General features: G+C 34.8%; 3 protein-coding genes, 1 long non-coding RNA gene and 1 pseudogene across 8 annotated transcripts in view; 2 read left to right on the top strand and 3 right to left on the bottom strand.

The window, feature by feature from the left end:
- Positions 1-4,442, bottom strand: part of LOC105976164 (uncharacterized) — an 8,084-nt gene extending 3,642 nt beyond the window's left edge. For 2 of the 4 annotated variants that reach the window (XR_001174419.2, XR_001174418.2), the window contains exons 1-2: positions 4,149-4,409; positions 3,060-3,142 (exon numbers count right to left, since the gene is read on the bottom strand). This is a non-coding gene — a long non-coding RNA (uncharacterized LOC105976164). Of the gene's footprint in view, positions 1-3,059; positions 3,143-3,336; positions 3,457-4,148 lie in introns of all 4 variants that reach the window. The other 2 variants (XR_016030852.1, XR_016030853.1) reach the window with 2 other exon arrangements.
- A 16,928-nt stretch (positions 4,443-21,370) lies between these two features.
- LOC105976157 (Protein phosphatase 2C family protein) lies at positions 21,371-27,444 on the bottom strand. 2 transcript variants are annotated; one of them, XM_088816843.1, is made up of 10 exons: positions 27,124-27,444; positions 26,895-27,003; positions 26,723-26,759; positions 26,601-26,645; positions 25,751-25,803; positions 24,133-24,282; positions 22,587-22,670; positions 22,309-22,398; positions 22,175-22,222; positions 21,371-21,784 (listed from the first exon to the last, which is right to left on the bottom strand). In XM_088816843.1, the coding sequence occupies exons 1-10, from the start codon at positions 27,372-27,374 to the stop codon at positions 21,674-21,676; spliced, it is 978 nt and encodes a 325-aa protein (XP_088672969.1). In that variant the 5' UTR covers positions 27,375-27,444; the 3' UTR covers positions 21,371-21,673. The 2 variants fall into 2 exon arrangements, with proteins under 2 accessions (XP_088672969.1, XP_088672970.1); XM_088816844.1 differs by lacking the exons at positions 26,601-26,645; positions 26,723-26,759 and having other exon boundaries at positions 26,903-27,003.
- Positions 27,445-32,548: 5,104 nt separating this feature from the next.
- LOC105976408 (uncharacterized) lies at positions 32,549-33,381 on the bottom strand. Its single transcript, XM_013001682.2, has 2 exons — positions 33,228-33,381; positions 32,549-33,117 (listed from the first exon to the last, which is right to left on the bottom strand). Exons 1-2 carry the CDS (start codon positions 33,378-33,380, stop codon positions 32,557-32,559), a joined length of 714 nt encoding a protein of 237 aa, XP_012857136.2. The 5' UTR covers position 33,381; the 3' UTR covers positions 32,549-32,556.
- A 26,634-nt stretch (positions 33,382-60,015) lies between these two features.
- On the top strand, positions 60,016-64,480 carry LOC148771120 (uncharacterized). The gene is made up of 2 exons (XM_088817655.1): positions 60,016-63,174; positions 63,304-64,480. The coding sequence occupies exon 1, from the start codon at positions 60,344-60,346 to the stop codon at positions 61,055-61,057; it is 714 nt and encodes a 237-aa protein (XP_088673781.1). The 5' UTR covers positions 60,016-60,343; the 3' UTR covers positions 61,058-63,174; positions 63,304-64,480.
- Positions 63,635-64,246, top strand: LOC148771121 (secreted RxLR effector protein 161 pseudogene; annotated as a pseudogene).
- Positions 64,481-72,089: the final 7,609 nt, after the last annotated feature.

Raw genomic sequence — 72,089 nt, 5'->3', positions numbered from 1 at the left:
CAGTGTACCAAGAGTTAGTTTCCCATTTTTCTTTCTCATGAAATCTTGAAGCTGAAAAATAAAGTTAGCTAATCAGAAAAGTTTTTATGCAATATAAGCTGCTTCTACCAACTAGGAGATTATTTCTGAGTAAGAGCATTATGCAACTAAAGTACACTGCTTCTTAAAACAGCGCTGTGTGGTTCAGCACTTCAATATGTATTTCCGGACAAACTAGTTAACCACCCAATACATAAAAACAAATGCAAGCTCATTGACCAAATATATCTCTAATAAAGCTACCACCAAATACTATAACACAAAATATCCTGAAAATGAAAGTTCTTAATTTCCATTCTCGACTATAAGCTATATTGTTCAAGATGCATATCCTAACCATATTCATTGTTCCTTATGCACAAGCCATACAAATGATAGAAATCTAAAACTTTTGATTATTGAAACTTCAACTATTTTATTACCATGGCGCATAAAAAGTGTCAACAAATACATAACACAATTTGAGAATTAGCATTCTTCAATACCATAATTAATTATGTTCAATAATGAATAATTACAAGCAATTATCAAAGTCTCCCAGGAGAAAGAAATTTCGCTCTCAAGAATATTTTGGCTTCATTGGTTAACAAGATAGATCATGATTAATTATATCTTATTTCATATTTACAGTAGTTAATTCAATAATTTTTGGGAGCATCTAAAAATTGAAAAAAAAAATGTGCCCTTAACTTATAGATTAATTGGTGCATTTATACAATTGGACCCTAATAAAATTACAATAATCTTATCTTGGTCACCGCACTGTAACAACCAAACGAGGACATATTCAATTTGATAGTACATCATTCATTGTCAAAACATGCAGAATTGGTGCTTCATACAAAATTATCTTTCTCCACTATAAATTTCTCATTGTTTTGAGTAGCATTTGTAGGTAGGAATTGACCATCGTGAAGTTCGCATAGCGTTTGCATATCTTTTATAACTGTAATGTGTCAAATATTACCACATCCTTAAATACTCAATAAGGAAGATCTTTTTACAATAATAAGCAAATCGTGAAGATTTTTAGATGCATCACTGTTTAATGGTGCAGAATATTTATGCGATAACGCGTGCGAGGTGCTATAAATTTATTGTTGCTTAGAAGCGAAACAGATTAATGTTATTGTGCAGGAGAAAATATTATTTTGTCAGAACAGAAAACGCGAAATACTAATTTTTCCTGACTCAGTAAGTAATTCACATCATATATACACTCATTTCTCAGTCCTATTTGAAATATGAAAAATACTTTTCTAACACTAAAAACTTTGAAAGTCAGATATATGTATTTGACTTCTTCTCGATGCAATAACTAAAGACCAACGGAAGAATGTGATCATATATGTGTGCCAGCATCTATCCAAGTGCGTTGCGAGTATAATGAAAGAAGCTTCTAACAAAAAATTCAACAGAAGTTTTTACGTTCTAAACAAGATGGAAGCATAGATGGCACCAAGTTAGGAAGTAAAGATAGCATCCGACATGGCTGTTAGTGTAATAAAATCAGAAGGTCTCTAATAGCAACATCGATTGGGGTACTAATGAGAACTGAAAGTGAAATAACACATCTCATATAATTCATTTTCTCTCCAACTTCTTCACATAACAAGATATTCAAAAGTGAGTGATGTTAACATTTTTGTCTTCGAGTATGATAAAGTGACTCAAACAATTGTCATCAATGCCACAAGAATGATGAAGAAATAGTTTTATGATGCACCAGATGCAATAAGAAGAACTATCCCGTTCCATGCATTATTAAATGTTGAGAACTTTTGTTGTTGGAGACATTTTATACTTCAATGCTCAAATGTTTGACTACTTTAATCTTTTGTGTCGTAGAAATTCTTCGGCTGTGACAATTTGGAAGCCTAGATAGCTCCAAGTTAAATAAGGAGCTAAATACGTCACAAGATTGGTTCCAGTCAAAGAATTTCCAGATGCAAAAGATGTAATTTTAGTAGCTTAACATAAAACTGAAACACTGGAATGAAAAGTATCTTCAACAACAAACTTATTCACAACTTAGTGACGCTGAGAACGCAATAATCCTTCAAGTTGCATTTGATGTATCTAACAACTACATCTTTACCACACATGTGACGCTGAGGACAATTGTTTGAGTTCATTTTTGTTTGTCACACCGAAAGACGAAGATATTAACATATAACATAGGAACGCTTGGTTCTCACTTTTGAATATCTAATTTCGCAAAATAAATGGAGATTCACTCCTGAGTGGTGGATTATGCACCGGATAAGTTTAATTTTACAAGGAGAGAAAAAAGTTATCAGAAAGAGGAGCAAGATAACTAGGACATAAAAACTAGTCCTAGAAAATTAATCTTCAAATCAAGATCTCACTCTAATCGATGGTAAAAGCTGCCATGTTTTCAAGAATTTCCAGAGAAATGAATGAAAATAGAACAGAAAGTAATGAATGAGTTAATCAACTAGGGGAGGGAGGAATGAAAAATCAGAAAATATAAGATTCAAAAAAAAAATCATATATATCCAATCAGATGTGTCATCTGATTTTCATCTAGATATAATCAAAAGCCTTCAATCCGAGAAAATGGTTAGAAGATAAAAAACTGAATTTCAAATACAGCTAACGAGATGGGGGGGGGGGGGGGGGGGGGGGGGGGGAGGGGGGGGGATAAGAAGCATTCAAAAACTAAATAAAAAAAACAAATATCAAACACAAATCTCATCTTATTTTCAACTAACGATAAAGCACAAGCCTTAAATCTGAGAAAATGGTGAGAAGTAGAAAACTGAAAGGAAAATAGAGACATGGCGATATGGGAATGAATGGGGGCAGGGAAAACGAAGGTTATATAGTGGTGAGAAAATCTGCCGTGATAAGACTGACAGTCAATGCAGCGATTCGCAATAAATCGTGCCTTATCCATCCACCAACATGCCAGCTCATTTAACGTAATAGCATTAACCATTTTTAGCCAGTATACGATTTTGCAAGATATAAAATATATTGGAAAGGTCAGACATTACCTGACTATGTTTTGTGGACTCTTCATTAGCCATTCTTGGATTTTCGAAAGAGTACGTAAGCCCAATATCCACTGCTAATAGGCCTGTCCATTAGAAAACAGAAATATCAGTTTGCATTTTGCCAAACTTAATACCAAAGAAAAAAAAATTGGTTTGGCCCGTAAATTTGTCCGGATCGGGTAGAATTGAATATTCTGAAAAAATGAGGAAAAAATATAGAAAATTTTCTTTGGCATTTCATTAACCAAAACCGAACCGCTTGTAAAATATACTGAACTTATTTTGGTAATGCTGAAAAAGTAATTGCTATCGGTGGTCTTAATTGATCTTCGGTATTTTGGCATTTTATTTCAGTCCTGATCGCTCTTAGCCAACACCATTATTTTCTATTTAGATTCTGGATAGCAAATAAAATTGCAATGAATTAAAAGAAAAAAAACGAACTTAAGAACTTACTAACTGGCATTTTCTTATGTAGAAAGAGAGAACGAAAACTAGCGAATAATAAGAGAAGAGACATGACAATAAAGGGAATGTATTATGTATGTATGCATACGTAGAAGAATGTAAAGCATTTCTTCTCTTTTCAAGCCAATAATACAACTAACATTTTATGAATATCTTCGTCTACAAAATGCATATCATGACAATTTTCATCGTTCGCGCACCATTCAGTTATTGGAATTTCAACAACTTGCGAATTGATGCAAATTAACATATAAAAACTTGATATTTGCATCGGAATTCGGACGGCATTGAATCAGAAAATGCCAAATGCGGCTGGAAAATATGAATTAAATTTCTGGAAATGAAAAACAGTTCCAGATAAACTTCAAATTAAAATCCACGGTGAAAACGAACGAACTTGAAGAATTAGATAGTTATAAGATGAAAATTTCAGTCTCTTTGTTCTGGCTTGAAAACCAAAAAAAATAGAATATAAAATCAGACAAATAGTGAATTTCATAATCTCACGAACAGTCCAAACTGATCGACAAACGAAAAAGGAATTAATTAGTGCAAAAAAGATGAGTATCAATTCAATGTTATATTGTACAGAAATAAAATTGAATCTGAATATAATCTTACCTAAATTATTACTTCCATGTCTCACAATCTGGAAATTTTGAAATCACCATCTCAGCATTGTCCACAGTATAATAATAAGACGGAGGTGTGGCTTTGGTCAAGTCGGTGGCTGCGACGGTGGCGTGGGCGGCGAACGGTGGCGTGGGCATTTGGACTGGCCGATCAAAATAATTACCGAAAAATGTATGTATCTAAATTATAATCGTAGGTTAAATACAATGAATCCCTCCAAATAAAACCATTGATTTTTTTAACGAATAATCAGCAAGATAACTAAAAGATGATTATGATTTTATGATTTTATCTTTTATGGCTATCAAATATAGTATAATTGTACTTTTGACCCAAATACTAATCGTATATTATTTTTCCTCCCAATTTTTCTCCAGTTTTTAGGGGTGAGAACGGTTCGGTTCGGTGCGGTTTTAGCCACAAACCGGAACCGGAACCGAATTGTTCGGTTCGTAAAGAACCAAAAACCAAACCGATCGGTTCCCTGCGGTTCGGTTCCGACCGGTTCCGGTTCGGTTTTTTGTCGGTTTCGGTTCCTTTTCGGTTCATTAAACTATCGGTTCGGTTTCAATTTAGGTTCGGTTTTCGGTTCGGTTTTGGGCTAATTTTGGCCCAAAAATGTCAATAAGCACCTCAAAATTCAGAAATAAAAAAAATCAGCCCAAACTTAGGCCCAAATAGGCCCAAAAATCAATTTAAGTTCATTCTAAATCAGCTAAAAATTTACAAAAAATCAATTCAACACTTCAACAAAAAAAAAAAAAGACCAGCAACAACATTCATTAAAAAAAATAGCAGCAACATTTATTCCACAGCAAAACCACACAAAACATTATTCCAACAGTAAAAATGAGGGACATAGTCACCAACTCCCCCACGAGGCCCGACTCCATAGACATTGTACCAACCTACATAATACATATAATTGTATTTGTAGTTAGTAACATCAACAAAGAAATCACATTTATATAAACAAGTTTACCATTTTAGAAACATTAATCTGGCATGGTGAAAAACTTCGATCCACTTGCAAATGCCTCTAAAAGTCAAAATAAGTAAGAGCAGCAGTCCCATTTTGTCTTGTATCACATCTAATCTTCGTTTTACAATAACGGCATTGAGTGGTCAATGCACCCTTTACATTAGAAAAATGATCCCAAACCCAAGAAGTTCGACGACCGTCTTTTTTTTTCAGTTGGTTCCTCATTTACAGTGTCCTGTTGTTGTTGAGTGTCATTTTGTTCCTCGGTCAAAGTTTCGTTTTCGTTATTCTCCAGGACAGTGTCCACATCAAGTTGATCCTCAAATTCCATCTACAGTTCTACACAATATACATAAGAAATAAAATTAAACACAATTATTGCATAAAAGTTAAAAAAAAGGAAAAAAAAAAAAAGAAAGAGGATGACATGTTATTGAAGGAAAAAGAGAATCTGTGGGAAAGCAGATATTGTGAAAGGAAAAAAAAAAAAAAAAAACAAGTCAAGATTTCAAGAAACAAACTTACTGTACAATTTTTCATTATTTAAAATCTCTCCCATTATTTAAAATCTCAACAAATTTTAAATTTTCAACAACATCCTATTTGATGGTTAACAAAAAAAATCAACAGCAAGAGTAAGACACGAAATAACCCAAAAATAAATTTAGCAAAAAACAAAATAAAAGAAAAAGTTTGTAGACGAATTGAACAAAAGAAAAACAACTTACCCTTTGCGTGATTTTTGAACAGTGAAACCTTGGAGGAGAATTTCAAGGGCGGCGAGTCACCGGCGATTGGTGAGAGTCCGAAGACGGCGATGGAGAATTTGAGAAGCGGCGCTAGGGTTCAGTTTGGGAGTCGGGTATAATTTTTTGTATCTGTGAATCTGTGATTGTGCGTTCTCTCCCTTCTCCGTTATGTTCTATGTAAAAGTAAAAAAATAATATAAACAAGTATATATATACTTAATGAAACGACGTCGTTTTGTGTCGGTTCGGTTCCTCGGTTCGGTTTCCAACTTGAAAAACCGAATACGGACCGAATTTTTCGGTTCACATAAAAATGAAAACCGAGTATGCGGTGTATACTTCGGTTCGGTGCAATTCGGTTCGGTTTTTTCGGTTTTCGGTTCGGTTCCTCGGTTCCTCGGTTTTTTATTCTCACCCCTACCAGTTTTGGTCTGTCAGTGTAATTTGAATGTTAATAAAATAACCCTTTCAATTAGGGTTGTCCATGGGTTGGGTTGGTTGGTTACCGGCCATTAAACCGACCCAACCCAGCTAACCAATAATGGTAAATATTGAAAACCATTATCGACCCAACTTAGATGAATTGGATGCTAGTTTGACATCCAACTTTGTGGGTCGGTCGGTGGGTTGATTAATGGTTCACATTTCTAAAAAAGATCAACTTTTTAAATATTATATTACAGTATATTATTATAATTAATAATTAGTCCAACAATATTTAATAAAAAAATTAAAATATTATAAGTTATATGTGTAAATGTAAATAGTTCAGCAATATTATAATAAATTCAAATATTTTAGCTCATGTGTCTTAAAATTAAAATAGTTCACCATAAAAAAAAAGTCTAAAATACGACACAATATATTGAAATGTTATGTGATTCTCAATTAGCATGAACTAAGTGAACAAGAATTCAATACATCAAAATAGTTAATCTCCATAAATTTGGTTTCTGTGTTTTGAGGTTAGTCAATATTAGATAAACAATAAAATTAATAAATAATAAACAAAGTTGGATGATCGATATTATCCGATGAACCAACTTTTTAGCATATTATAAACCATTTTCGACTCAACTATACATGGGTTGGTTGATATTATCGACACAACTTGAATGGTTTGATTGATGGTTGATTATCCATCAAAAAATATGAGTCAAAAATGGGTTGGTTGGTTGGTTAAACCGGCCCATGAACAGCCCCTACTTTCAATCCCCATTTTTTTTATCTATATTTTATTTTGCCCCAGTTTCACTTGATTAATCAATTTTATCCCGAAAATCATAAAGTCCTCATGTCTCCCAAAATTAAACGTAAAATATCAATATCTAGGGGACGAAAAAAAATACAAATCCCGAATTTCACCGACTTTGATCCGAAAATCAAAATTTTCGATTTCAAAAAAAAAAATGATAATAATAATCATTCCAATTTCTAATTTTTTTTTTTTGAACAAAATCAGAATTAGATTCTTACTTTGAAAAAAAATGGATTTTTTCGCTAAAGTTACAACTTTATTTACACCTCTAAGAACACCATTTGATGTCAAATAGGTTGACTTCGTAGTTGAGGCGTAAATAACAATTTTCGAAGGAAGTATAAAAACGCAAGTATTATGCGCAAGGGTAAATGTACCTTTTACCCAACGAACAAATAAAGGTGAAATACACCAACTATTCGGTTGATAATAATCCATTCGAGAAGAAAACTATAAATTCAAATTCTCTAAAAGTAAAAAAAGAAAAAAAAAATCATTCCGACTTTTGATTTTTTTTAATTTTTTTTTAACGGAATCAAAATTAGATTTTCAATTCACTTTTAAAAAAATGGATTATCCAGTAAAGTTACAACTTTATTTACACCACTAACACCATCTATAGTCAAATAGGTTGTCTTTTTAGTTGAGGCGTACATGACAGGTTTTGAAGAGTCGTGTTATTTTCACGACAAAAAACTTTCAACTCACCACCATAATTTTAATTAAAAAGACTATTCTACCCGTAACTTATTTTCTTCCATACACCACCACCTTCATTTGTATCTCATTTTCTCTGAGACCAATGTAAACAAAGTTTAAAATATTTTTTTCTCATTTTAATTGTTTGTATCTCATGTTCTCAATGAAATCTCCATGTTTTGTTTCTTCATGTGCCTCTTTAACAAAACGCCATTAACGAAAATTACTCTTATGTATATATGCGTTCCATATTCGTATTAATTTTCAATCAATAGCTTTAGGGCTCGCGAAACAAGCAAATTTGTAAAAGTTTGAGGGCAAGAAAATGAAGCATTAGGTGTTTAATATGACGAACACTGATGCGAATATTTGGAACCGTTACTATTTAGATCTAATTTGAAAATATAAAAGATCATCATTATTATGACAGGTGGACTTTCACACCACATACTTTCTCCAATAGAATTACTCATTTACATGTGACACATGATCTCTTCATGTGATTATGTTTCAAGGGCTTGTAATATATTTACCTTATACGTGTAATTTTTGTAAAATACATGTTGCATGCAAATCACCTATAAATAGGTTGTGTATGCTAATGAGATATATAACTTTGATTCTCATCTTTTATTTTTATCTTCAGCAACACATCAAATTTGTCTGTATACTTTTGTTTCCTCTCTTAATATTATATGTATAGTTCTTATTCTCGTCCTAATACTTATATAATAAAATATATATTACATTCCAAAAGTCTTATTTTATAACACGTTATCAACACGAGCTTTTGCTCTACAAAATTATAGGTTTGTAAAATTTATCTTTTTGCTGTACTATTTCTACTTATTTTATTTTACGATGGCCGGAATCGAAAAACAAAATTTCAAATCCTTGATGTTACCGGCAGTAACTTTTTATCCTGGTGCTTAGATATCAAATTACACCTCCAAGGGCTAGATCTTGTAAAAGCCTTGGATTGTGTAGATATCAAGGAAGCAAACAGGAAAGATGAGGCAAATGCTATGATTTTTATCCGCCATCATCTTTCCGAGAATTTAAAAGACGAATATATACAACTTGAAAGGCCATCAGAGATATGGCAAAAAACTGAAAGAAAGGTTTGATCACACAAAAACCGTGATTCTTCCACAGGCCCAGTACAATTGGCAGCACCTAAGGCTGCAGGACTTCAAATCTGTTGCCGACTATAATTCGGCACTGTTTAAACTTGAGTCCCGATTAGCCTTGTGTGGAGTTAAAATATCTGAATATGATAAATTGGAAAAAACTTTTTGCACTATGCATGCCTCGAACTTGGTGCTCCAACAGCAATATAGGCAGCGCCAGTTTAAAACATATTCGGAGTTGATCTCTGTACTCCTCACAGCAGAAAAAACAAATGAATTGCTGTTGAAAAATCATGATTTGCGACCATGTGGGTCCCAAGCTGTGCCTGAAGCACATGCTAATCAAAATAGAAATATGGGCCGATTTAGAGGACGTGGGCATAGATTCCGGCGTGGTGCACGCAGAGGTGGTGGACGTGGTCCCCCTTAAGATACCCAAAATAATGATCGAGGTGGATATGAATATCCCGTCGAAATAATAATACGGTCTGGCAGAGACAACCTTTTCAGGCAAAACGCGATAAAGGCAAGATGCCCGCGGAAAGAATTCCAGAAAATATGTGTATTAGATGTGGAATGACTGGACACTACACTGGGCCAAAGTTTGCAGAACCGCCCAACATCTGGTAAATCTGTACCAGGATTCAAAAAGAGACAAAGGAAAAAATTTCCAGGCAAATGTCATTGAGGCAGAAATGCCACTTGTTGTTCTTGAAGCCAGCACATCTGGGAGCATGCTTGATCAAGATCCTGCTCAAGATGGAGCCTCTCTTGAGTTATCAAATTTTTTTACAGATCTTGATCCTCTTGTGTAAATTGCCAAATGATCATCTCTTTTGGGTTACTTTGTAATCACTATGTATACTTTGTATATATCTCTCTCGGATGATGTAGTACCCGAGATTGAGCTAGTTTGTCTTTTGATGTATCCATGTACATATCTCCCTTGGAAGTTATGTTCCCGAGGTCGAGCTGATATTTTGACTATGTATAAAATTATGAGTTTGTTATCATATCATTTGCAAACTATACTATGATTCAATATTAATTTTATGTTATTTAATTCAGGCAAACATGGAGAATATCGACAAAAGAGAAAATTGCCTACTCGATAGTGCAACTACACACTCAATATTCAATAATAAAATATATTTCTCGAGTGTGACATTGTGCAAGGCACAAGTTAAAACCATAGCAGGTTCCGCGGAAATAATAGATGGCTCCGGGAACGCAACAATTGTGTTGCCTAATGATACCACTTTGCATATTGAAAATGCATTGATATCAGATAGATCAAATAAGAATCTACTGAGTTTTAAAGATGTGAGACGTAATGGATATCATTTAGAGACATTAATTGAAAATATCGTGGAGTGTCTCTGCATCACACCATATGTTATGGACAAAAGAATTGTTCATGAAAAACTCGAAGCGACAGCTTCTGGAGTGTATTGTTTCCAAATTAGAGCTTTCGAATCCTATGCCACTATGCCATGGAAACTTGTTAATCCCAATATACACGGATTATGGCATGATCGACTGGGTCACCCAGGAACGACTATGATGCGTAGGATTGTACAACACACTAAAGGACACCCATTAAAAGATACAAAAATCTTGATGTCCAATGAATATTTCTGTGAATCATGTTCACAAGGAAAGCTCATTATAAAACCTTCCATCGAAAAGGTCGGTTATGAATCACCATCGTTCTTACAACGCATTCATGGTGATATTTGTGGACCAATACACCCTGCAAGTGGGCCATTTAGATATTTTATGGTTTTAATAGACGCATCTTGTAGATGGTCCCACGTATGCTTATTATCTACGCGAAATATTGCATTTGCGCGTTTGCTTGCACAAATTATTAAACTCCGAGCACATTTCCCTGATTATCCCATAAAAAATATAAGGATGGATAATGCCGGAGAATTTACATCAAAAACTTTTGATGAGTACTGTGCAGCACTGGGAATAAATGTCGAGCACCCAATAGCATACGTTCACACTCAAAATGGACTGGCGGAATCTTTCATTAAACGAGTCCAAATAATTGCTCGTACCTTGCTGATTAGATCTAAACTCACTAGTGCAGCATGGGGCCATGCAGTATTGCATGCATCAGCACTGATTAAATTACGCCCCACTGCTTATCATATACATTCCCCAATGCAATCGGCATTAGGCTTTGAGCCCGATATCTCGCACATTCGCACATTTGGTTGCGCTGTGCAAGTGCCAATTCCTCCTCCTCAGAGGACTAAAATGGGTCCCCAACGCCGACTTGGCATATACGTTGGGTTTGATTCACCGTCGATTATTAGGTTCTTGGAACCAATGACGGGTGATTTATTTACCGCTAGATTTGCGGATTGTCACTTTGATGAGACATTATTTATACCGATTGGCAAGGATATTCAGAATATCCGTGATAATGATAAACAAAAACCAATCGAGAATCTCACATAGTGTGAGCAACATTTATCTCATCTTGACCCACGTACCTCTGAATGTGAAAATGAGATCCATAGAATCATTCATTTACAAAATATTGCCAATAGACTTCCTGATGCATTTAACGATGCCAGTAAAGTTACGAAGTCTTATATTCCAGCTGTGAATGTTCCAGCTAGGATCACTGTTCCTGAAGAACATGCGAAAATGAATGATGATCCCCCACGACAAAAACGGGGTAGACCTATTGGATCAAAGGACGTTGTTCCTAGAAAAAGAAAGGGGAAAATCGATGAACCCTCGAACCAAGTGGTTCCTAGTGAGAATGCTCGAGATAAATCTGTTGAACCTGATATCGGAAAAGCGATATCAAATCCCGGGAATACCGAGAATCCCATAAGTTATTGCAATGAAATATGGGATAGAAATGAGATAATCATCGATAATATTTTTGCATTCTCGGTTGCACAATAAATTATGTACGATGATTATGATAGTTAACCGCGTTCCATAATGGAATGCCGCCAAAGAAATGATTGGCCTAAATGGGAGGAAGCAATAAAATCTGAACTGGCTTCCCTAGAAAAACGAAAAGTATTCGGGCAAATTGTTCAAACTCCGGATAATGTAAAGCCCGTTGGGTATAAATGGGTATTTGTCCGTAAGAGAAACGAGAACAATGAAATTGTACGATATAAAGCCCGCCTTGTAGCTCAAGGCTTTTCCTAGCGGCCTGGGATTGATTATGATGAGACGTATTCACCAGTGATGGATACGATCACTTTTCGTTTTCTTATCAATATGGCCGTCGAAGAGGGACTGGACTTGCGTCTAATGGATGTTGTAACGGCCTATTTATATGGTTCACTGGATTCTGATATTTATATGAAAATTCCCGATGGATTTAAAATGCCAAACTCTGGTGCTCCTCGTGAGCTGCACTCAATCAAATTACAAAGATCATTGTATGGTCTAAAGCAATCAGGTCGCATGTGGTATCATAGATTGAGTGAATACCTTATTAGGGAAGGTTATAAAAATGATCCTATTTGCCCATGCGTTTTTATTAAAGGATCAGAAACCGGATTTGCTATTATTGCAGTTTATGTAGATGACATGAACCTCATTGGCACTCCTGAAGAGTTCACCAATGCTGCTGAATATTTAAAGAAAGAGTTTGAGGTCAAGGACCTTGGAAAAACCAAACTTTGTCTTGGTATTGAGCTTGAGCATAAAAATAACGGCATACTTATACACGAGTCTGCATATACTAAACGAGTGCTCAAAAAGTTTAATATGGAAAATTCTAATTCATTGAGCACCCCTATGGTTGTGCGCAATTTAGATCCTGAAAAGGATCCGTTCCGACCTAAAGAATTTAATGAAGGGATACTTGGCCCAGAAGTGCCGTATCTTAATGCTATCGGAGCATTAATGTATTTAGCACAATGCACTCGACCTGATATCGCTTTTGCGGTAAATGTGCTTGCGCGATACAGTTCTGAGCCTACCCGGAGACACTGGAATGGTGTTAAACATATTTTTCGATATCTCCGTGGTACTGCAGATTTGGGATTATTTTATTCGAAAAATGCAACTAACCAAGGGTTAGTTGGTTATGCCGACGCGGGATATAGATCTGATCCCCACAAAGCTCGCTCACAAACGGGATATTTGTTTTGTTACAATGGTGCATGTATATCTTGGCGATCTACCAAACAAACATTGGTGGCCACCTCCTCAAATCATTCTGAAATAATAGCTCTTTATGAGGCAGGCAGAGAATGTGTTTGGCTACGGTCCGTTATTTCGCATATACGAAACTCCTGCCAATTACATCCAGTTGCAGACACGCCCACAGTCATTTACGAAGACAATGTTGCTTGCATAGCACAGATAAGAGGTGGATACATAAAAGGTGATAGGACCAAACATATATCACCAAAGTTCTTCCATACACATGAGCTTCAGAAGAATGGCGAGATTGATGTCCAACAAATTCGCTCAAGTGAAAATCTTGCTGATTTATTTACAAAAGCCTTACCGACTTCTACATTTGAGAAATTGGTATACGGCATTGGAATGAGAAGAGTCAATATGAAGCAAGATTGATAACTCACTCCAGAAGTTTGTATTGTTGATTTCAGGAGAAGCAATAGTGCGCTGCACTCTTTTTCCCTTATGACTGGTTTTGTCCCATTGGGTTTTCCGTCAAAGGTTTTTAACGAGGCAGCTTATACACATGGTGTTACGTTCAAGGAAGAGTATTATGACAGGTGGACTTTCACACCACATACTTTCTCCAATAGAATTACTCATTTACATGTGACACATGATCTCTTCATGTGATTATGTTTCAAGGGCTTGTAATATATTTACCTTAATACGTGTAATTTTTGTAAAATACATGTTGCATGCAAATCACCTATAAATAGGTTGTGTATGCTAATGAGATATATAACTTTGATTCTCATCTTTTATTTTTATCTTCAGCAACACATCAAATTTGTCTGTATACTTTTGTTTCCTCTCTTAATATTATATATATAGTTCTTATTCTCGTCCTGATACTTATATAATAAAATATATATTATATTCCAAAAGTCTTATTTTATAACAATCATATCAATTTAGGGGTAAAACAAATTGTATTAAATCCAATATAAATTTAAACTGATTACTTGAAGTCGAAGGGCTCAAATGGAGGGAATCAATTTAGTTGCAAATAAATTTGGTGGATGTAACTGATTTTGAAGAGGAAAAAAAAAAGAAATAAAACAATGAGAAAGCGAAGATAGTGGATGGAGGAAGAAGTAAAAGAAAATTATAAAATTAATTGTTACGGCGGTGGTCTGAGAAATTTTTATGGTGGAAATAGTGCGACTCTTTTGGAAGTATAAGAGAACAAGTGTTATGGGCAAACGCAAGTACCTTTTACACAATACACAAATCAAGGTGAAATACATCAACTAATCGGTTGATAATAATCCATTCGAGAAAAAAACTATAAATACAAATTCTTTCTTTCATGTTGTCACTAAGACGACGAATAAGACTCTACAAGGGAGTTTATTACAAGGGAGTCAAGTGTATAATAAACAAATCAAGGTAAAACACATCCAACTAAGATGAATTCCATATAAATACAAATTCCTTCTTTCATGTTGTCATTAAGACGAATACGACTCCGCAATGGAGTTTATTTTGTTAGCGAGGCGTGGAATCTCTTTTAGTCTTTTAAAAGATAGTCTTTTTCTTTCAAAACAGTGGCCTTTTTCTTTCAAGAGCCAATTTCAAGGATGTGTGTGCAATGCTTGCGGCCTAGGATCTAATGAACTCTAAAAATGGTGAGTCAGTTGTTCTTGAACGATTTATCAGTCCTCGAACTTCAAAATTTTGAGCCGACCTACAATTTTAGAGGAGATCTTCAACATATCCTTCGAAAATTGGAGCATGTAGTTTCCTGCACATGTCATAGTCCAGAAATCAAATCATTAAGGTTGTTAAAACAAAAAACGAACAACGTAAAACATATTTAAGAAGTGGTAGTCGGCATGGCTAATATAAAGCGTGGATACGACATATATCTTGGTCCACATTTCGGTTACAATGCGATAATCATCAAGAGAGTACAGCAAATCTTCACATCTCTAGATTGAGATTTTGAAGGTTTTACGCAATGTGGAGAATTTTGCATGGAAACACGAGACACTAATAATTTTCCGATATGATTTATTTTGATTTTGGAACAATTGTTTTCATTCCAATTTCCGAATTTCGACTTCCGATTTTCCATTTTTTTTATTTCCGAAAAGATCGAAATTTCTTCGATAGTGCCAATTCCGATACTACCCATCGGATTTCCACCATGACAATGTGATTTAGTGAGAGGTTGGTTGGTGAGGGTTTAGCCTTGGAGATGGAGTATCATATTGAAATGCAAGACACCTTTCATTTGACATTTGCTCCATTCATAAATAAAGTCAACTCGTAACGAATCCGAATAAGGATAAAATCGAAATGTCTAGAAACTATGACAACTGGGAGAGATTGGTTGATGCAGTATCTGAGGGAGATTGCTATGATGGACTCAATGAGCCCCAGCACCGCCAGCTCTGCATCCTCTTCTTCTCCTTCTCCGACCACAACTTGTCACAAACCACTTTTATTTGGACAAATTATCAGACCTCGATCATCCGATAACCCCATTAATCAACTCATCAACATAAATAATCAATTTAATTTTGCAATGAATAACTTGAGTTTGGGTTGTGAATCAAATTTGATTCATGTGATTATTGTTGAGCAATAACTGTTTATATTGAGCAATAACTGTTTATAATTATCATGAAAATTAAAAAAAAGAAAATTATGTTATTACAAACTGAAGAGATAACTATTTTTTTTAATGAAAATTAAAAGATTATAATTTACTCTTATAAATATTATATTTTTTTTATAATTTTAAATATACATACTGAGAAGAACTATTTTATGAATTTTCATAGTTTAGAGACAAGAATTGCGTGGGATGCTTGGACCCATTCCGACTTCTTGTGTCGGAACCACATCTTGAATTCTCTAGATGATTCATATTAATGTGTATAGTGCAATTAAGATCGCTAAGGATCTGTGGGAGTCCTTAGAAAAGAAGTACAAAACCGAAAATGTAGGGTTTAAGAAATTCATCGTCGGAAAGTTTTTGGACTTCAAAATGGTGGACACTAAGACTCTTATGAGCCAAGTCCAAGAGTTGCAACTCATCTTGCATAATATTCATGCCGAAGGAATGATGTTGAGTGAATCCTTCCAAGTCGCTGCAATGATCGAGAAGCTACCACCGCTATGGAAGGATTTTAATTATTATCTCAAGCACAAACGCAAAGAAATGGGGCTTGAAGATTTTATTGTGAGGTTTAGGATCGAAGAAGATAGTTGAAAGACAGATTCAAAAATTGGCAAGCAGCAAATGGAGGCTAAAACACATCTTTTGGAACCAAACATGCCGGTTAACAAGAAAAAAAAGGTTCAAGGAAGTGCTAGTGGCGGTGGAAGTGGAAGCAACAACGGCAAAGGCAAATGGAAGCCGAAAAAGTTCATGTTCAATGGAACGTGCCACAATTGCGGTAAGCCGAATCACATGGTAAAAGATTATCGTCAACCAAAGAAGCAAGCTAACATGGTTGAAGACAAAAGTGTCCTTATTGACATCTCCGAACTCAACCTTTGTGCCGTGGTCTTTGAAACTAACTTGGTGGACAATCTCAAGGAATGGTGGCTCGATACGGGTACAACCCGCCACATATGCTCCAACAAAGAGTGGTTCTCCTCCTACACTCCAATCAATGGCCAAAAGGTGTTCATGGGAAACTCTGCAACCTCGGACATTATAGGCATAGGAAATGTTATTTTGAAGCTCGCCTCCGGAAAGGAGCTTACTTACTTTGGTGAATGTACTGCACGTTCCGGACATCCGTAAAAATTTAATATCCGGAACGCTGCTCACTAAGGCTGGTTTTAAATTAGTTCTTGAGGCAGAGAAACTAAGTGTCACCAAGAATGGTTGTTTTATAGGGAAATGCTATGTTGATAACGGCCTTGTTAAGATGAACGTAATGACGCTTGTTCACAAGCTTCATGATAATAAAATTACCACTTCTATGTACTTGATAGAGTGTTCTAAATTATGGCATGTTAGATTGGGACATGTGAATTTTAAAACACTTAAGAAGTTAGTAGACTTAGAACTACTACCTCATCTTAAATTCGATTTTCAAAAGAAATGTGAAACTTGTGTAGAAGCAAAACTGACCAAGTTATCATTTCCTTATGTTGAAAGAATAACGAAACCTCTAGATTTAATTCACATTGATATTTGTGATTTAAAATTTGTGCAAACTAGAGGAGCAAAGAAATATTATATGATATTTATTGATGATTTCACTAAATATTGTTATGCGGTTTTGCTAAGGAGCAAAGACGAGGCCATGGAAGCTTTCAAAAGGTATAAAGTTGAGGTGGAAAATCAACTTGGAAGAAAAATCAAAATGATTCGAAGTGATAGATGTGGAGAATATGGTGACCCATTTGATGAATTTTGTTCTTAAACATGCATTATTCATCAAACTACGGCACCTTACTCACTTCAATCAAGTGTATAATTTCCAAAGATTCTGATTTGGATGTCGGGTGAGAATGAATGAATGAACACTCACTATAATTTTGATATTTTGAGTTATATGAGATTCACACAATAACTCCTTATGCATAACTCTCTCATCCAACACTCAATCTAGTTAATTTAAGTTGTATTCGAAAACTAACTCAAAGGACTACAAATTCAAAGCGAAAAACGATCAAAGTTACATTTGAAATTGGAACGGTACCGATAAAATTGGAACGATATTTAGCATCTAAATTACAAAAAAAATAGTGCTCAAGTTTGTTTACTTCAATAAATTGTCGATGCTCTCTCGATTACCACAATTAAGTTTTACTGACTAAATAGTAGGGGCTAGTAAGGGTTATCGAGCCGTTCGGTTGACAAAATTCGTACTTATTCAAACCCGCTATTAAAATTGAAACCCGCGGTTAAGTGTTACTATTTCATTAAATTAGTAGCACCACTTCTTCATGCAATTAATTTTATAGGGAGCGACTAAAAAGGGAAAAAAAACAATTTTATCTTTAATATAACATCTTATTATTGTTAGCTAAGTGATTATATAGAGAGTTCCTATTTTAATAACATAATCTAACATATTTAATAAAAAAAATTAATCTAAGAAATCAAAAATCTTACTAAGGGCTCGTGTGATTGTGATTGACTATATCGGATACATTTAGATTAGATGAGATTGGATTAATTATCTACTGACTAATTAATTATTTAGTTAGTATTATGTTCGGTGTGTAAGATTAGATCTTGTATTCGTTTGGTTACATATATTGGATTAGATCAAATTAGATTAGATTGGATTAAATTCCTACTGATTAAATAATTATTTAGTTTATAATATGTTTGGTTTTTTAGATTACATCTTGTATTAAATTTGTCAGATTCAGGTATTATATGTGAATTGTCTATAGAGTCTTTTATGTATCAAAATTAAGTTATTATTTTAAGGATAAAATCCCAATTTTCCTTTTTAATCACCCCTACAAAATTAATCGCAATGGGAGGATGTTACTAATTTTATAAGGTCTCATTTGCTTAATGCTATTAAGCTCTATTAACTAAATAGTAGGGGTTAGTAAGATGTTTGGTTGATGAGGTTCGTATTTAGTCTAGTCCGCTACTACACTTGAAGCCCGCAATTAAATGCTATAATTTGGTTAAATTAGTAGCACCCCTTCCCCTGTGAGGCTGTGATTAATTTAGTAGAGAGTGATTAAAAGAGGAAAAATACGATTTTATCTATTTATGGGGTTTTTGTGCATAAGTCTCCAACCAAGCATCTTTATTATTCTAGGTTTAGGGGCCCTTTAATATTTATTATAAATATAGGAAATATTCATGCATATGCCAATATTACCCTCAACCATTTATACCCAATTCTTAATTGTAACCCCAATTTAATCAATTTTGTCCACAAAAATACAATTTTGACCACAAAAATTCAATTTTGACTTTTTTTTTTCAAATTTTTTTTTCTTTCTTCCGGATTTTTTCGCCGGTTTCCGGACTTTTTTTTTTTTTTTCCTTCTTCCGGATTTTTTCGCCGGTTTCAGGCGTTGACTTTTATTAGTGTTTTTTGGAGTTTTTTTTTATTTTTTTTTTATTTTTTTTCTTTTACGTCCGCCGCTAAACGTTGACCGTAATTGTGTTGTCACTGACAGTAAATTAACGTAATTATACTGTAATGACAGTTAATTAACGTAATTGTACTGCCGTTGACAATACATTTATGTAATTGTGCTGCCGTTGACAGTAAATTAATGTAATATTATTATTTTTTATTTTTTGTTGTTTTTTTTTTATTTTGTTTGATTTGTTGACAAGTCAACGTAATTATATTACTGTCGTTGACAGTAAAATAACTGTAAACACAATAATATTACTTTCAACAACATCAATATTATTATTTTTTGGGTAAATTACAAACACCCCCCTGAGGTATGGTCAAATTACAAAAACCCGCCTATTGTTTGGATAATTACATCTACCCCCCTCAACTATGATTTTTTCTTACACCTCCACCCTTATGGTGCCAAATTCAACATAATCATCTAGATTCCGTGAAATGTGCTCTAGTTTGTACTCGTTTTGTGTAAAACTACAGTTTCCGATGCACCACAAACTGATATATACAAGCTAAAAATCACATATTATGATCATCTTGCTTCATAATGTAGAGTTTGAATGGGATAAAACAGGTACAAAAGTGATAATATTCCATATAATCTCGAAGATTCCACTAAATTTGAGGAGTTGAGGGGTGGTTGTAATTACCCAAACAATAGGGGTGTTTTTGTAATTTGATCATACCTCAGGGGGGGTGTTTGTAATTTACCCTTATTTTTTTTGGGTTTTTTATTTTGTTTGAGTTATTCACGGAGTAACGTAATAATATTACTGTCTATTATTGTAATATTACTGTAAACACAATAATATTAATGTGGTTGACGGTAATATTAGTGTTGTTATAGTAATATTGTTGTCAGCCACATCAATATTATTATTTTGTTTGGATTTTTTTGTTTGTTTGAGTTATTCACGGAGTAACGTAATAATATTACTGTCTATTATTGTAATACTACTGTGGTTGACGGTAATATTACTGTTGTTATACTAATATTACTGTCACTCACAGTAATATTAATTATTTTGGCCTTTTATTATGTTTACATTTGTTGAACGGTCAACATAATAATATTACTCTATTACACAATAATAATGAGTTTTGTTGTGTTAATATTACTATGCTAGAGATTAATATAGCAATATTACTGTGTTAAACTGTAGTTTAGTTAATTTTACTGTGTTTAACAGTAATATAGTTAATATTACTGTCAATCACAGCAATATTGTTGTTTAAACGAAAAAAAATAGTTACAGAAAGAAAGAAAAGAAGAAAAAAAAGTCAACGCCGGAAACCGGCGAAAAAATCCGGAAGAAAAAAAAAATTGAACTGTCAACGCTAGAATCCGGAAGGAAAAAAAAAGTTTTTGAAAAAAAAAATTTTTAAAAAAAAGTTTTGGGTCAAAATTGAATAATTTGTGAAATTTGGGGTCAAATTGATGTTAAATTAAGTTAATGATGAAATTGGAGCATATTAAAGTATGAGGGGTTATTTTAGTCCTTTACAAAAATCTGGACCATGTGTGGAGTTATTAGTAAATGAGTTTTTTGTCTGAATCTCTTTATGAATAAGTATCCATTGATGGATTTATTTGTAATTACCCCTTAAAACAATATCTTAATTTTGTTAACTAAAAGACTTTTTGAACAATTCACAATTAATACCTAAATTTGACAAATTTAATACAAGATTTAATCTAACGAATCAAACATCTTACTGACTAAATAATTTATTTAGTCAGTGGGATATTAATCCAATCTCACATAATCCAATGTAATTCGATATAGGTAAGCAAACGAGGCCTAAATAATATCAATTGGATATTAATTCAATCTCACCTAATCCAATGTAATCCGATATAGGCAAGCAAACGAGGCCTAAAGTAATAGCAATTTACTAGCGGACTTCTACATTAGGAGCTCACGATCTTTTTTATTTTGATTTTAAATAAAATAATATACATAATTATTTATAATTAAAAAAAATGAGTTGAGCTCGAGATTGAACTCGTTAAATTCAACTCAAGCTCGAGCTCAAAAAGATGCCAAATTTAGCCATAGTTCAACTTAAACATAGCACCGTCTTTCCGTTAATTGTAAAAAAATATAGGTGCAAAATAATGGAATTGAAGAGTTTTGGACAAATAACGAGGACATGTAGAAGGGAACATCCATAGATGTCTGCATCCTTGTATGCCAAGTCCAACAAGGGAAATTACTTAATTGTGCGATAGAACACTAAAAAAGTTTTGGCTCCTATTCGAGGCATGTCAAATGATGAGCAAGCTGCAAACGCAACTTACCAAGATACGAGTTTCAGAAAAAAAACGTAGCCACATAGGACAAACATTGATATTACATTACAAAAAAAGAAAACAATGAAAGAAAAAGAAACAAACACCACTGTAGAAACAAGTGAGAAATTGGCTACTTATAGCTATTGCTTCCTGAAAACAATGACAATTGCAGTGCAGTTATCTTTGCAGCAGCGTTCACGTACAGCTTCTCGCACAAGACGCCTGCTTACTGTCGTTACTGGTAACCCTTCCTGCCATTCATTTTATGTATAGCATGAAATGGCAAATTAAATTAGATTACCCCCTCCAACGCTACCAGATAATATTTCTTATAATAATTGAAAGTAAAAACAGATTTATATTCCTGATTCTCTTATAAACATTATTGATCATTATAATTCTAAAAACTTCACTGTGAAAATCAAGCCCATAGGAATGAAGAGGTGTGGGTTAAGAAACAAGAACATAGGAACTTTGGAGCTTATAATTTATAGAATGGAAATGAGTTAATAACTTGTGGGAAGATTCGAGTTACCTAGGAATTAATTCTTTTCCATTTGAATATTTAACTTTTGGTGGAGATTTAGGGTTCAGATATCCAAATACCGAGTAAAAAACACAGGACAAAAAGTTAAACGAACCTTCAACAGCTTGTGAACAAATTCAACAGCATCACTTGGTCCAAACACCTAAAAGTTGGAAAATTAGTTCTCATTTCATGTTGATCAAATTTCAGTGATACTAAAAAGCAAAATTCATGGAGATGAAGACATACCCCCCACAAGCCATCACATCCAAGAATTATAAAGTGATCTCTCTCAGTAAGGTCAAACGAATGAACATCGGGAATTGCAATAACGCCCACCTGAAACAAATTATTAAGATATGAAATGTGTATTCACCCTAGCAAAGCAAAACTTTGAGAATAAAGATGAAAAGTGAAGCTAAATGCATAACTGGGAGACTCAATATAAACTAAGGCATGAGGGAAATAAACATGTCATAGTAGAAACTGAGAGGATGAAACTGGAAAGAGCAAAGCCAAAGCACAACCTTCTTGAACTGCCTATCTCCAAAGGCTCTAGAAACTTCAAGCCGCCCCTGCAATCGTCCATTTGAGCTGATAGATCCACCAGCCTATTGAATTAAATTATACTCAGATGAATATTTATTCATCTTAAGTAAATATTGCTCGATTGGACGGGTAAGGCAACAATAACATATTGGACAGACATGCACAATCTTCAAATAGACAAGCAATTATAGTTATAGTTCAGTGCTTTCGCCTTTCAACCAATACATTTTTCTTTACTACCACGATTCAATCTAAGCGTGTCAACTGCACTCGTTCGAATATTTAACAATAAACTACTAACATCATTCAAAGCTAGTCAGCTTTTACAATCCAAATGTCATTGCCAATAAACAGGCTGATAATGTAGCACATAGATGAAGTGTTCATTATTGAATACATCCCATGCAAACAACAAGGGTTATAAAAGTTGAAAATTGATAAAAGCCTTTTCGGCAATGTTTGGAAGCGTTTTGGAACTTATTTTGATTTCATTTTGAGGAAATATGTTTTGGGGGAATAATTTGAGAATGAAAGTAATGTTTGTTTATATTTTGAAGGAGACAAAATACACTGTATCAGTCACATCATGTTTAAAAGTGTTAGAGAAAAGTATTTTAGAAGAAAAAAATTGAAAGATGAAGTGATGTTTATTTGTTTTTTAGTGAAGGCATTTTTTACTGCAGCAGTCAAATCATTTTACTGTAGCAGTCATATCATGTCTGAAGGAGAGAGAAACTTTTGAGATTGTTTTGAGAAAATGATTTGAGAAGTTTAATAAATATAATTTTGCTTTGGGGAATCAATGAAAACAAAATAAAAACACTTCCAAACATTGCTAGATCTTTCTTCATTTATTCCCTAGGTTACATGTCCAGGTTTAAAGTATCACATAAATAGAAGTTGCATAGCCAGGTTCATATTTAAAAAAAAAAAAAAAATAAATAAAAGAGCATTTGCATCTAGTAAAAGAATAATGCATATTCACAATCTATTCAAGACTTAATGCTTAAACTCGTCAGGAATAAATTGCAAAACTCATGTTTTACGTGTTGCAGGTCTCAGCATTGTCTGTGGGAAGATCCTTCCACCACTTTTTTATAAATGAAATCAGCCTGAAAGGGTTTTTTGCCTTTTTTTTTTTTTTGCTATTTGCAATTTCCAAAGTTTTCAAAACTAAATCATTTCTAAAAAAAAAAGCCGTCACTCTTAGCTTCTAAGGCTCCCACTAATGAACCCCTAGAGTCAACAGTTAATCTTCAAGGCTTTTGTAACAACACATAAGTATCAGGAAATAATAATTTGTGCAAAAATATGTACGACCCAGATCGCAAAAGATGAAACTTCCATATACCAACTTTCGTCCTATAAGAAGCAATCACGTACCAAGGTATTTAAGAAAAAAATACTTTTTCCCCATATCAGTGATGCTAGAACCAGGCATAATGGTTAATGGTTGTAATGTTAAAGATAATGTGAATGATAGAACTAAGGCTGCAAGATTTAATCATAATACGTGATGCATACCTTCTGAATGCGTGCTCGTTCTTGTGGATATATGGCTTTGTGTTCTCTTGTCAAAACAATGGCCTTTAATGGACTTGAGCTATCTGAACCTTCTGCTGCAGTTGATCTTGCTACCACGGCCTTTGCATCGCCAATATTAGCAATAAATACCTAAGTAGCACATGAAAACGAAAATATTACATATTCAAGTTAAAGAAAGCACAGTCTCTCTGTCCTGAAAGATTTCCAAAAACTGTCTTGCGCAACAGAAAGTGGTAGACACTGTTGTGTAAGCTACTGGTCTACCGTTTAAATTTAAAAAGATATTTAACAAAACCATTCTTAGCATATGATCGTACTTGTAATAAGTGAAGAAGCCTAACAAATGGACATAAGTGAACAAAAACGCCAAAGTTAACCAAGCATTATATATTTCTGCAAGGAGATTTCTTTTAGTTTTGCTTTTATCCAATGAACTGTTAGGTTTAAGGGTTTAATCATGTGTCCTGCAAAATTTTTGTTATTCAATAATGGAAAATCATTAAATATTTAATTACTAATTTTTCATTCATAATTTTTTAACAGAAAGAAAGCCAGTAAGAAGGTGAAGCAAAGTCAACTTCCCTGATTTCTTAGAAAAATCCAAAAGTTTATGAAAAGAGAAAAAAGAAAAAAGACGAAAGAAAGAGCGAGCAAGTCAGCCTCGTCATTCTTTAGGGGCAATGGAAATGCAATATGAATAGGCCCTACTGTTGCCCGCGAGGAAGCAACATTAGAACAATCAATGATTTAAGTGAACAGACTCTCACATCCACCATCCATTACCAGAGGTCCAGAGCTATCATTATCTATTTTCAATATGAAAAATTATCCGGATCCGGCAACAAATCATTTTATTTTTCAAGCTTCTAATAAGGTATCAGGAGTGGGGAATAGTAGGAAAACTACTTATTTGAAACATCCCCATATCCACCCATTAAAGAAAGAAAGAAATTACTAATGGCATTTGTTTTCAACAAACTTTGAATTGCGACAAGTACATATCTTCTTTCAGCTCCATTGTGGTGTCCAAAATCTAACAGGAAAAAACTACCTGTCTTCCTACTTTTTGCACGAACTAATACCGAAGAGCATGATGGAAATATACAGCAGTTTTGTCGTTTCAATGGAGTACAAAATAAGTAACTTTCTATGGACAAATAACCATAAAAAAAAAATAAAAAAAAAAAGAGAGAGAGAGAGAAGAAGAAGAAGATTTGTTGTATTTTTGTTCCATATAAACTGGATTTAGATTCACTAGATATTCTATGGTAATTTTTGTCATGTTATGCATGAAAAAAAATATGATTCTCGTAACTTTCAAATGGACAAATTTCCTCAAGTTCTCTATCCGCAAACGATCCTTCTTTTTCCTCCTCAATTGTGTTCAATGAAGTTATAAACAGTAACACAACTAAATAGCAACCTCGTTAAATGCATTAAGGAATGTTTAACATGCCAGATACTATATCCTAATGCATTGCACTTCGTTCTACTTACGCAGAATTATTAGCAGAACAAGAGACTAATCAACACCAAAATTAGTATTTATACTGTTTTTTACACATATTACTCGACATATTGAATGAAGCAAACTTACTGTTTGTCCCAATACCCACGTGCATACAGCTGTAGCACCATCTTGCCATCCATCTACAAAGAAACCAAAATATAAAGGAAACCAATATTGTGCAATAGATACTAAGAAAGGAAATAGAGATAAACACTCAAACTGGAATAAAAGATACATAATGGTAGATTTAATGCAAGAATCTTAAACATAAAATCCAAAAAGTAGGCTGTCCGTATGGAGCGGACAATGCTCCAGATATTCACACAAGTTATTTATTCAAATCTCCCTAAAAACTAAACAAGGAAATAAAATTTATATAAAACTAAATACTAACTTCCTAATATTTATATATCAATTTGTTCAGCATCTACAGAGCTGAGGAACATCATTACTTGAAACTAAAGAAACAGTTGAGCAACATCAAGGTAGGCCATCTAAAGGTTTGTATTACATATCGATGCACAAGAAGGTGCAACATGCGAATTTACCAAAGTTTGTTCTAAGAGCTTTCTAATAGCAAGAAATTAGCTGAATATCAGCAGACTTTCAGCTTTGTAGCAAAATTCTTCATTAACTAGACGATTTACAGCAATTTAGGTAAATAATCGGAAGTTTATACATAAAGACAAATATTCCTACAAAGACAACAGAAATGTCATGCAAACAGTTTCAAGCTCCAAAAGCGTAGCTAAAAACAGTAGCAGGCATCCAAAAACATGTGTTATCTTCACTGTCTCCCATATGGAGTAATGAATAATGCTTTAAATTTGGCCAGTAATCTTTTCTTGAGTTTTTGCATTAATTTTGAAATAAATATGCAATTTATTTCAAGAGCAAAAAGGGGAAATATAACACAACCCCAAAAATGTCAACGTACCTGCAGCACTTTCCTGAAGGAGAGCCTCGTCGGTTTTCCGGAACCCTATTCAGAAGAAAAAAATCCGCAATCATGCTCAACTTATAATGAAATATTAAATAATTCGACAACAAAGAGCATACCAGTAAGTATAGCCTTCTTAGCAGATTTGACATCCAACTGAATTTTCACCAGAAAAGAACAATGCATTATTAACCGTAAAAAGCTATATATATATAAAATAAAATAAAAATAAAAACAGATTGAAAACAACATAAAAATTGGAAAATGTATCAACTGCTGAGACAAACAGACCAACTCACGTGGTAAGCCAGCTGAAAGCACATTCTTATGCAAATGCTTCTGTGCATAGTCAGCAGCTAATCGGCCACCATGCCCATCATATATCGCAAAGTGCGCACATCTATAAGGAGTCGGAAATTAGACAATACATACATAAATATAACTGAATATAAAAATAAATACAGAAACTGTAAAATTGAGGAAGAAAACCCTATTTATACAGATATGGGAAAAGGGGAACCTCAAAAATCCGGGGGATTCGGAGGTGGCATCGGGAAGCAGAACCCAAGTATCCTCCATAGTATGCCTTGACCCTTTATCTTCAGCTGCATCTGCTTCTAAACGGAAAAGCCCATTCCAAGTAGCATTCTGCGTCTTCAATTCGTCCTCCGTTTTCAACCTTTTCTTCGACGAAGAATCCAACTCGCTGAATTCATTTGGGCGTTTCAGCTCTGAAGACTCGGTGTTGGCTTTGGATTCTGGTGTTGTCATTTTTGCGGAGGAAAAGGGTTAGAAAGTAGAAGGAAAATGAGGAAATGGTAGAGAGGGTGAAACTGCGTTATTTTGCCTATAAGCCTTTTGAACTCCAACAATTTAAATGAAGATTTGTTCGACCCTACACCCGGTGATAAACACCGGGTAGGTCTTCTGCTGTCACTGTGTCTTTTTTTTGTATTTTATAATATATTCCCGCAGAAAAATAAAAAAAAAGGAACACGTGGCAGCAGAAGACCCATCCAGTGTTTATCACCGGGTGTAGGGTCGAAAGAACCTTTAAATGAATTCATATACAAAGATTTGAAATCTATTTACTTACTAAAAAACTAGCATTTTCCCTGTACGATACGATGCACGACATATTATTTCAAATGAAAATGATCATTACTTAAATACATAATAATAACAATTATAATAAAATTTATTAGGTATTGATAACAACATCAATATTTATACGAATTTAATAATATGAAATAGATCATAAAATAAATGAAGTATATTTTTTTAGAAAATATAGGCTGGAAAATAATAATAATTAAAAAATATAGATGTAGTGGATTGTGATTGTGCTAGCCGAGATTTGGTGTTAAAGTAATTAGAAAAAAATAGCTGCAGAATAGGAGATAAAAAAATTATATTTACAAATGAATTAATTTATTTTTACAAATATGTCATTAGGGTTTTTTAGGTTACCCTAGTGTTTCTTTCTTTTATATATAAGATGAATGGCTAGACACCTTGTTCGACATTTATAAAGCTCAGGATCCGATTCGTTAGATGAATATAGAGTTGGGCAAAGGTCAATTTTATCGGATAAACTTTTGACTCGCTGCTTTTGGTCGATAATTTTTTTGTCGAACCGATAATTTTAACGGACCCATATATAAATAGGTCGGTCGGTGATTTTCAGTTTACTCAAAAGTTGGTTGGTCGGTAATATCAGTCAATCGACTTTTCAAATAATAAAAATTTATTATAAATATCTAATTGTAATTCTTATTTTCTTACCGGCATAGTTCTATTCCCTCCACCGCCGTGATCGTCGCCATAGCCACCACCTTCCTCAATCATGGAATTGTGGCGAGAGATAGAGTGAGATTGAGAGAGAGAGCGTGAGATTGAGCGAGAGAGAGAAACATAGAGAGAGAGAGAGAGAAAAGAAGAAGAAGATTTAGGGTATAAAGTCAAGATTGGGATATAAAAAAAATTAGGGATATGACTCATATATTATTTCAAATTAAGGATTTAATTAAAATAATAAATTTGAACTTGTCATTCAATTCGAATTATGTTTCGTTTGAGGGACTCATAGCATATTACCCCTTAATAAAATCACCCGTTGCCTCTACTTTTGTGGACAACATCTCAAATTTATGGATGATTAGGGTATCTAGAGTAGGCAATCTCTCTTTGCACTTACTTTATGGTGGGTATATACCCCTTCTTTCCTAATCAGCATTTGTGGACTAATAATATCCACTTCATTTATTGTGTCTTGCTGAATATTATTATTTGAGCCATCTACCTCCTCCTTTGACAACCAGGGGCGGATCGTGGGCCATTTACGTGGGGCTAAGTTTCCGATAATATAAAAGAATAATTTTAGAATACGTAAGGACATGTAACTTAATTTTTATAGAGTAAAATAAATATTGAAATATATACACTTCTACAAAAAATACAATCATTTAAGAGATAATAAGGGAGAGAACGAGACCTTGAAAATTTTCTTCATTCTAGTTTCCTGTAAATAGATGTTTGCGTACAGAAGAGAAGATGTATAAAAAGGGAATACATTTATTGTAAAAATTATTCATATTTTAATAATTCTTTTAAAACTATTTTCTCTTTAGAATTTAATAAAAAAAATAGAAAATTAAAATATATCAGTAATAACTTGTATGCCGGTTTATTTAGGTGAGAATTAACAATTTCTCTTATTTGATTGCTTGGGTTAATATATATATAGGTAATAGATGTCAAAATTCTAGGGGGGCTAAAGCCCCTCCTAGCCCCTATTAGGATCAGCCCCTGTTGACAACTATTGCGCTGGTATAACCTCCTCGTTAGAGTTAACATGCAAACTCTTACTCTAATCCATTAATGTGTCCTTTGGCACAATCTTCTGAGAATTTTCCTTGCTGCCCTTTTCCTGTACCAAACCCATTTGTTGAAATCTGGTACGAGTCTCCTTCGTAACGACACCATCAGTATCATTCCTTTGCAATAACTGCATCAAACTGAAGACTTGAAATTGAGCGCTTCTTGGGAGGCAATCCAAGCATTTTTGCTCTTTTATTTTGATTTCATAGTATAGATTTTTGTTTTTAAGATAAAAAATTAGGGTCGGTGGCAAAACGCGCTCGCACCATGCGAGCATGCCTGGTGCAGTAGCTGTGAGAGGAATTCAGCAGCCATGTGCCCTCGCGCTGCACGAGGGCGTCCGGTATAATATGCCCAGGATACTTGCAATTTTATTGTTGGAGTGATAGTGGCTTTTGTATCTTGAAAGATTACTTAGCATGGTGTTTTCTCCCTGCGCATTCAAGATGTTCGATAATTTGTTTCTATGAAAAAGATTAAGGATTATGTTCTTGCTTGATATGTCAAATGCTCCCGATGACCCTGCTGCATACGGAGATGCCCGCGATGATGATGATGCAACTCTTTCACCCGCTTGATGATTTCAGGGAGTTTTTCTATCTTTCTCTCATGCTTTGATGAACAATTTTTATTTCTTGCCTTTTTCGTTTTATTTTGGTATGTATAATATTGATGCATATTTTGAATTCCATACGAACTAGTTCTGCTCGTACACTGCTCTCTTCTATAAGTTTGGGGGTGGAGTATGTTTCATTTATGCCATTAGTTAATTATTGGTTTTTGTTATTTTTGCTCTTCGAGTTTAATTTTTTTTAGGACATGCATTGCATCGTAGTTGAGTCTGTGTTGACCTAAGTTTAATGATAAAATTACTTGCTTTTGTTTCATCACAATTGGGATATCATGAGCACCTTAATTTGAGATGACTTAGTAGTGAATTGTCTTTAAGAATTACAAATTTTATGATGCTTCTGCTAAGAATATTGTAGTTGAGTTTAGAGAACATTTATGCTTATCATACAATTCTTAACTTTAAAACTCACCGTAGGACTCTTTGAAGCGAAGTACATAATGACTTAGCAATTATATTGAAGAATGAGTTGGGTGGTGAACTATCTTTTGCTAGACTTGTTGGTATGGTTCTTAAGAGTAGTATATAACAATAATTCAACAAAACAAGCGTTAAGTGGTCAATGTTAAGTTCAGAACCTTTTTTGTTCGATTAATGTGGGGTGCTCTACACCTAGTACCCTAATCCAACTGGTTTGACACTCATTGGCTGAAAAATCTCGTTACATGGATCAATTAGAACCCAATGAACTACACATTGCACGACCACAAACATAAAAATTAATAAGCCAAGATCTTGGTAATTATAATTATTATTTATTTATTTAATTTTTTCTTTGTTGGTGTTGCATTAGTATTTACTTGATGTTGAACTTTTTTTAATTTGGAATGTGAGGTTATTTAATATTAGCATCATTTGGGTATTTGGAAAGAAATAAATCAACTTTGAGGATACCTTCTTGTTGTAGCCATACTTTAGTCTATTCAAATTCATTAAAATCCATTAATACCTTATTTTGTTTATGGTAGATAAATGCCAATATTTCATAACTTTTGACAAATGCATTTAATGATTCAAACTAAATGTTTACCTTATAGCCATATGCATTAAAATGCAAGCTTCAAGAAATTATTTATGAATTTAATCAAGTGTACATATTATGTAATATCTATATTGATCATGGAATCAAATTTTGATTTTTATTAAGAATATAGATATATAACGGAAGCATGGTTACAATTTTAAGAGATGTATTATGTGATAATTTCCTTTTTCAAAATGATTTGAATAAATTGTATCTTTGGTTAAGGGTATTGTTTCTCAAGTGAAATCAATACTGAAACTTGCGTCAAAACCAATATACGCCATAGATCATTTGATGGTATATGTGAAATAGGACATAGATTTTCACGTACGAACAACTTATATTGATTTAATATCTGTCTTATTTAGCATACATAAATAAATAAATAAATAATTATAAAAAAAAAAAAAAAAAAACTGTTCATTATATTCAGGCATGAAGCCATTATATCTAAGGATTAGTGTCTTTTGACACATAATATTATAGAGAGAATATATGCAATTCATATTCCGTAGGAAGCCCTATATATGCTAATTAATGTAAATAATTAAATTCGAGTTTTACTCTACAATTAGCTAAGTTTACAAATATGAATTTATTGTTAGGCTAGTAAACTAAATTGAGTATTCAAGGATACGAGATTACTAGAGTTTATTAGGCAGATAGTTTTTTAATGTCTCAATAGTTTCGATCACTTAATTTTTTAGCATGTTAACGCTTCGAAAAATTTATTTTCGTAAGTGGAAATGTATGGTGAGAGGTATACACTGTTTCTATTACATATTCCACTCGAAATACAACGTTTGCTTCTACATCGGATGGTAATCCAATAGATTCATTCTTATGATTGATTAGTGGTGTTAAGCTGTGAGTTTTTGAGTTTTAGTGGGAAATTATTGGTATAGTTTAGATTAAACCCTCGTTTCTATCCACATATTTTTATTATGTATTTATTATAATAGAATCCATCATTTTATGAGAACCCGCAACGGGGCATCTAATTTATTATTTTGCATGAGACTTGTATTCTAATAGTATTTAAGATAGTTTGTTGACTATGATATAACATACCGAATATCATTTCGGAAGTTCGTTTAGAATATATTGTTAATTATTGGTTGCTAGCTAGAGTAATCGTTGGAATAAAGATAAACTCGTAATTGCTCGAGTTATTTTGTTTTCACCTATATTTCTTGTTTAAGGCTATATTAAGGGATATTTCATGTGGGATAGAATTGGAGGCATCTGCGCTTAGAAGCACCCAAGAGAGTAATGACATTAAGAGAAAATTGTGCAGAAACAATAGAAAGACCATTTAAAGGAACAACTAGAGAAAAAATATGAGACATTAGCAAAGAAAAAATCATGTCCACAAACAAAACATGTTTTTTGAGGATGATATATTATTTTTAATCTCTCTACAGCAATAACGTTTGGCGATCAATATTTGATTCCATGTCTTCAACACTAGTAGTATGATCGTAAAGATCCCTTGTAAAGCTCGAACTCGTGTCCAAGAAATAGAGAACAATTGACATTACACAGCAACATAAAAACATGGGAATTGCTCCGAAAACCCACAAGAAGAGAGGGAAGGACAAGTAAAACGCTCGTAGGCCAAGTGACCAAAAGAAGCCTCCTCTATTCAGGTTTGTCGCTGCATACTCAATAGCTTCTTTTTTGTCTCTGTATATCGGCACGGTGAGAAGAAAGCTAGCATGTGCATAGTACCTAATAGATTGGAGATTGCAAAGAAAGGCCACAAGAAAGCATACTAGGATTGCAAAGAACTTCACAGACGACACGCTCGAAGATTTATACTCCATTAATAATATTAATCCAGAGCTACTTGATTGGTTGTTGCCCACATACACACTTATTAATGAGCTGAGTGTGATTGCTGTTGTGGCCAAAAGTGTCGACGCCATTATGTTGTTGCGTAGTGTTTGAATCGCCAAAACACCGTTTTTCAGTGGATCCTGCAGTTAAATTTGACCAAGTTCGGTTTAATTAATTCAAAAAATTAAATTTGTCTGTTCACTTAAAGAAAATATTATGTAAAGGGAGAGAAATGAAGAAATATACTAACAGCCATCAAGCAGAAAACCCATTTGTGGCGGCTCTCAGCATTGAGACCAATAACAGTTCTTCTGGGGTTGTTTACAATGGTGAAGAGAAGCCAGAAATGGTAGGACAAAAGGACACCCATACCCAAAGGGACTAGCACCATCTCAAGCTGCATGCCCTCCGATCTCTTTCAATTATTATTTTTGATTTTTGATCCATTTGCATTTATTTGGACATTGATAAAGATACATCCCAAGATGAATATTCACTACAAATGCGTCCCGATTAAGTGGACAACATGAGGTGCATTAGATAATACTCCTGTCCCACTTCTTTATTCTTTTTTGCTCCAGCTAGAAACAAAAAACATAGATATTTTTAAAGAAAAGATAAATCAGATATCACTAAATGAGACAAGATCAGCCAAATAATTTTTTTGTTCAAGACTCTGACTCCATTGTCATCACTCAGTTCAATGATATTAAATTAATTAGATAAGATAGCGCTAGGTTTGTTTGTTAATAAACTTTGTTGCTGTCAAGGAAAGTATATATAACGTATTATTTGTGAACATACACTAAACAATAGACTACAAGTAACTAATTTATATCTGTCTGTTTCATTTTTATTATTGGCTTTATTTTCACACATAGTTACTTAACAAACTATATTTTATTACATTAAAAAAATAAAAAAACATATATATTTCTCACTCAATTTTCGATTGATGGACCTTATATTGTAATTGGTGAAAATATTTGTTAGAATTCTTTGGAAGAAAATGTAATCTTGAAATAACTTGATAACAAAATAGCTGAAGTATTTTTTTTCTTTTCATTTTCTTTAGATATGTTTTTGTACTAAAAATATATAATTTATAAATAATTCTAAAGGATTGATGAATATAAAAAAATGATTTGACATTTGACATCCTAAAGAAATAGCACTAAAAACATTGAATTACCTACATTAGTTTTAAAACTTTATTGTGCACATGCATGATTTATTTTCTTTGGAGAGTGCATAGTTCTATTAGTTTTTTTCAAAGGCGCAATGCCAAAAGCTATATTTTAATGTTGCAAAGTGAGATTTAGCCATTCTCCTTCTAATTTTGCTTCAACTATATTTTTCTTTCTAAATTTACATTATTTTGTGTATCTCGGTGACTTAAGAGTCTGTTTGGCTAAGCTTATAAGCAGTTAAAAGGTATTTGGTAAAAAAATTACAAAATACTTATTTTTTCCCAAAAATAAGCTGTTAGGGAGTTTATAAGATGTTTTATTAAAAGTACCTCCACCCAACCTTTTTTCTTTAAGATCTTATTTGCTTATTTACTAAAACACTCAAAATACAAAATTACCCTCAAATACTTTATTATATTACATGAATGCGAATAACATTTATATTTTATCAAAACAACCTATTCTTATAATCAAGATTAATTAATTAAAATATATTTATCATAATAATTGTAAAAAATATTCTCTATTTATATTTTATATGTATATATAAAAATACCCGAATATTCTTATTATCTCAATAATAAATTATATTTCTTTTATCTATGAATTTTTTTTATTTATTTTACGTCCTATATTTTATATTAATATATTAATGCGACAAAAAATTAAAACTTTCACAAACCTAATTCATTAAAATAATATCACACTTCATTTTATTTTAAAAAATAGTCAAATATCATATAAATATACATACAAAAATCATTTAATTTATTTAATATATAATTTTATATTATTATTATTTTTATTTGAAAAATTAATATGTAACTATTAAAATAATATTTTAGGAACTTAAGTATTTGAGTCAAATAAGTTTAACAGTTATAATGGCGTCATGTACTTTTTTGTCCCTTTTATTTTCAAACACCTGAACAATTTATAAAAACTAAAAGTAACTTATAAGCTACATATCCAAACACCTTAAAAAAAATTAAAATAAGATCTAACAGCTTATCAAGTCCTAAAACATATTAGATGTAGGAGCTTATAAGATGTTTTAAATAAGCTTTGCCAAACGAAAATGTGTGTCAAACTCCCAAATCCATATCATGTATGAAACTAGCTAGGATACACAATCAATTTTTTTTCTAATTCATGAAATTTAAGCCCACACTCTTACATTAATTTCAAAAACTCCCCAATTTCTATACACACCCAATTTTTTAATTTTTATTTTTTGGCCAAAAAAGACTTTATTATTCCATAAAGGGCAAATTGCGCATCACCTCCTATAAATTTCTAATTTTTGCACTTTACCCCATCAAATTTTTTAAAAGTGAATGTTCGCCTTCATAATATTATTCTTGTTGCACATTGCCCCGATAGCAAAACTCTGATGGATTATTCGTCAGAATTGAGTATTTTTGTTGTACGTTGCCCATTTAAATGTTATTTTTATTGCACATTGCCCTTTTAAAACCACTACTTTTTTGCACATTACCCCTTTAAAATGTTATTTTTGTTACACAATGCCCTCCAAAAATTGGCTTATAGGGCAAAGTGCAATCAAAATAATATTTCAAAGGGGGAATATCCATTTTTTTTTTGAATTTTTAGGGGAGAAAGTGCAAAAACTGAGAAATTTATAGGGGTGAAGTGCATTTTGTCCTTCCATTAATATCGAAGTTTTTGGGGCCTCGTTAAAACCTTGTGGATCTACACAAGGAAAAAAAGTATCCCTACAATGGCAATAAAAAGTAAGAGAGACTCCTAAACTTTTCTATTACAAAATTACCCCCAAAAAGGGGCGAAAGAGAAGGAGACTAAAACTAATGAAATTGCATAAATGACCCCCACTAGTGTTGAATGCAAATAACGGGAATGCACATGCACGGAGACTTCAACTGTACCAGACTCATTCTGTCCACTCATCATGAAGCTCGACGAAAGTGGGGGCCGGGAGACCAATCCTATCTAACACCAGTTCCGATCGAATATTCTGAGGAAACTCGAATGCCTCTGTATAACTTCTCCTCTCCTTGTGCTCATGAGCCGATTTAGCTAAAAATAACACATGTTTCCATTTAGAAAAATACACATGTTTCCTAAAATGTCATTTTTCAAAGTTAGGTTGTAAATGTGTACGAATAGTGTAATTTTATTGGTTGATTCATTTCCAATTTTAAATTGAATTACACACATAACAATTTATTCATTTTAATTGGCTTATTTTTATCCACATGGCTTATAAATTACCCCCTTCTTCCCTCGATAGTTGTTACTTTCGTTAGTTGCACACATATTAAGAAAATCAATAAATAAGCATATATATTAACAAAAAGTATAGTAAATCACTAATATGCCCATGCCATTAATTGATTTTTAACTAATTATATTTTAATTAATTATGAGTGAGAAGGGCAAAATTGAAAAATCCCAATGAATAATTCATTGGGAATAGTAAAATGACAAATAATTTGAAACATAAAAAAATGGCAAAAGTGACAATTATTAAGGGAATGAGGGAGTAATAATTAAGATATATTATTTAAATGTTTCCATAAATAAGCTTCAGCTAATTCGGGAATTCTAATTTACATTTTCCGTAATTTATTCTGTTTATAGAATAACTTTTTTCTTTCGTTTCAATAAAATCCGTCCTTAATTTCCGTTTCAAAATATGGCAAAAATTCATTCCGAAAAATTAGGGGCATATTACGGGTTAATAGCAATGTTTTGAAAACCAGAACGCACATCGGACCTAACAACGAATTGGGTTACGGTCGGACCGGTTTGACCAAGGTTCTTATATACTGTTTGCTGTTTGTTTATAGTTGAACCAACATATTCTTGTTAGCAGTTTTTTGTTTGCAATTACAAGTCTCTTTGTTTGCAATTTCGCGTTTGATATTCATTATTTGTAATTTCTTGTTACTTTGAAGTTATTGTTTACAATCGCAATTATTGTTTGTAATTTGCTATTTCATGTTTATTTTTGCAATCGAAAATCTTATTGATATTTTTTTTGTGCCTGCTCAAACAATTACGTCAAAAAAAAAGGACGAAAAATTACATGACTCCTCAATGTCTTCAATGTCTTCCCGAAAGGCAAAAACAAGAGCAAATCAGACTACAAACAAAGCCCTGAAAAAACGACGACTTTCGTAGAGAACATTTTAGGATCATTAGTTCCATATTGTTGTTGTGTAAAGGCATTTGTACAATAACATTTTAAACATAACTTTGTTGGTTTTCATATTCTCTTTGTTATGCTATTTATTTTGTTGTTGCAAATTGCAGTTTGTTTATCATTTCTTTTGCATTTCTCGCTTGATTGTTGCAATTTGCTTTTATAACTTCAAAATATATAAATTTGGTGGATGAAAAATTGGATAATAAAAAATAATGTCGAAAAATTATGAAAACAAATGTATGAAAGCCTACCAAAAAATGTAACAAGTAAATACACATATTACGACTTTGTGACGTTAAATATGCGTTCAAATTATTTTGTTTGATGAAGCATAATTAATTAGAAAATGCAAATAAAAATTATAAGAATAAGTAATAACAAATAGATATTGAGAAAGAGAAAGAGTGGAAAGTGATTTACGTGAGATGGGAGAGAGAGAGTGTGTGATAAGAAAATGAGTGATATGTGGGATTTGTTTCCTCATTTGCCATAATTAATTATTTTCATATAAATATTATTTAAGGGTGTTTATGTCTATATACAATTAATTTAAATTAATTTTTTGGATGAAATGATCTATACCTATATTCATCTAACAACTTTGATCTCTACCTATATAAGTGTGGAATAAGGGGTGTCTAGCCAATTTCCGCTTATATATTTGTATTTCTAAATTAGGGGTAATATGTTTGGCACCCCTAAAATCAAACCTAATTAGATATGGGGGACAACCTCAAATACACCATTCTAATTAAATCCTTAGTTCCGAATAAAATTTGATCCACATCCTTTAATTTTTATTTAACCCAAAAATACCCTTTCATATAACTAATAAAAGATCACGTTTCATTTTCCTCATTTCACTGCTCCACAAAAATACCCTTTCATATAACTACACTAGGGCTCTATTTTTATAGTTTTTCACAAGTTGTGTTATAAAAGTCGCAACACTTGGAAAAATAAAAGGGTCGACAAGGTAATATTCCTTTTTCCTGGGATTAAACACCAATTCGTGCTTAAACTGCCACCTATTCGGACAATATATAGGCACCTACTTGGCGCGCGGACTAAGAAGACACATCCGCCTATGGGTGTTTGAGATGCTACACCTGATGAAATACACCGTGTAATTATTAACGTTGATGTCGTGAAATAACTTCCCACAAAGCACACATGCACATGGATATATATGTTAAGATCTAACGGTTAATAATCATCAAATGATTAAGACTCAAAGATTTGGTTGAAAAGTCCATGGTGATGAATTGAAAGAAAAGAAAGAGGGGAATTCGTTGGACAAATCGAATTCCATGCATCCAAGATTCTCGGATATCTCTGGCAGTTTTATCATTCGAGTCATAACTCTCTCATCTTACTTCCCAGGAATGTGATTCAGATCGATTGATAAGTCAGGGTGAACAAAATATATTTAATTGAACCCCAATTCCAAACATTCCTAAAGTCCAGGTGACCAACGGGTGTCGGGTCGCGGGCTCAGGGAGACGATGTGCATGTAGCTTTGCAATTAAGCTCACACTTGATTATAATTTATACTTATAACTATCGAGCTAACAATATTTAAAGTGTTTTCATTAATATTTTTTTTTCAATGTGGGATAGGTCATTTTCCACCTCTCACCAAGATGTTTGAGTTTACTTTAGGTTATTGAAGTAACTAACTATGTTCATCCAATATTTGATTTGAGTAATTAAGTATACTTTAATTATCTACACGAAACGTAGATTATGATGTCATCGTTTATTATGCGATTTTAAGAGCATCTTCAATGTTAAATTCAAGAAATACTCTAAATATCTTAGGTGTCAAGTACCAAATGTGAATCTTAAAATTTGCTCTATCCTATTTGGCAAAATTGAGATTCTCAACTGCAAAGTCTTCTGCAATGCAACACTTAATAGACACAAAATATTTTCTTATGTGTAATTTATTATTGGATTTCAAAATTAAAATTAAAATTAAAATTATTAACGTGTTATATAAAAAACTTATTCAGCCAGAAAGAGAGAAAAACTTTTTATTCCCATTTTAATATTAGTAGGGTTTATCCAGGTTTATTTGAAGAAAGAGAGAAAGAAATAGATAGGGTTATTTTGTGAATATTCATTAGTTAAATTTTTTAATGAAAAAAATTTAAATTGACATTTTTCCTTTATGTTAAACCATGAACATATATTGTATACAAACTAGCAATTTCTATAGATCACGCATACGAGGTATGGTTCACTTATATTAGGTCAGAGGAATCGAATTATTTCAATTGATTAAAATTTGAGAGAATTATTGTTAAAAAAATGAAGTAATTAATTAGTGTTTTTACCTGAAAGTCGAATCTTCAGAGAAATATATAGTTCCAATAAAATAATATAGAAGAAGGAGGAAAAGAGTAGAGCTATGATGAAATTCATCTACGGTTTGAAGATAATTTAACTATCTTATTTTTTTTAATAGAAAATAAATTAAAAAATTGTATTAATTGATGAGTTGACACTTTAGAGATCCTCAAGATGACGCTCCAATTTTAGAGTGTCATCTTAAAAGTCTCTAAAATGACAAGTGCCACCTCATTGGCACATTATTTGGAGATTTTTTTTTTAATTTGCATTGGAGATGATTTTCTATTAGCTCTTAATGAGCTCTTAATGCTCCTAATATCTAATTCGGTCAGAGATAACTAATTACGAGTGTTTGGTATACAACTCTGACCGGATTCATCTCCTGCTTATCGATTCAGTCAAAACATTAGAACTTAATGGTTCAGATATCAACTGAATGAAAATTAGACAAAATTATCCCCATAAAATTCGTGCCTCTTGATTCGAGGAAGCAATTGTAGCTGATGAGGTTTTGTGTTCGACCAATTATATTTAAATAAACAAATGAGTTTGCGAGGAAGAGAGATAAAATAGCGGTGGAGAATTTTTACTTTTTAATTTAGTTCCCTTTCTTCATCTTTTATGGATTATGGGGTGTTGATGAAGATTGTAAATTATAATCAAATTTTACTTTCCTATTTTTCAATTATAGGATTTAGATTTATAATTATTATTTTTATTTTATCAAAATAAATATATATAATATTACAAGGGTGATAATAATAATTTTTTCTATTTTAGATATTAGTGATGATTCTATTAGTGAATAAATATATGTTCAATAATTACTCAAAAAAAATTACAAGGGACAATATAGTAAAATTATATGTTATTCAGTGACTATAAATTTTCACTTGTCAAACAAACTTAATTATTCAGTATTCAGATTCAAACACTGATCTTAACCATTCAGTCATATATTCAGCATTCAGTGTTCAGTGCTTAATTCTGTCAAACATAGCCTAAATATCCTACGTGGCACTATAAGATTAGAGATTGAATTTATCGTTGGAGATGCTCTAATATGGAATCTCACTTCAATATTTTTGCAATTGAGGTGATCACCTCAAATTTTCCAACAATCAGTACCCGAATTTTTAAATAATGAACCCGAAATTTTAAGTTTTCATTTTACTATATATATGCCAACGTATTGTTACAAAACACTTGTATTTAACTGAAAATTTATCCTACCACTTCTTTTCCATTTTCTAATATCACTTTATCCTACAATATCTACACAATTTAAGGGGAAATATGCAATATCCCCTTAAATAGAAAATATTATGAGTATTTGAATTTTATAACTTTTGTCTAAATCCAAAGTCCAATCTTAATTAGTGAAACCCCCTCAACAAATATAATAAGCTGGAACTACTCTTATAAGTAAGTTTTTTTTTTAAATAATTACAATATTTATTTTCCATAACCTCTCACGTGATTGTAGGATTATATTAATTCTCTCTTTATATCTCCATATTTCTCTCTTTCGTTCTCTCTCTCCTCTCGTTCTCTCACAATTAGGGTAACATCATATATTATTACAGACTCCTCTCGATTCTTGTCTCTGATCAACTGATGCAGATTTATATGATTATTTGTCGATATTCTTTTTTCTTTTTGCGCTTACGAAACATTGATCTCTCAACCTCTGAGCTTCAATTCAATCTCACACAACTTGGTGTTCCTGTCTTGGTGCAAAAAGAATCGCTACTATTTTTTTGGTGTTTATATTTGGAAGAACTTTGATCTGGGGACGGATACGAAGAATAATCTTGCCTTTTGTCTGGCTGTTGTTCGTCAAGTGAGGGTGAGTTTTTTTTCACGCTATTTCCTCTAAATTTATTTATATATATATATATATATATATATATATATATATATATATATATATATATATATATATATATATATATATATATATATATATATATATATATATATATTCTCATGATTTAAGATTCAAACTTTGTTTATTTTTATCAGGTGAAGTACTCAAGAGAGCCCGACAATATTAACAAATGTAATTCATTCTTCTTCTTAATTCCATTTTATTTGTTTTGGATGCAAGCCACCGGCCACAACCGCTGCCTAGGGTTACGCCTTTCCTCCTCCGAACCCCATCAATATCCCAAACACTCTTGCCTCCGTCTCCTCACCACTAACCCGTACCAGATTGATGCAAATAAAACAACGTTGACGAGATTTGAGGAACCCATAACGCAACTAGGAATGTAGTCACATTGGAGTCACATTTGAGTCACATTGGACTCACTGTTATAGAATAAATACAGACTTAATATTACTACAATCATGGTTAATTGATATATTTTTTTCTCGAATTAATTGTTGAACAGCAGACTAATTGGAGAGAATCGACTATGTTGTCATATATAGTCATATGTAGTCGTAAATAGTCATATATAAGATCTGTAGGTTTTTATTCTAATTTACAATGATATTGTTGGTTGTTTTTAGTTGAAAAATTGATACATGTGATTTTTTCGATGTATTTGTGTGGCTACAATTTGACTTGTAATAACAAAGATTCAAAATTGTGATTTTTAAGTGTGGATGTTGATTGTATTTTTTTCCGTAAATAATAGGCAATCTTCGTTTTTTAATATAATTTGGTAAACATGACTGTGCTATACTATATAATCAGGTATTTAAAGTTGACAACGCAAAAATCGGCAAAATAAAGAAAGAATATGACTACAGTTGATATAGTCAATTACAGTCATATTAGGCTATAGTCATATTCAACCTAGTAAACTTGTTGGGGGGAAATTTCATTTTTTCGTTTAAAAGCAATTTAAGAAAATATTAAAAAACTACTAAAACAAATAAATAATAAAAAAAATAAAAACTTTAGGTCTGCAAAGCTTTGATTAGTGGGTTTTGATTTTGTACGTGATGAAGCAGATTTTTTTTTTTAATTTATTTATTGGCTGATTTTATGGAGCTCGGATATTGAGCTGATGATTTGTTTTTATTTTTTTCTTTAATTAGTTGGCTAATTTTAAGAAACTTGGATATTGAGTTGGAAAAAATCGCTATTATTTTGACATTATTTAAGGAATGCGAGAAACGTGAAATTATTAATTATTGGGTAGGATATTTTATAATTTCAGAAGGGTAGTATTGAAATTAATATTTATATTTATAGGGGTTTATCACAAAGAAAAATTTGGGAGTTGAACATATTACCATTTATTATTCATCCAAGGAGTTTATTGCTAAAGGCCCCTAAATTTAATGTTGGAACTTAGACATTCGAATGTCTCTCATCAAACCAATGTTGGAAACAATAGAAGGAATTTCACAGTGAATAAAATTCTATATAAAATATGAAAGATATTGTGAACAAAAACAATGATGAAACACGTTGTTATATTTTACAAAAGTGTTTTTTTAACTCTCTTATTTTCAAACTAAATTTTAGTTATTACTTAGTGGGCTAAGTGTTATGACTTAGTGGGTTAAGTAGTGATTAGTGGGTTTAATTGTGAGTTTTATTTTAACTTCCTAACTAACCCACTAACCCATTATCTTGAGTGCTCTTGTGGTTGGTTTTCTTGCAGATCATGGGCTGAGGAGTGGAAGCTTGGCAAGTCTATAAATACCAAACTCAAGACTCAAGAATTTTACAGATTTCGAGAAAAACAATATAGAGCTGAAGTTTTAATCTCGAGAATTTTAGTGTGTTTTCTAGGATCTGTTGTACGTACTCCTTATGAGTACATTCTTTGAAATCTAGAATTTTTAATATTTTTCTTTTAGTATCTAGATTTGATTGTAAGAGTGATCTTGAAAAAGATTCATTCATAAGGAAGAAGTTTTCGCACCTCTTCTGTTTGTATTCTTAGAATACTAATTTTAATATATTTTTCCGTCCTGTAAAGGGCAAGTTCACAAGTATTTACTTGTGAACATTTTCCAATTCTGAGCATTGGCTTTTAATCTTTATATTTCCGCTGCATGTTGTCTCAAGTGTCATAACATCTTAGATAACATCTCTGTATAATACGAATTCGGGACCATAAATTCTTTCAATTGGCATCAAGAGCCAACACTTGACGTATACTAAGTGCTTGTTCCTATTTTCTTTACAGAAACGAATTCGTGATGGATACTCAGATGACTGCTTCTATGCGACCTCCTGTACTTGATGGCACGAACTACACCTACTGGAAAGTCAAGATGAGGGCATACATCAAAGCCATTGATGAGAGAGCATGGAGATCTATTCTCACTGGATGGAAGCCACCAAATATCACAGATGTGGACGGAGATGTTTTTCCAACTCCAGAATTACGGTGGACACCAGATGATCTTGCAAATGCTAACCAAAATTCAAAGGCGTTAAATGCAATTTTCAATTCAGTAGATTTAACAATGTTTAAATTAATCTCTGTATGCACTTCTGCGAATGATGCTTGGGAAGTTCTTCAGCTACATTGTGAGGGATCAGATAGTGTCAGAAGAACCAAGCTCAGACTACTCTCTTCCAAATTTGAGAGACTGAGAATGGAGGAAACTGAAACAATTTCTCAGTACAATGAGAAATTGATTGATTTGGCTAATGAATTTCAATCCTTAGGTGGTCCTTTGAGCAACGAGACACTGGTGAATAAGGTATTGAGAACCCTTCCAGAAAGGTTCAGCATGACGGTTACTGCTATTGAGGAGGCTAAAGATACATCATCTCTACGGCTGGACGAATTAATTGGTAGTCTCAAGTCCAGAGAGATGAACTTCGAAGATCAAAGAAAGGAGAAAGGAAAGGTTATCTCAAATGCACTCCAGGCAGAATTAGAAAAGGAAGATGTTGCTCTGGAATATGATGATGATGCAGAAGAATGTCTCAACAATGTGGCATTTCAAATTCAGAAATTCAATAGGGCGTACAGACGAAGTGGAATCAAGCCCAGACAGTTATTTCCAGAAGGCTCTCCACAAAACAGACAAACTCAGCCCCGGAACAGATCTATTCCACATAAAACATTTCCTCAAACATCTTCTCAAAACACTTTAAAAAATTCTTCATTTATTCGTTCAAATTCTGAACCACCTAACTTGGATCATATTAAATGCAGGGCTTGTTCAGGGTTTGGACATTATGCTAATGAATGTGCAAACACCTTGAGAAGAAGAGGAATGAGTTTGATTTGTGCTGTCAGTGATGAGGAGGAAGAACAACCTGAACAGACAGAGGAACAACAATCCTCTAAACAAGCTCTTTCTGTCAGATATCTTACTGGAAGTTTCTCTGAAACAGAATCCCAAGGAGTCTCTCTGGATGCTGCAACACTTTCTGAAACACCTTCCGTTTGTGAGTTAAGTACTGATCTTTATACATGTTTAAACTCTATTTCTGTGAATACAGCAGAATCCAGTAATGAAGCAGTCAGTGATGATGAAGAAATATGTAAGAAGCTGATCAGAAACCTGGAGAAGACGACTCAAGCTCTAGATGCAGCCAACAGGGAAAATTCTTCCCTTAAAGAAACAATCACACACTTGGAGGTTGGTATCACCAAAAAGGATCTTGAACTGGCAAAGGTGAAAGATGAACTCAAAGAAGCAACTCTAGCAATCAAGAGGATGAATACCGGCACAACTAAACTCGAAGAGATTGTGTCACTGGAAAAGTACAACAAAAAGGAAGGTCTAGGGTTCAAGAAACAAGTGAAGAAACACAAGCCAGTAAAGAAGAAAGAGATTGTCTTTGTCAAAGAGAAGGGTTCAAATGACAAGGAATCCAGGAATCTCACTGTCACCACTTCAGAATCCAGAACAAGGGGATACATTTGTCATTACTGTTTCTCACCAGGACATATTCGCCCATTTTGTGAAAAACTCAGCAGTGACAAGATGTTGTACAAAATAAGGCACATCACTCCAGGGAACACTTCAAAGAAAAATGTAGAATGTACCAAAAGGGAGTGTAAAATATGGACTCCCAAAGGTAAACTTCTGTGCAAAGCAGTATACACCTCTTTAAATGCTAACATTTCAGGTTCATGGTACTTTGATAGTGGATGCTCTAGGCACATGACTGGAACAAAGGAATTTCTATCAAACTACCACACACTTAATGGAGGACGTGTAACCTATGGAGGAGGAGCTAAAGGCAAAGTGGTTGGACGTGGAACACTCAGTATTGAGGGACTCCCAAAACTTTCAAATGTCTTACATGTTGAAGGATTGGGGTCAAACCTCATCAGTATCAGTCAATTGTGTGATGATGATCTACGTGTAGAGTTTGATAAATACTGTTGTTCAATGTTTGATAACCAAAATCATTGTGTATTGACAGGTTCCAGATCAATGGATAATTGCTATCAAACTGGTGACACCATATCTTGCAAGAGCTCAAGAGTAAGTGAAGTAGAGCTATGGCACCAGAAGCTAGGACACACAAACTTCAAAAATCTGAAGCTGCTCAACAAATACAATGCCATAAGAGGAGTACCAGACCTCAAGATCAAGGATATTCCTATATGTGGAATGTGCCAGAAGGGAAAGCAAACCAGAGTACCACACAAAGTGCTGCAACACGTTGGTACCACTATGTGTTTTGAACTTGTACATATGGACCTTATGGGTCCTATAGAGGTAGAAAGTCTAGGTGGTAAAAAATATGTCTTTGTATGTGTTGATGATTTTTCAAGGTATACTTGGGTGTATTTTTTAAGAGAAAAATCAGACACTTTTGAAGTGTTCAGAAATCTGTACAGGTTTGTGAAAACTCAATTTCAAGCTTCTGTTCGTAGAATTAGATCTGATCATGGAAAAGAATTTGAGAATGCTTTATTTCTTGCATTTTGTAATAAAAAGGGTATAAAGCATGAATTTTCTGCTCCAAAAACTCCTCAGCAAAATGGCATTGCTGAAAGAAAAAACCGAACCATCCAAGAAATGGCTAGGGTGATGATGAGTGCAAAAAATCTGTCTAAGAGGTTTTGGGCTGAGGCTGTCAACACAGCTTGTCACATCTCAAATCGTGTGTATCTAAGATTAGGATCTATGATGACTTCATATGAAATTCTTTATGGTAAGAAACCTAATCTAGAATACATGCATGTGTTTGGATGTGTCTGCTATGTTCTAAATGATAGAGATCATCTAGCTAAATTTGATTCAAAAAGTGATTTGAGTCTGTTTATGGGATACTCTAACAACAGTCATGCTTATAGAGTATATAATCTAAGAACTCGAACCATTATTGAATCTGTAAATGTGGTATTTGATGATTTTGCTGATCTTCGCAGTAAAACAGCTGAAGATGAAGTTGATGATTTAATTGCTGAAAGAGAAACAACCGAAGAAGTCATTTCTACCACAGATGATCCAGATACAGACAGTCCAGGTCCGAGAGAAGAAGGTGCTGAGCCAAGTGTTACCACATCGGACTCAGTACACCATCCAGAAACTGAATTGCAGCCAACCCTTGATGTCTGCAGAAAGGAACCCTCAAGCAGAATTCAGAAAAATCACCCATCTACTCAAGTAGTGGGAGATATCTTTGATGGAATGAGGACCAGAAGAAAAGAGAGAGTAAACTACAGAGATATGGTAAGATTTGCAAATTTATCTTCTGAATGTGCACTAACTGGAACCACTTGTTTTGTGTCCTCAGTAGAACCAAGAAATATTGCAGAAGCTCTGAAGGATGAATTCTGGGTAAATGCAATGCATGAAGAGTTGAATCAGTTCATCAGAAATGATGTTTGGTACTAAGTTCCCAGACCAAATCATGTAAATGTGATAGGAACTAAGTGGATCTTCAAAAACAAAACTGATGAAAAAGGTACAGTGGTTAGAAATAAGGCTAGGTTAGTAGCACAAGGTTATACCCAAATTGAGGGTATAGACTTTGATGAGACTTTTGCTCCAGTAGCTAGAATTGAATCTATTAGATTACTTCTTGCTATAGCCTGCTTTCTTAAAATCAAACTGTATCAGATGGATATCAAAAGTGCATTTCTGAATGGGGTTCTGAATGAGGAAGCATATGTAGAACAACCCAAGGGTTTTGAAGATTCTGCCAAGCCTAATCATGTTTTCAAGCTTAAGAAGGCACTGTATGGTCTTAAACAAGCTCCTAGAGCTTGGTATCAAAGACTCACTGACTTCTTACTTGACATACAATTCAATAGAGGAGAGGCAGATAGAACTATTTATTAGAAGAACAAATAATCATATCATTATTGTTCAGATATATGTTGATGATATTGTTTTTGGCTCTACTTGTGCTAATCTTTTACAGTCTTTTGTAGATTCTATGTCTCACACTTTTGAAATGAGCATGGTAGGGGAGTTGAATTACTTCTTAGGACTCCAAATCAAACAAACAGGTGAAGGAATGTTTGTAAATCAAAAGAAGTATGCTCTCAATCTGGTCAAAAGATTTGAGTTGGAGTCAGCCAAGCACATGAAAACTCCAATGGGTTCCAGTCAAAAGCTGTCCAAGGATGATGTTGCAGAAGATGTTGACAGCACTCTATACAGAAGCATGATTGGAAGCCTTCTGTATCTAACAGCAAGCAGGCCTGACATTATGTTTAGTGTTTGTGTGTGTGCCAGGTATCAAGCTAATCCCAAAGTCACTCATCTTAAAGCTGTGAAGAGGATTATTAGGTATGTTGCAGGTACAGTAGATTTAGGGATTCAGTTTTTCAAAGACACAAACACAAACTTGATAGGTTTTAGTGATTCTGATTGGGCAGGGGATATTAGTGACAGAAAAAGCACTTCAGGTGCATGTTTCTTTTTGGGGAATAATCTGGTTTCTTGGTTTAGTAGAAAGCAAAATTGTGTATCTCTATCAACAGCTGAATCAGAATATGTAGCTGCTGGAGGGTGTTGTGGTCAACTAATTTGGATGAAACAAATGTTGGGAGATTACGGATTGACCAGTGATACCCTGACCATATATTGTGATAATTCAAGTGCTATTGATATTTCAAAAAATCCTGTTCAACACTCACGAACTAAACACATAGATATTAAACATCATTTTATTCGTGATATAGTTGAGAAAAATATAGTGTGCTTAAAGTACATTCCTACAGAAGATCAGCTGGCTGATATCTTTACAAAGGCATTAGATTATGAGAGGTTTTCTAAACTCAGAAAATCTCTCGGGATGTGTACTCAATAAACATGTCCTGAACAATGTTGCATCACCTCATCAAATATCTTAAGCTGCAACATAATTTATTGAAGCTTAGCTTCTTTAAATAACGACTTCACTGTGATGAATTATTTTTCTAAATAAGTAACTGGAAGTCTTTCACCTTGAAACGTGATCATGCTTCATGTAAACATTTAGGGAATAATTACACTCACATAAGTCAAACTCCTCTATTTTGATAGTCATATCTTAGTAACTGAGGAACCTTCAAACTGAACACTTGATCATGTTCCATGTGAATTGTTTGACTTGAAAATAAGAGTCTATATATATATTTAAAAAAAAAAATATATATATATATATATATATATATATATATATATATATATATATATATATATATATATATATATATATATATATATATATATATATATATATATATATATATATATATAATACAATCTATGCCTGTTAGCCAATTTTTCTCATACTATTAATCATTAATAAATCGGTTTTTCTATTTTTGTGAATATTTCGTCAGTGATAAATATTATTTTTATTATTTATATTGAATTATCACTATTTATATGGGTCATGGGGTTCATGGGTTAGTCTTTTATTTTCCACTAAGTCCACTCCTTATTGTGCCATGTGTCACGTTTTGCTTTAAACTGCCAAAGAAAGTGTTATTCTCCTTAATCACACTTTCTCCAAGAAAAACGCACCCCACTTCTTCATCTTCTCCACTTCGATTTTTCTCAGCAAAAATTAGGGCTTATAAATTTCGTGCTTAATCTTTCAAAAATTCACACCTTCAAATCAAAAGCACAAAGAAGAAATTTTTATCTACTGTATCATGGCATCTCCACCTAGAAATCCCCTTCCAGCCGAAGACGATGTCCACAATGATGCTGCAGCACCTGAACCGGCAGACCCAAATCTGGCCATCATTGTTCATCCGGTCAATCTTGATGCTCTTCCTATCAGCTACATTGAACCGGGAGACGAGCTGAATCCGATTGACCCAGACAACTTCGATTTCGTGGGTCCCTCTTCCACTGCCGAAAGATTTCCAACTCGCCGGTCCAAGCGCATGAACCCCTTCCCAGATCTGAATACGGCTGGACCACAACGCCGGAGGGGAGAAAACTCTCCCAGAAGAGGAGGCAGAGGTGGAAGAAGAGGAGGCAGAGGTGGCCGCACTCCAGTTCGGCCAAATCCACGACGAGGCCTCCATTTGGTAGATGAAGAAACTGATGATGAAGCCGGGGATCCTACTTTTGCAGCACCAGAGGCTCAAGCTCTATCCTCCAGCTCCTCCGAGTCATCATCCAACATTTCACCTCCCCTAGCATCAACTCAGGGGGAGACATCTCAGCCCAACATGGCAACAGCAGCCTCTCAACATCCTGTTCCAGAAGGTGTTGCTGCACCTGGTTCTGAAGGCGTTGCTGCACCTGTTCCAGAAGATGCTGCTGCACCCACTGTTTCAGCAAATGTTTCTCAGAATGCTGCTGAGGGTGCTGCTCCTTATCAGGATGAAGAAATGCCTGATTTCTCTGGGATGTCTTCTGCAGAGCATGTTGACATTCCCATTGTTGATGCTCAGGAGTTCACTACTACTGAAGAAACTCCATCAGTCCCTCATGCAGACCCTTTGGAAACTCTGGCAGAAGCAGCAGTTCAAGCAGATACATCTCCTCCTCAAACTGAAGAACCAGAGAAGAGTGATGACAGCTGGGAGGTTCCTCTAGCTGCATTTCGCAAAAATTTGCCATCTTCAGATTCAGACAGTGAATCTTCTGAAGACTCTTCTCAGCAGGAAGAAGATGTTGTCCCACCTGCTGCATCACCTGAACCAGCATACATTCCAGATGAAGTGGAAGATTCAGAAGATGAAGACACCTCAGAAGAAGAAGAACCAGACTTGGATGGGAAGAATTTGTCAACCCCTTTTGAGGTAAACAATGCCTTCAGTCCTAATTTTTATTTTGAATCTGATTCCATTTTGAGTCCTCAAGTCATGAATTGTCAATTCATTGAGGAAAAGAAAATTTCCAAGGAAGAGTTTGATAGGCATAGAATCACAGCTTTTCTTCATCAAAGAAATATTCTTAGCCTAATTGAGATTGCCTGCTCCTATGATCCCACTGTTGTGAAGGAGTTTTATGCCAACTTGCAAACCTCTTTTTTAAAGAAAAACCCTCCAAACTTTGGCAAAGTTTTTGTTCGAAATTCAATCTTCTCTTTCTCTCCCAAAATTATCAACTCTCATTTACAAACTCCTACTGTGATAGATGAAGATAATTATGGTGATTTTAATGAGGTTTGTAAAGTTATCTCTGGAAACCGTTTAAGAAATTGGCCTGCACACCCTAGAAAATTTAAGGTTTCTCAACTCACTGCTTTTTACTCTGTCCTGTTTAGACTCACAGTGACTAATTGGATTCCATCCAAAAATGTCTCTGTGGTAACTAAACCTCATGCAGTACTCATGTACAAATTGGGGATGGGATTACCAGTTGATTTTGGCAAACTCTTCTTCAATACTATAGGTCATCTTGCCCAGAAAATTTCATCATCTACTCATCTTCCTTATCCTTCTCTCATCTATTCCATTTTACTCTCTCAAAACTTGGGCCAAGATGACTCTGAGTATCTTCACACTCCACAAGGCGTGATCACTGTATCTCAAAACTTTCTAAGAGCTCCTCATGTTCAAGACCTTCCCTGGAATGGAGATAATTTTCTCTCAAGTGAATCAGGTCAAAATAATATGGGTACTGAAGGTGTTGCTCCCAATGTTGACAACATTTCTAACATTCTTGTGTCTGTTCCTAGAGATCTTCTGTTACAGCAGCTTACTCACTCTCTAGCTCAGATTACCTATCACCAGACCATGGTGGACATGCTCCAAAAGGCTCTTTCTGATCAAAAAGGGGGAGAAAAAGGTCATGAGGCTGAAGCTGGAACTTCTCACCCTTTGGATGCCAGAGGCAGAGGACAAGGAGTTAATGAAGAAGAAGCAAAGAATGAGGGAGAAGAGGAGAGCAGTGGATCCAGTGCAAGTGATGGAGGAGCAGCAGCTGACACTGAGGAGACTTTGGAGATTCTACTTTAAATGTTTTCATGAACAATATTTTTGATTTTGTTCTGTTGTTTATTTTTTTTCCCCTGAACCTTTAATTAGGACTGCACTTTGGTTATTTGTTTTGTTTAAGTTTTTGTTGGACTATCTTGCTGAATTTGTTTTGAATTGATCTCTCTATATTATTTTTTGTATTTTCAAATTCAGGGGGAGTTCTAGCAATATCTCAGGGGGAGTTCTAGCTAAAATTTAGTTTTGATCAGAAAGTTAAAAAGGGGGAGTTTGAAACACGTTGTTATATTTTACAAAAGTGTTTTTTTAACTCTCTTATTTTCAAACTAAATTTTAGTTATTACTTAGTGGGCTAAGTGTTATGACTTAGTGGGTTAAGTAGAGATTAGTGGGTTTAATTGTGGGTTTTATTTTAACTTCCTAACTAACCCACTAACCCATTATCTTGAGTGCTCTTGTGGTTGGTTTTCTTGCAGATCATGGGCTGAGGAGTGGAAGCTTGGCAAGTCTATAAATACCAAACTCAAGACTCAAGAATTTTACAGATTTCGAGAAAAACAATATAGAGCTGAAGTTTTAATCTCGAGAATTTTAGTGTGTTTTCTAGGATCTGTTGTACGTACTCCTTATGAGTACATTCTTTGAAATCTAGAATTTTTAATATTTTTCTTTTAGTATCTAGATTTGATTGTAAGAGTGATCTTGAAAAAGATTCATTCATAAGGAAGAAGTTTTCGCACCTCTTCTGTTTGTATTCTTAGAATACTAATTTTAATATATTTTTCCGTCCTGTAAAGGGCAAGTTCACAAGTATTTACTTGTGAACATTTTTCAATTCTGAGCATTGGTTTTTAATCTTTATATTTCCGCTGCATGTTGTCTCAAGTGTCATAACATCTTAGATAACATCTCTGTATAATACGAATTCGGGACCATAAATTCTTTCAAATGACACCGGTATAAGGACTTCCGCTTCAGTATATATGGACAGCAATTTCAGCGACCTTATTACTTTATCATCTGTTACAAAACACAAGAGAGAGATCTAGAGAGAGAGAGAGAGAGAGATTGGACACACATATATCTTCGAATAATAATAATAATCCAGAAAGAGCGTTAAATCTGTCGAGAACATCGGGGAATATTCCGAATCCGATTGAAGATGACTCACATAATTCTGACCTGATGGCTTTAAATCACCCGAACGATCTTTTAGGTGTCATGGAATTAGAAGAACTAGGTAGACAATTTACACCTTTGAATATCCCAATGGAATATTCTGATTCTGAAACATCTCCTAATATTAATGTTCCTTCAAGAGATTACTCGCCTTATGGTCTCATGGGTTCAGCAGAACAAATTCGTTCGACTGGCAGAATAAATACACCGATGGAATATTCCGAGCCATCTCCCTATTCGATGGCTTTATAAGCAGAAGTACTTGGCGAGAGATTGTGTGGTATACTAAGTGAAGGGAAAGACGAGCCGGCTGAGAAGAAGGAGAAAAGTTCCGACCAAGTTGCGGCAGAAGAAGTGGCGGGTAATGAAAAAAGATGAAGAGAGAGAAAAGGAGATAAGAGTGTACAAGGCTGATCAAAAGTTGCATGATGAGCTCATGAGGAAAAACTCCAACTCCAACAAGGCTAGGAATTTAACTTGCGTTTGTTTTTTAATTTTAATTTTTATTACCTTTCGATATTTTGGGCTCTTTTCTTAGATCATCTCCATCCGATTGGGGTGGGGAGTGTAGGGTCGAAGAAGTCGAGGGGTGGGGGATCGGAGAGGTAGGGGTGAGAAAAGAACCGAGAAATCGAAAAACCGAAAAAATGGAGCCGATATGTACCGTCCCGACTTAAAACCACATACACGGTAAATTTGTTTTTTTGAAAAACCGAAAATATCGGTTTGTGTATGCAGAATAAAAAAATAACCGAACCGAACAGATATCTTTCGAGCGCCTCCATGTGACATGTTTTTCTATTAATTAATTTTGGGTTGTGACGTATTTTTTATTAGTTAGTTTTCGGTCGTTATTTGTTAATTTTCTCAAATAAATATAATGAAATTCCAAACATATCGGTTTTATGCCGAACCGATTCGAACAAAAATAGACGAAATTGAAACCGAAAATAAACCGAATTTATACCGAAACCTTTAACCGAAAACCGAAAAACCAATTAACACCGAACCAATAAAAACCGACATATTCGGTTTTTAAAATTTGAAAAACCGATATTATCGGTACATGTTGCACTATACTGCTATTCGATATACCGTTACTTTCGATAAGGTATATCAGTACGTGGTACTCTACCGTTAATTTTAATTTGTTATACTTTGAAGATATAAATTAAAATAAGACGATATTTATAAAAACACAACACTTTAAACTAGAACATTGACTATGTATATGATCTTGTTTTTCAAAGCTCCCCGAATATTTATCAAACTTCAACTTCATTAATTTAGCCACACCTTGCAAAATAAGATTACTAGAGTGATGGATTTTCTTTTCAATCTCAATTTGTAGTCCTACTATTTCAGTGAAAATCATATGAGATGTACACTTTTTTGGTGCACTAAGCTTCAATGTTGTCTCATAAATTTTTTAGGAACTATATTTAATTTTTTTAAGTTTTAACCTATTTATTTTATGCAGTAATTTAATTTTAATTAAATTAACCAATATAAAATAAATATATATATTATTTAAATTATAAAATTCAAAATTTGCGGTACGGTACGGTATTACCATGGTACAAAAAATACAATACCGTTATTCTACCGTTTAATAGTTGTACGGTACCAATACGGTACCAAATGTAGTGGTGACCGGAGTTTCGGTAATTTTACGGTATTGTTTGGCAGGACACTGTTTTTTTACCAAAAAGTTATGGTCGATCAATTATGTAGACTGCTAATTAGATAAAAAAAATCATCTACACCAAGAACAAAATTCACAATTTGAATCTTGATATTATAAAATAATTACTACCTAACAAAAAAATTGAAAAATGTAATCATCAACATCACTATATATAAGAAAAAACACATAGCTTATATAACGCTATATATTACTACTTGTGACTATAAATAACTATAGTAATCTATAGTTATATATACGACTAAATTTGACTCGAATTCCGCTATTCAACATGAGAACGGCTTGTTTTGAACGACGAACACAATGTCACTCTGCAAAAATTTACTGTATAGTAGTTCAAACACCAAGACCTGCGAAAAAGAAAAAAAGTTAAACAAAAATAAAATTTACTTCAAATTTGAATCTGCGCACACACACACATTCACCTACTGATATACATACACATCACCAACATATACTCCTCACACACATAATATATCTCTCTACCTTTGAAAACAAGTGTTTTTTTGTGATGCCTATTCTACCCTTATTAGTAACTTATTATGTATATATATGTATGTATTACTTGTGGTTACTTAGGTAAAAATATTATTTATATTGTAATCAAGACATCAACTTAATATATTGACACCTGGGCATTTCTCTCTTTGTTTTTCTTTTTTCTTTTTGGGTATCGAAATGTGTAAATTAAATAAACATCTTTAATAATAAAAAGATTATATGAAACTTTTATAACCCATAAAATTAAATTAAGGGGTAATATGCTAAGAGTCCCTTAAATGAAACCTAATTTGAACTAAATGACAACTTTAAATCCAATATTTTAATTAAATCCCTACTTTGAAATAATATATGACCCACATCCCTAATTTTTATTTTATCCCTAGTTTGCCCTTATACCCTAAATATAATATCTCACGTTTCTTCAACTAATTATCAGATTTATTTTTCTTTTCTTTTCCATCTCTCGCCTCTCGCCTCTCTCATCTGTTTCTCGTCTCTCCCTCTCGCCTCTTCCTCTCCCTCTCTCTCACCCAATTATGGTCACTATGATGGATGGCGGTCGGAGAATACAGATCTGAATATATCAGCTCTCTTGGGCCTCTACTATTTATTAGGATCTGTCAAAAGTATTTCTCATTGATTGTTGATAATACAAAAGAGATTGGTGAAGGTACGTCAAAAGAGATGTGGCAGCCACAACAACTCAAGAGTTGACTGCCTCGTATCCGATGTGTATCCACGTGTCGTTCATCTGACCACACGCTCGCTCGTCTCGTCCATCATTCCCTTCTTTTTTAGTGTGAAATGGCAGCGGTGATTCATGGCTCATGATGGTTGAGAGCGGCAGCGGTTGTCGTGTATTAGAGCGGATGGTTATGGTGGTAGATGGCCATTGAAGACTTTGGTGTGAGGTTCGTCTACGGTGGGAGGTGGTTGCATCAAGCTAGGCCTCTTTGATGGTGCTAGGGTTTTGGTTGACGGCTAGGGTTTGGTGGATAGAAGTTGGTGGGGCTGCGAGTTGTTGGCGGCTAGGGTTTGGCGACGGCTAAGATTTGTTTTGCGGCTAGGGTTTGGAATAGTAAACCGTAGTAAACTATAGAACACCGTAGTATGCTATAGCACAAGTATGCTATTGTACCCCGTAGTATACTACAATAGACTATAGTATACTATAGTTTACTATAGTATTAACAATATATAAAACCAAAAAAAAATAAAAAATATGTAAATTGAATTAGAAAAAATAATTTTTTTTTTTCGTAATCTTCAATATTATGAAGAGAAAAAAATATTTCTTTTAATTTTGTAAAAATTGCTACAATGAAGAAATAGAGAGAAAAAGAAAAGGACGGTAAACGTGTTTTGTATAAAAAAATTTAAAAGGTTGGTTGGAAAAATAAAATATATTAAATGCAGATTGAAAAAACGATAAATGCAATTTGAAATTTACTTAATGCAATTTCGAATTTGTGAGTGGGAGGGCATTTTTGGAATAAACTTTATGAATGATGTGTAGCAAAGGTTTAGTTAGGGTTGTCATTTAGTTCTAATAAGTTTTGTCACTAGGGACTTATATCTTAAGGCCCCTAAAATTAAATTGAATTTGATTTAGTATGTCTTAATATTTTTTTCAAGAAAAAGGTATGATAAGATGATACCATCATAAATGATATGTAAGTTACAAAATTCATTGAAACCATGTTATAAAAATAACCACTTAAAGTTTTCGTAGTAATATGTTTATTTTGAATATTTAGCTTATATGTGATATTGTTTGGGGTTTATTGCATTTATCACCTATGTGTTTACTCTTATTGTTAAAAAAATCTCAGTGTTATAAATATCATTAAAAATAAAATTAATCTACCCCTTAAAACATACTATTCAGGAGGTTATGTGCTAAAACAAGGCATAAGAACAATTTTGATATCTTATATTTATAACACGAGAAACTCTTACCAATTCGGTATAACAAAGGGTTACTAAATGCCATATAAAATCTTCAATACACTTTGTTAGATGGGATGACTTGCATATGTTGGTTGATTATTTAAATCTATTAGATCTCATTTGCTAAGTGTGCTCCTTAGATCAGAGTTCACTTTCTAAGTAAATTAGATCCTTAAATGAGAGCTCAAGTGATGAGACCTCTAAGTTTTGTTCTCTCTCTCTCCAAAACTCTCTCACATAATTAGGGTACTCGATAAGCGGATAAATCGTAAATATTAATGGCTAAAAAAGTTGTTTTCATGTTGAAAGTTATTGTTTGGTGATTTCGTGTATTGAAGATTTTAATTGCTTTTCCTACCATAAACCCATTTTAATGTTAATAAATAAATAATTTTTAAAATATCTATGTTGTGATCATAAATAGATACAAGATTCAACAAATGAATAAAACATTAGAAAAAAATCTGCATTTAAAGTTATTGTTTGATGAATTACATGTGTTTGGATGATTTTAATGGTTTTGACTAATATCAACACGTTTTAATATTGATATATAATTTTTATAATATTTATGTCATTACCATAAATATTTTTATTGGTCAAAGACCGTCCAAAAAAAATTCCCATAATTTGAAGTTATCATTAACATTGTTTGTAAATTAATTTAAACTAATTAAAAAAATCTAGATAACTGACCTACTGTGATTAAACTATTCTCCAAATTCTTGAAATGTTCAGCGTGAGCCACATTTAGGGGTGGAAATCGGATGAAACAGATTGGAATTTTTTTTTTTTGGAAAATTTCCAATTTTATTCGGAAGTTAAAAATGATTTCCAATTTAAGTTCCAAAAAAATAAAAATTAATGTCTCGAAATTATATTAAGGAATTAAAAAAATATATCATAAAATTATATTATATATTTTGAAAAACTATTTGGAACTAAAGTTGGATCGGAAATCTGAATTTTCGGTAATGTTATAAAAAATTCCAATTCCACTACAAAAAAAAAGGAAAATCGAAACCGGAACTTCTGAAATCAGAATGAAAAATACATTTCCAAAGTCGGATATTTTCGGACCAAAATCGACGGGATTTCAAAATCCCATTTCAATTTCTACCCATAATCACATTGCATTTTTTACTTTTCTTTTTCCTTTATTTAATTTTATGAGACATATGTATGATGATGTTTTCTTGGTCGTCATATGTCTGATGATTTTAGAAGTTATTAAAAATGTTATTGAAATGATGTTTAATGATGTTAATTATAAATGTATTAAGATTGTCCTTACTTTTTCTTTTGGGCCAAAAATTGTACTTTTATTCCGATAAGGCACAGGGGAGCCTCTTTAAAAACCTCGTCGGCTACCCCATATTTACAATGATTTTGAAAAGTATAAATTCCTAAACTATCCAAAGTAATTAAATGTCTAATCTTACTAGGAAGATCTAAACTATTACATAAATCTAATTTAGAATTGTGCCTAGAAGCCAACTTGGCCAGACCGTCCGCCACGTGATTTCCTTCGCGATAAATGTGATCCACCTGCCAGGTAGACAAAATCTGTCTTCGTATACCACTGATCACGTATTGAAGCTCCCAAGCCACTCCTATTTTTCAGTTGATCATATCGACTTCCATCTTAGAATCAGATTCTATTGTCACTTGATCCAGTCCCAGCTCGTGACATAACGTGATTCCCTCTAAGATGGTTGTAGCCTCGGCCAAAAGAAGATTCCCATGGGGTACGAGTAGGAAAACCCAAAAATAAAATGGCCTTCATGAGACCGAATAAGTCCTCCGCCTGAGCTAATTAAATTACCAGTCTACGTTGACCTTGAAATGATTCGGCTTTGGCCAAAATTGTTCATCGAATTTTTCACTACCAGAGCTTCATTCAGCGTGTTCAATGAGGGAGAGATGTTGCGATGATAGCAATAGTATTCATTGGAGTATCCTCAAAAACTGTTGTGCACCTCGCTTTCCATATCTCCCAACATCATCCGAATTCCGAATATCAAAATACCAAGAGCAATTAAACCATATTGAGCATTGATGTTGAAACCCTCCGTCCAGACTTTGATGAGGTGTCGCATAGACCCATATACCGCCGGTTTTTGCCACGTCTCTGCATAATATTGCCAGACTCCTTTTGCCACGTCTGACTGAACAAACAAATGACTTAAACTCTCTTCGCGAGGGCGTGAGAAACAACAACATTTAGACGGGAAAGCACATCCCCGTTTCTTGAGGTTCAGGTCGACTGGGATAGCTCCATAATTTAGCATCCAAATTAAAGAATGAGCTGATTTTCATCGGGATTTTAGGGTGCCATATATTTTAGGAAAATTTATTCGTCGGCTTTTTAGGGCGGAGAATTTCCGAATATGTGGCGATAGAGAATTTGCCGGAGATGGTTTTCGTGAATATTAACCGATCCTCATTGTCTTTGTCCATAATGATTTCGGCAAAGACCTGTTAAATTACAACATTCAGCACATGCATTTTGACTAAGTCTAGAGTTTGTTAGTCTTTTACCGAATCTTTGTTTAATAATTGTTTTTTTTTACCAAGTCATTAGCAAGCCAGTTATATTTCCTATTTTCTAGAGATTAGTTTGTTAGTGGAATTCTATGTGTGTATGCCTATATAAGGCAGCATATTAGCATATAATAATTAATTCAATTCGTAGCCAATTTCCAGTTTAAGTATTTTCATTTTCTTCTCTTTATTACATATTTTGCACTTCTCTGCCAAGTTATAGTTCAACAATCTGGTATCAGAGCCAGGAGGACAGGCCGGCATTTGATTTCGTAACAAAGTATCAATTTCGAGAATGGGCGATCTCCAAGTTGTTGGCGGAATCAGAAAGCTTAACAATCAAAACTACAATTCTTGGTCTACTTGCATGATGTCTTACATGCAAGGCCAAGACTTGTGGGAGGTTGTTAACGGAAGTGAAGTTACGCAACCTGAGGTAGAAGATGCAAATGGTGTATTGCGAAAATGGAAGATAAAGGCAGGCAAAGCAATGTCGCTTTGAAGACTACGATTGAAGACGATGTGCTGGAGCACATTCGAGATACCAAAACCCCGAGAGAAGCTTGGGATACGTTCGCCAAGCTGTTTTCCAAGAAGAATGACACGAGGCTTCAACTTCTCGAGAGCGAGCTATTGTCCGTAGCACAATCTAATATGACGATCGCTCAATATTTTCATAAAGTAAAGTCACTATGTCGGGAAATTTCTGAGCTAGACCCAGAAGCGCCGATCGGAGAAACCAGAATAAAGAGAATAATTATTCATGGTTTGAGGCCTGAGTATAGAGGCTTTGTTGCTGCAATACAGGGTTGGCCAAATCAGCCATCACTTGTCGAGTTCGAGAATTTGCTCGCCGGTCAAGAAGCTCTAGCGAAGCAAATGGGAGGAGTTTCGCTTAAAGGTGAAGAGGAAGCTCTCTACGTCAACAAAAGCAAATGGAATACCAAACAACGCCATGCTGGTGGATTTAGGAGAAATGAGGATAAAGGAAAAACTCATTATCAAAAGGAATGGAGCACTCGTGCAGGGGGATCTTCGAAGAATTATGGCAACTACAAAAAGTTTGACGGGAAGTGCCATAATTGTGGGAAGAAGGGCCACATGGAAAGCGTTTGTTGGGCGAGGAAAAAGGCGCCCGTCAAAAGTAATGCTGCTACTTCCAAATGTGAAGAGGAATAGGATGCCGAGGCATTTCTTGCGATGGACGAAGACGAGCTAGCTCTAGCAACAACAATGTCATCTCAAATCGATTATGAGAATGATTGGATAGTTGACTTGGGCTGCTCAAATCATATGACAGGCGACAAGGAGAAGCTGAAAAATATCTGTGAATATAAGGGAAATCGAGTGGTCGTGAAAGCCGACAACTCAAAATTACCAATAGCTCACGTTGGTAATACTCTGATCTCTCCTCAATATAATGCAAATGAAGAACCGCTGCAAAATGTATATCACGTTCCACGAATGAGGAAAAATCTTTTATCCGTAGCACAAATTACGAAATCGGGCAAATATGTATTATTTGGCGCGGAGGATGTAAGGATATACCATCACCTGGAGATTGTGGAAGAGCCGATAATGAAGGGAAAGAAGCTAGAGTCCATCTATGTGATGAGTGCCGAGACAGCATACGTTGACAAAACGAGGAAAAATGAAACCGCAGATCTATGGCATATGCGACTAAGCCACGTTAGCTATTCTAAGCTGAATGTGATGATGAAAAAGACGATATTAAAGGGTCTTCCCAACCTTGAAGTAACAACCGATATAATTTGTGCAGGATGCCAATACGGGAAATCGCATCAGCTGCCATATGAAGAATCAAAGTTCAAAGCAAAGAAACCATTAGAGTTAATTCACTCTGATGTGTTTGGACCTGTCAAGCTAGCCTCGATCGGCGGAATGAGGTATATGGTAACTTTTATTGATGATTTCTCCAGGTTCGTATGGGTCTATTTCCTCAAGGAAAAATCCGAAACTTTCTCAAACTTCAAAGAGTTTAAAAAGAGTGCAGAATCGGAAATTGGTAGGAAGGTTCGATGTTTGCGATCGGACAACGGGGGAGAATATACGTCACATGAGTTCTCTGATTTTCTTAGGGAGTTTCAAATACGCCATCACTTCACGTGCCCCAATACTCCACAGCAAAACGGCGTAGCCGAAAGAAAGAACCGACACTTGGCGGAAATTTGTAGAAGCATGCTTCACGCGAAAAATGTTCCTGGTCAATTTTGGGCAGAAGCAATGGCGACGACTGCATTTGTAATTAATCGGCGCCCCCAACAAAGGTTATACTTTCTTTCACCTTTTGAAAAACTATGGAATATGAAACCTATAGTTAGCTATTTTCGAGTTTTTGGTTGCGTGTGTTATGTATTTGTTCCTAATCATTTACGTAACAAGATGGACAAGAAAGCAGTCAGGTGTATTTTTGTCGGTTATGATAGTCAACGAAAAGGGTAGAAATGTTGTGATCCTACAACAAGAAAATGCTACACATCTCGAAATGTGGTGTTTGACGAAGCTTCTTCTTGGTGGTCTTCGGAAAAGGAAATATTACCCGATTCAAATAATTTTGAAGATAAGTTGAAATCAGCCCAGATTCAACTTAGTGTAGATGATGCTTCAAATGATGATGGTGATGGTGAAGAAGACGTAGCTCAAAATCCTTGGCAAACTGGTGTTTATGAACAACCAAGAGAAGAGGTTGAATCTAGCGGAGGAGAAACGCCAATTTCGCTAAGAAGATCAACACGAGCTAGAAAGACGAATCCTAAATATGCCACTGCTGCCATTGTAGAAGAAAAAGATGCTAAAGAACCTGAGACGTTTGAGGAAGCATCTCAAAACCTCGAATGGAATAAAGCTATGAAAGAAGAAATTGGTGCTTTAGAACGCAATCAAACTTGGGAGCTCGTACCAAAACCAAGAGAAGTGCAGCCTATTTCTTGCAAGTGGGTGTACAATATAAAACGGTGCGCAAATGGATCGATCGAGAGGTACAAGGCTCGATTGGTAGCTCGAGGATTCTCTCAACAATATGGACTAGACTATGATGAAACGTTTAGTCCAGTCGCAAAGCTTACAACCGTTCGAGTCTTACTTGCACTTGCTGCAAAAAAAAATTGGAGCTTGTGGCAGATGGATGTAAAGAATGCATTTTTTGCACGGGGAGTTGGATCGGGAGATATACATGAATCAACCATTGGGTTTCCAAAGTCGGGATCATCCAGAATATGTGTGCAAACTACGTAAAGCGCTCTACGGTTTGAAACAAGCTCCAAGAGCTTGGTATGGTAAGATTGCTGAATTTCTTACTCATAGTGGCTATTCGGTAACATCGGCTGATTCTAATTTATTCGTTAAAGTTAGTGGATCGAGACTAGCTATTGTGCTAGTATACGTGGATGATTTAATTGTAACAGGTGATTGCGAAGAAGAAATTCAACGAACAAAGGAGAACCTATCCATTCGTTTCCAAATGAAGGAACTTGGCAAACTCAAGCATTTTCTTGGTTTAGAGATTGAGTATTCTCAAGAAGGAATATTTCTCCACCAACAAAAATATTCTAGGGATTTGCTGCAGAAATTTGGAATGGTTAACAGTAAGCCAAATTCGACACCTATGGAGCCAAATGCCAAAATGTGTGCTCACGAAGGAAGTGATTTGGAAGATACAACGATGTATCGAAATTGGTGGGTAGCCTGATTTACTTAACTATAACAAGGCCCGATATCTCTTTTGCAGTTGGCGTGATGAGTCGGTACATGCAAAATCCAAAGAAACCCCATCTCGAAGCTGTTCGGCGAATTATGAGGTACGTGAAAACCACACTTGGTCATGGTATTTTATATAAGAAAGGTGGAGATTGCAAGTTATTTGGTTACTGTGATGCCGACTATGCTGGGGACCATGATACTCGACGCTCAACTACTGGATACGTCTTTATGCTTGGGTCCGGAGCAATTTCTTGGTGTAGCAAAAGGCAGCCCACTGTTTCTTTGTCAACAACCGAAGCGGAATATCGGGCTGCGGCAATGGCGGCACAAGAGAGTACTTGGCTCATATATTTATTGAATGATCTGCATCAACCCTTAGATTATATGGTTTCCTTATTGTGCGATAATCAGTCGACAATACGTTTGGCGGAAAATCCAGTCTTTCATGCTAGAACGAAGCACGTAGCGGTACAGTAAAATTTCATCAGGGAGAAAGTTCTTCAAGAAGAAATTAAGTTGGAATATATAGAGACGAAGAATCAAGTGGCAGACTTGTTCACAAAAGGCTTGAATAGCAACCAGCTTACAAGCTTATGTCATCATCTCGGTTTGATGAAAATGAGTGCTGATGTTGAGGGGAAGTGTTAAATTACAACATTCAGCACATGCATTTTGACTAAGTCTAGAGTTTGTTAGTCTTTTACCGAATCTTAGTTTAATAATTGTTTTTTTTACCAAGTCATTAGCAAGCCAGTTATATCTCCTATTTTCTAGAGATTAGTTTGTTAGTGGAATTCTATGTGTGTATGCCTATATAAGGCAGCATATTAGCATATAATAATTAATTCAATTCGTAGCCAATTTCCAGTTTAAGTATTTTCATTTTCTTCTCTTTATTACATATTTTGCACTTCTCTGCCAAGTTATAGTTCAACAAGACCTGCTGTTGGGTGGTCGAGCTTAGAAATTTTTTATACTCTTGACGCATGCATTTTAGCTATTTTGAAGGGGATAGATTGGTTGAGAGAGGTCTCGTTTGTCTTTTTGAACCTGTGAATATCTCCTCATTCCAATCCTTGGAGAGACGACAGTCCAGCTCCTTGACTCGACTCTGAAGAGCTGCAATATTATCCTCTAACTTTCCGAAGATCTCCCAATTCCATAGTTTAAGAGATTTTCTGATTAAAGATAGTTTATTCTCAAAGGATTGGCGACTATCCGGAGAATACTGAGGCCAATTATTTGCAACGAAAGACTCAAAGTCTGGGTGATCGGTCCACATTTTTTGAAAATCAAAATCTGAAGGCTGCAAACTCCGAAGACAATAAGTAAATAACAGTGGTCTGATTGCGTTCGGGGCAGATGAAGGACCTTGAGCGAGGAGGCGGAAACTGACTTATGTTCATCAAAATTCTATCAATTCCTTGCCATATACAATTTCTTCCCCGTTGATTATTGCTCCAAGTAAAAGTATTCCACTCCAAGCCAGCGTCCATGAGTCGAGAATCGATGAGGAATTTATTGAACACATGCATTCCTCGTAAATTAGCATTGGACCCGCTCCATTTTTCTTCTAGGATTTTAATCACGTTGAAATCCCCTCCAGTAATCCAGGGGACATTGGTGTTATTGCTGAGTTGGACCAAGCATTCCCAAAGCGACAAGCGTTCCTAACGAGAACATTTAGCATAAACGAAGGAAAACTTGCCACTGAAATAATTCGGTCAATCCACCCTCACCGTAATACATTGCTCATGGATTTCCGAGACTTGAAGGGCCACCTCCTCTCTCCAAAATATCCAAATATACGAATTGATAGGATTCCCATGCATATACTTCTTGAAACAATTTTTTTTCTCATTTTGTTTCGGCTCCAATAGAACTACTATTTTAGGTCTTGTTTGAGATATTAAAGATTGTAAATACGTTAAGGATTTCGGGTTCACTGCACCTTGGATGTTCTAAATTAGAACTGACATCAGGAAACAATTATGTTGGTTTCCGTTTCAATTTTTCTCGGGCGGCGCCGCTTTGTTTTAATTTTGGGTGAAGATTTGCCTTTTTTCTTCGGCACTTTGGTTGCCTTCCTCATATCCCGTGGCTGTAAAGTTTGTGTTTCCACCTGCTCATCATATCTTGGCTAGGTATTGAGTATGCATGGTGGAAATAAGGTCCAAGTCAGACTTGTCATTTCCATTTGTGATTCTAGTTACTATATTTTCCAGTTGGTTGCAGGTCCTCTATATTTCGTCCGTAGGGCTTCTTCTCGCACTCCTTATACCCTGGTTTGGATTCCGGTGAAGAGACCTGCAACGCCGGGAGGGATTCCCGGCGGGAAAGCTCCGACGATCAAGTCAGTATAATATTTTTAGAGTATGTTTATGAAAAGTACGTAAAAGCATGTGTCAAGAAATATAATGTCTTCTCCTATTTATAGATGATGAAGTCTTGGCCTCCAAGGTTTCCCTTTTTAGGGTTTCTCCCTGCCCTCAAGTCATGTATCTTGGGCCTTTATTGCTCTGGGCTCGCTTTACCTCGTTTTGGTATTGGGCTGGCGAGTTAAGACATTCCCATATCGTTTCCAAGGTTGTACGGTCCAACGACCTCTCTTGTAATAACGAGCTGAGCCATCATGGGCTTATCATCATGGGCCTATGTTTATTTGGTTTTGCCAGAGCGGCCCATATCAACTACTCCCCCCTACTCCTTAATTATCAGACGGGAAGGCTTCGTCCTGTCTCGTTTGGTAAATATGGAGTACGAGGTGCGAAGTAATAGTTCGGTTTTAATTTTACTTTTGGTGGGGAGGCGTGCCTTCCGCCCCCTATTCATTATCCTGTCAATCAATGTAGTCGATTCGAGTTCCCTAGGTCATCATGAGGGGATTTCAATCGGCGCTTTTGCGTCAAGTTCGAGGCAATCTGCTTTTGATCCCGTTCGTCCAAATAAGCGGTTGAGATTTAATTCTCCTCCATTTTCTTCCTCTATAAATATCCAACTGACTTAATTTGCAAAGATTTTTTTTTTCTTTCTCACCTCCGTGCTCTCTTTTCTATTGTTTTTCTTTCCGGTGATTTTATTTTCTGAAACAGAGTTTTCACCCTTCGCGCCTCTTCTTTCCCCGATCCAAGGTATTGCTTCTTTCTCCGATCTTTTATTACCTCCGCCTCATTCTTCAGATCGATTATGTCCGCCCATTCTCCCGACCCCTTTGGCCAAAAAGTGCCTTCTGGGGAGGGGGGTGAACACCCCGGCCTTTCCCTTTCCTCTTCATCGGAGGGGGGACCTTACTTCTCCCCGTTAGGCAAACTTTTGGAACGACCTAAGAAAAGGGGCAGGAAAGAGGTTCCGTCTTCCGCGAGGAGTGGTTCTCCTTCCTTATCCGGGGGGCGGGATTTAGATGACCAAGGGGGCCTAGTACTTTAAGCGAAATAGACCTAATTAACTTAGCTCGCGACATAGGCCTCCCTACCGATGTTGAGTTAGTGTTACCCTCGCGAGATGATCGTCCGTTAAACCCTCCCTTAGGTTTCAGTACTTGGTTCTCGGAGCAGTTTTACTTTGGTCTCTCCTTCCTCATCTCGCCCTGGTTCTCCGAGATTGCCCAACTCTGTAACGTGTCCCTTAACCAATTCCATCCTCATGCCATAATAGTCATGACCGGGTTTCGCATGCTTTGTGCCTGGTCGGGGATAATTCCTACACCTGCTCGTTTCCGGAGCGTTATAGTGTTAAACAATTCCAGTCCCTTCCACATTTCTATCTCGGCTCGTCCGGGTTTCAAGATATTAATGCCACCCAACAAGACCGATGGGTGGCAAGGTCATTATTTCTTCGCGAAAAATCCTGTTGATACCCCCTATTTGTGCCCTTGGCTCGCCACCTTGCCCGAGAAGAAAAGGGGAAAACCTCTGGCGATTGATGACTATCTGTTAAAAATGATATCTCATTTCCAACCGAGCTACGGTGTCCCGGATAGCCTCACCAGCTTTCCGCCGATGCTTCGTCACTTTTATTTCCATGACAACGGCACCTATTCCTTGACTCGGGAGGACTTAGGTGGGTTTAGACATGACGCCCGTTTTTACTTCGACTTATCGTTCTACTCTGGGTGGTTGTTTTCTCCACCTCGTTAATTTTGTATTTATTTATTCTGCGCCTCATTTATTTATCATATTTCTCCCAATTTTGTGAGCAGATTTAAGGATGAAAAGGATGTTCCGAGGTGACAAGCCGGCCACTCGTCCTTCCGAGCCGGAGCCTGGGTTCGATGCGTCCGAGTTCCAACGTCCTTTGGTTGCTGAATCTGAAAAACGCTCTTCAGAGGAAGGGGCTTTAAGGCCCAGACCCTCTAAGAAAAACGCCGCGCCCCCACGCCCCCGGGGTGGACCTCGTATTGAGGAATTTGAGCCTCCTCGGCGGTCCTCAGCGATAGTTCTGGCCTCTTCGCCGCCACCCCCCTTGACCGAAGAAGTGGTGGAGAAAGAGCCCGCTCCGAAGAGGCGGAAGGCTGATTTGGCCCTTGGGCCGGCTGGGTCATCCTTACCCACCAATTTTGCACTTCATCTCTGCCAGAACGCAGAGAATGCCATTGCCGCTTGTCGGTCTTTGGCATTTCCCCGGGATATCGCCCATTTCGGGCAGATGAGTAAAGGTGACCGACTCGAGTTACTTCTTCATAATATTACGCAGGTTTGTCTTATTTCGTACATGCGAACCAATCCTTAGCTTTATATCTTTTATTCATGGCTAACCTTGTTTAAACTTTTTGTACATGTAGCAATTCGCCATTGCTTTTTCGGGCCCTCTAGGGTGGGATGATGTCTCGCGCGAGGCATACGATAATCAAAAGAAAGAGGTGACTCAACTTCCGAAGGAAGTTCGAGGCCTGAAGGAGAGTTTGGCGGTGTCGGAGTCATCGAAAGAGGGGTTGTTTGCCGAGGTGAGGAGGCTGCAAGAAAGGGAGAAAATCTTGCAGGCAGAGAAAGATTCTCTAGTATCCCACAATACCAGCTTGGAGGAAAAAGCGAAAGGGCTCTCTAACGAGTTATTCGCAGCTGGAGTGCAGGCTTCTTCCAATTTTACCGAAGGGATAAAAGAGGGACAGAGGTTGTTTCCGGGGTCGCCTGAAGGTCTTCGCTTTATAGAAGAATTTGTTCGTCGCTTCTTTCACCGCTTATGGCGCTCGACTACCTTCACACGAGAAGCTTCAGGCCTAGCTCGTTTTTTCTTTTCGGCTGCGCTCGTGGCTGTACGGAAGCGGCTGAGTACTGCCGGCATCGAATTCACGCTGGTGGATGACGAGCTCGCCGAAGATCTTCCCGACGACGAGATCCCGGGCTTCGAAGGAGACGTCAACGAGGACCCCAATTTGGAATGGTGGAGGCCGATTCATCAGGGACTTGTTGAAGATTTTTCCCACCAAGGGGCTTCATCGGTGGTTATCATTGACTTCGTCGGGGATGTTGAGACCATCGAGACGGGGACCAATCTTAATGAAGCACAGCCTGATTCCGTCGCATCTCCTCCTCCGGCCGCTGGGGACCAAAACGCAGTAGGGGTGGATCCCCCCGAAGTGATGGCTGAGACTACATAGTTATTTTGTCTGTTTGTATTTTGACTATGTGTATTGGGGTTGTCTAGTGTCCGAGAGGGGTTGTACTACTCGGACCTAAACGATTTAATCTGGTGCGTTAAAAATATTTAGTAAAAATTTATAGTCGTTGATTTAAAGTACGAACTAGTACGATCCAGTACGAACCTATGAATTTATAAATTAAAGTACGAACCCAGTAAAAATAGATCGTACAAACGTCGTACTCCATCGTACTTCATGTAAAATTACTTTATTAACCTTACATTATTAAACCAGAGAATTAAAAGTAGGGTTAACTGTACTTTGCCCCTAACTTTGGTCATTTTTGCATTTTGCCCCCCAAATAAAAAAAAATTTCCACGATCATACCTCGACTAACTAATTTAGCCCAATTTCACCAATTAACCAATTTTTTACCATAATTTCAATTTTGACCCAAATTTTGACTCGCCACCACGGAGACCGCCAGAGACCCACGGTCTCCGGCGTTAACTCTTTTTTTTTTCAAAACCTTTTTTTTTGTCTGAAATTCTTTTCCGGTAGCTCAATCGCAGGGTCTCCGGCTTTGATTTTTTTTCTTTTTTTTAATTTTGTTTTTTCTAAAAAAAACTATTTTAACTAATATTAATGTATTGGCTGTTATATTATTGTCTTCATCAGTTATTTAACTGTCGGAGAGAGTAATTTAATGTTAATTATACTTTTTTTTTTAAAAAATATATTAATTAATATCTTGACTGCTAAATTACTGTCTCCGCAGTTATTTAACTGTCGAAGACAGTAATTTAACTGTTAATTGACTTTTTTTTTCTTAAAAAAATATTTTAATTAATATTACTGTCTTGGCTACAGTAATTTAGCTTTCGGATACAATAATTTAACTGTTAATTGACTTTTTTTTTTTTGAAATTTTGTTTTTTCTTAAAAAAAATATTTTAATTAATATTACTGTCTTGGCTCAAAATTACTGTCTCCAACAGTAATTTAACTGTCTGAGATAATAATATTACTGTATTAATTAATTTTATCGTCTTGGCCTGCATTATTGTTGTCTTCGACTGTAATATTATTGTCTTCAACCGTAATATTACTGTCACAAGCAATAATATCATTGTTTGGGACAGTAATATTAGTAATATTACGGTTCGGGAAATAATATTCATAATATTACTATCCGAAACAGTAATATTATTGTCTGAAACAGTAACATTATTGTATGAGACAGTAATTTAGTAGGCAAGATAGTAATATTAATTAAAATATTTTTATCTAAGATTTTTTTTTTTCAAAAAAGAAATTAAAAAAAATTCAACGTCGGAGAGCGGCGGTCAACTGCGGTTGACTGGCCGGAAAAAAAAAATTCAGAAAAAAAAAGTTTTCAAAAAAAAAATTTAATGCCGGACAACGCCTGCCAGGTCAACGCAGGAATCTGGCCGGAAAAAAAATTTCAGAAAAAAATTTATTTTCTAAAAAAAAATATTTTTTCAAAAATTATTAAAATGGGGGTTAATGTGATATATTTGTTTAAATTCGGGGTCAATGTGTAATATTAAGGAAGTTAGAGTATAATGGATGAAATGGATAAAAAATATATTATGGAGGGTATTTTAGAGTAAATACATGGTGATGGGTTTATTTGAAAGATTGTTGTTTATGTGAACCAATGTGCATTTAAGTCCCTTGTCATGACCCTAATTATTAATTATTATTAATTGTTACTTAAGTTTTAGTTATAGGGGTTTTTATGTAATTTCACTTATAAGGTAGGTATCGTACTTTTTTTGTGGGGTTTGTACAAATCATACGTGTCACATTTTTACTGGTTGATTTTCAATCGTTTCGGTCCGAGTAGTACAACCCCTCTCGGACCCTAGACAACCCCATGTGTATTTACAAACATTGTTCCTTTCGTTATTTTCCTTCTTTTCCATTATGTATTTTGAGCGAATTTCTTTTTTTATCGCCCTTCGATATATCGGAAATCCTTCTATTTGCTTCTCAGTTTTTTCTTATGTTTGCCTTTGTGTTTATGTATTTCAAGTATAAGTTCAGGACTTACCAAATCCTCTTTTGAATTCGAGCCGAGTCACTTAACTCCGAATGATTCCCGTCTGCGATCATTCTTTGAATTCGTCAATTAGCTTGATCTCGGCCAGCCATTTTTTCTTGTTTTAATAACTCACTTTAGTTTTAACTTACTGCCTGATTTTAATATCTTGTTTATACATATGACTTAGACTTTACCGTAATACGCAAGTTAACATCTCGGTGTATTGTGCGATTTGACGCTACAATGAAACACGCGATTTAACGTCACAGTATAACACGCGAATTAACGCCACAGTATAACACGCGATTTAACGCCACAATGAAACACGTGAGTTAACGCCACAGTGAAATGGGCGATTTAACGCCACAATGAAACACGCGAGTTAACGCCACAATGAAATACGCGAGTTAACGCCACAATGAAACACGCGATTTAACGCCACAGTAAAATACGCGATTTAACGCCACAATGAAATACGCGAGTTAACGCCACAATGAAATACGCGAGTTAACGCCACAATGAAACACGCGAGTTAACGCCACAATGAAACACGCGAGTTAACGCCACAGTTGTAACTTAAATGAATAACACAAGGATTTTTTTAACGTGGAAACCCTCCAAATGAGGAGAGAAAAAACCACAGGGCCTAGCCCAGGTCGGAAAATAGATGTTTATTGATGGTTTCCGCCTGTACAAAGTGTGTCATTTTTGCTGACTAACTCTCTCTCTTTCGTTTTTTTTTTTTTTTTTTTTTTTTTTTTTTTTTTACGCGAAGAAGTGCTTCAGGTGTATTATGTTCCAAGCTCGTGGCAACGGCTTTCCTTCTACGTCTGCCAGCTCGTATC

Source organism: Erythranthe guttata, chromosome 4 (genome assembly GCF_056151865.1).
Source record: "Erythranthe guttata isolate IM_541 chromosome 4, IM_541, whole genome shotgun sequence".
Lineage (NCBI taxonomy): Eukaryota > Viridiplantae > Streptophyta > Magnoliopsida > Lamiales > Phrymaceae > Erythranthe > Erythranthe guttata.
Note: the sequence above shows the minus strand (reverse complement) of the source record. Positions and strands in the feature narration are given on the sequence as shown.

What these genes read in the sequence shown, in the direction of transcription:
- LOC105976157 (XM_088816843.1), bottom strand. Translation starts at nt 27,374, where the DNA reads ATGACAACACCAGAATCCAAAGCCAACACCGAGTCTTCAGAGCTGAAA. An exon ending in CCTTCAGGAAAGTGCTGCAG is followed by an intron (nt 25,804 to 26,600) that starts GTACGTTGACAT and finishes GTTTCTTTGTAG; the next exon opens with ATGGATGGCAAGATGGTGCT. An exon ending in TTGTTCACAAGCTGTTGAAG is followed by an intron (nt 21,785 to 22,174) that starts GTTCGTTTAACT and finishes AATGAATGGCAG; the next exon opens with GAAGGGTTACCAGTAACGAC.
- LOC105976408 (XM_013001682.2), bottom strand. Translation starts at nt 33,380, where the DNA reads ATGCAGCTTGAGATGGTGCTAGTCCCTTTGGGTATGGGTGTCCTTTTG. An exon ending in GGGTTTTCTGCTTGATGGCT is followed by an intron (nt 33,118 to 33,227) that starts GTTAGTATATTT and finishes ATTTAACTGCAG; the next exon opens with GATCCACTGAAAAACGGTGT.
- LOC148771120 (XM_088817655.1), top strand. Translation starts at nt 60,344, where the DNA reads ATGGAAGATAAAGGCAGGCAAAGCAATGTCGCTTTGAAGACTACGATT.